Source organism: Carettochelys insculpta, chromosome 1 (assembly GCF_033958435.1).
Source record: "Carettochelys insculpta isolate YL-2023 chromosome 1, ASM3395843v1, whole genome shotgun sequence".
Lineage (NCBI taxonomy): Eukaryota > Metazoa > Chordata > Testudines > Carettochelyidae > Carettochelys > Carettochelys insculpta.
The window spans coordinates 266,999,950-267,072,038 of record NC_134137.1 but is presented as its reverse complement, the minus strand read 5'-3'; the positions used below and the strand labels follow the sequence as shown (position 1 = coordinate 267,072,038).

At 47.3% G+C, this 72,089-nt stretch overlaps 1 protein-coding gene across 1 annotated transcript; it reads left to right on the top strand.

The window, feature by feature from the left end:
- Positions 1–38,469: 38,469 nt before the first annotated feature.
- FAM180A (family with sequence similarity 180 member A) lies at positions 38,470–70,910 on the top strand. Its single transcript, XM_074983798.1, has 3 exons — positions 38,470–38,697; positions 69,471–69,571; positions 70,566–70,910. Exons 1-3 carry the CDS (start codon positions 38,622–38,624, stop codon positions 70,908–70,910), a joined length of 522 nt encoding a protein of 173 aa, XP_074839899.1. The 5' UTR covers positions 38,470–38,621.
- The last annotated feature ends 1,179 nt before the right edge of the window (positions 70,911–72,089 follow it).

The window sequence follows — 72,089 nt, the reverse complement described above, 5'->3', positions numbered from 1 at the left end:
GGGGTAGCTCCACAGGCGGCAGCGTGTGAGGCGGCGGGGGGTCGGGGTGCTGCAGGGTTGGGGGGTGAGTCCTGCTCCCCTGCGGGCCGCTCCTCCTCCGGTGTGGCAAGGAGGTGCTCAGCTGCCTCCCGCATGGCATGGAGCAGGGCGAGCCCTGCTCCTGCAGGGGCGGCTGTGTGGACCTCTGGCTGCTGCTGCTGCTGCTGGGGGTCCATGACTGCATCGCCCGAGGTCTGCGTGCCTATGGCTCTTCAGACCGCATGCTGTGCAGGCTGAGTGTGTCTGGGAGGGGCCCTTTAAGGGAGCGGCTAGCCGTTGCCCCGGAAGCACTAGTCCGCCCTGTGACCCTGTCTGCAGCTGTGCCTGGCACCCCTATTTCGATGTGTGCTACTTTGGCATGTAGACGTTCCCTCGCGGCGCCTATTTCGATGTGGTGCTGCGCAACGTCGATGTTGAACATCGACGTTGCCATCCCTGGAGGACAAGTAGACGTTATTCATCGAAATAGCCTATTTCGATGTCGCCACATCGAAATAGGCTACTTCGATGTAGGGTTCACGTGTAGACGTAGCCAAGAAGTCCTGTGACACCTTACAGGCTAACAAATATTTTGGGGCTTATGCTCTCGTGGGCAAAGACCCACTTTGTCAGATGCATCTGATGAAGCGGGTCTTTGCCCACGAAAGCTTATGCTCCAAAATTTCTGTTCGTCTAAAAGGCACCGCAGGACTTCTTGTTATTTTGAAGTAAGAGTTACTCCACGTGGAAAGCAGGAGTACCAATTTCAAAAATAAGCAGCCCGTTGTTTCAAAATAACAGGCCTGGCAATGTGGATGCTCACCTTGTTATTTTGAAATAAGGGGTTTCATTTTGAAATTAAGCCCTAGTGTAGGCCAGGCCGTAGTCTGGAATGTCAGAGGAGGTTAGGCACGCAACTCCTATCCACTTTAATTTGGATTTGGGCAGCGAACTCCTTTTTAAAAATACCAGACGTAGAATTTAAGTTTAAGTGAGAACATCACAGTTCCTTCTCCTTTCTATGGTATCCAGTGGCAAGCTTCACTGCTGACTAGTCTGGTTAAGGAAATACACTGCTCAGTTATTGCAGCTGCTGTTGCATATCTCATGTTCCTTCCCTCCTGTGTAGAGAAGTATAATGAAAGGGGAGCAGGGAGAATATGTTAACATCATCCCCGGCTTGTGTTGTAGGTGGACTTCCAGTAGAAATCCAGACATTCAGTAAAATCCTGCCAACAAGGGCTCTAGGATAGTGGGAACCCAGGATGATTGCTAGCAGGTAAGAGGAAGTAGCAAGTATGTGGCCGGGGACCCACTGAGATCTCAGATAGCAACTGTGGCTGGCAACATAAAGGATTTTTGTTTTTTATGGAAAAATAAAGTGAGTGACCTTGCTTCAGCTCCCAAAAGTTTTCACAAGCCATGGCAGCACTGTATAAGGAATGTTCTCCCAGCCCCTGTACAGATAAAGACATCTCTCTTCTGCATTTGGAGATGAAAGGGGTGATCCACACATCACTTTCTGGCCCTGGCTTTTCACAGACCACAATTAAGTGTCAGCTGTCCCCTTCCTTTTCAGATAGTGTATTGTATGCTGTTGGGGTATACCCTGCCTGCCTGTATACAGGGTATAGTATCCAGATTTCAGTTTTACCCCACAATGCAGGCAAGAAAAAATAATTTCACGTCGCAGACGTGAAGACAGCCAGATAAAGACCTGTGCACTATTTAAGGCAAAGTCTGCCACCTGCCGAGCTTCTGACTTGTGGGATGTGTTTCATCTGATGTGTGTGTCCTCCATAGGGATTCCTGTAGGGTCGCTATGTGTCAAAGCCAAAAGCTGTCTATAATTCAGTGCCTGTTCTATGGCTGCGCTCCTTATTCCTTACCCATTGTGTACTGCTGCTTACTGCATTTACTTCTCATTCCCAAGCTGAGGCCAGGCCTGCATTAGCCTGTAAGATCAACCCGCTCTGGGTCCATCTTCTGGGGTTCAATTTCACATGCCTGGTAGGGACGCGCGATATCAATCTCTCAGGGTTGGCAGCAGCTCCCTATACTCCTTGTGTACGGTGAGGAGTAAGGGAGGTCAACACGAGAAATTCTCCCATCGCCTGCCTTCAGTGAGGCTCGATAGGTAAGTCGATCGCAGATACGCAATTGCCATAGCTAGAATTGCATATCTGCAGTCGGCTTACCTGTGTAGCGTAGCTATAGCCTCAGCAAGGAAATTAGGAGAAAGGAATTTTTTTTTTTTTTATTATTCTGTCACAAAGCCCTCACTTCCTGTCATGCTTTCTCTTCCTGGCTTCAAGCTCCACATCTTGTCTTGCTGCTTTTGTGTCATCCTCTGATCCGTTCCCTGTGGAATTTTCTTTTCTAATCACTGAATCCTAGGGCGGGAAGGGACCTCAGGAGGTCATCTAGTCCAGCCCCCTGCTTCAAGCAGAATCAACCCCCACTAAGTCATCCCAGCCAGGACCTTGTCCAGCCAGGACTAAAAAACCTCGAGGGAAGGAGAATCCACCACCTCTCTAGGCAACGCATTCCAATGTTGTCATTGTATCCTCCCGTTCCATGTCTTCCTCTGACTTCCCCCAATACCCTCTTCCCTCCAGTGCCCGAACACAGACCTCTTCTCTTTGAGCTGTGGACTAGGAAATGGCATTTACGCTGCTGCATACGATGCTGTATTTCAGCTACAGCTCACATTTCATGTCATTGAATCCTGCTCCTCTTTTGCTGATCAGCTGAGAAGCAGCCAGTGCGTGACAGCTCTGGAGGTGCCACTGAAGGAACTTCGGGAGGGTCTGTTGTGTCAAGCCTTTGCTGGAAAATACTGAAAATTAAGAACATAGACAGGAAGCCTGTAGTGACCAGCCAAATTGGCAGGTGTATTGACTGAAAACTTCTCCTTAAATCCAAAGCAATCCTTTTAAGCCAATACTCAAATAGTTATATCTCATTCCTTACTCACTCCTGGCTGCACCACTGAGGTAGGACAATTAAAGACACAAATATGCTCAGAGGTGCATTCAGAACTCTGTACTCGGATAAATGTACTGAGGTTGCCTACAGATACAGCAAAAAGTCCCATTGCTAAGCAATGAAAAGAGGAGAGATGGGCTTTAATCTCAGTATTCACATTAGCCTGGTCTACTCTTCAGAGTTTCTCTGTGAGCATCTGCACCAAAATGTAGCCCTCACTGATGGCTTAGTACTGACTACACTGGCTTAGTAACTTCACCTAGGCAAGAGGCATAGCACTTAGGTCTATACAATGTCAGTGTAGACGCTGCACTGCTTACATCAACTGTTCCTGCCTTTCAGAAACCATCCCACACTGCCCCAGCCTGACAATTACATCAGTACAAGAGCTCCTGGTGAGGACATGCACAACAGACACAATAAGCATAGTGTGTAGGTATAAAGCCTATTCAATTACAGTTGTGGCTGCATATTGACATAACTTCGGTCCATTTAATTTTGCAATGTAGACCTGCCCTTAAATGTGTAAGGTAAGAAAGAGAAGGGTTGAAACATGCAAAAATAGAAGGATGGACACTTCACAAAAGGATTTGATTAGTTCTTTCCAGAGTACTGCCTCAAGACAGGCTGGAATAAAGTAGAAGGGCCCAGAGACCCAAACCTGTATGGATGGAACTAAGGCTACAAGAATATGACAGGAAAATCTCATAACCCAGCATACAATAACTTCTTCTCACTGACCAATTCACACACAGTTTTTGCAAAATTATCACATCTCCATATTCTTAGATTATTATATAGCAATTCTGTGTCTATCACTTTAAGAACAACAATATATATTTTGATCGATATATTACTCCACCCCGTTGTATAAAACTGTCATCTCATTTGCTGTCTCTGAAAAGCACACAAGACGCTCTAGACTGACAGTAATTCTACATGTGAAAAGGTAGTTCAGATTCCATGCTGATTAAATACAGAGGTTTTCCCATAGGACTGTGAATCACAGGGATATTTGTGGGTCTGTGTTTTGTTTAAAATTTGCAAAAAAATAATCAGACCAAAAGTCCCCGTGTTCTCCCCATTTCCTTTCCTATCCTGAAAATACACCTGTTTTGTTTCTTTTGTAGTTTAGCTAAATTAGTTTGTCTTTCTTCCTGTTGACGTTTATTTCCTGCATACCTATTTTAAACTGATTTTGCATGTGCTGATATCTCACCAGGCCTTGTTTCACTGCAAAAGTTTGCTCAGGTTAGTACACTTTGATTACTCCACTCAAGCTACCTAGTTTAAATCACGGTAACCTCCCAAATAGGAAGAAGCAGCTTTCAAAGTCAGGGGGGTCCTTTTGAAAGGCCCCTGTCTCCACAGGTGGTAGAGTTCTCAACGTGGCACTTCTCAATCGCGCGCAGCCACCATTATGCTATTGAGGCGCTGCATATTCATGTCAGTGCCTCATTAGTATCTTCTGAAGTGCCTAATTAACATGTCCCCTCCGAAAGGAGGGGGCACATGTAGACACAGTTTAAATGTCGTGTCAAGAGCGCAGACACAACACATATCCATTTTTTAAAGCCTTTTGAGATCTACAGTACGTGTAAACCATACGGCCTGGAGCCCTAAAGAATAAGTAGTTCAGTACTGATACCTATTGATGAAACTGATTGCAAGGTATTAAACTAGATGACACTTGCAGTCCTTACTAACCCTATGAGCCTATGATTCTCACAACAGCCTGGAACTTCTTGGGAATTCCAGACAGTCAGGGGCTCCATTGCTGCAAATCCAGATGCATTTGCATTTCAGTTATGAGACCGTTTGGAGGCATTTGGGTTAAAATACGGGTTAGTCTTGCATTTCAGGGTAATCTAATGGGGTTCAAAACTTTGAAATGGCCATGCTAATGGCCAAATCGAAGAATACTAATGAGGCACTGAAATGAATATTCAGAGCCTCATTAGCATGCTGCCAGCTGTGGCGCTTCGAAAGTGCCACTTTTAAATGTGTGCAGCTTGGCTACACAGAAATCTTTTCCAAAAGGACCCCGCACGTTTTGGAAGCCCCTTATTCCCATCAGCTGAGAGGAATAAGGAGATTTCAAAAGGTGTGAGGTTCTTTTGAAAACAACTACCATGTAGCTGTGCTGAGTGACGCGCATTTAAAAGCGGTGCTTTCAAAGAGCCGCGGCTGGAAGCATGGGAATGCTAATGAGGTGCTGAATATTCATTTCAGCACCTCATTAGTATTCTTCGATTTGGCCATTAGCATGGCTAGTTCAAAGTTTTGGCCAAGTGTGGCCACAGCCATGCTGTTGCCTCCGCTGTGGGAAATGAAAGGCAAAAGATCTGCATTTAACGGGTTTGTCTAAACGTGCATTCCTCTTTCAAAAGAGGCACGCTAATGAGGGAAATCAAAAATGCAAATGAGGTGCAGATTTCCATATCTGGTGCTTCATTTGCATATTATTTCAAAAGAAGGGTGTAGATGCAGCTCTTTCAAAAGTAAACTCCATCTTCAAAAGAACCCTTCTTCCCATTTTTATGATGAAGATGGGGTTTACTTTTGGAAAAGCCACATCCACACTGCTTTTCTTCTTTCTGTTCTCCCCAGACCTGCAGCCCGAGGTGCTGGGGAGCGTCGAGGCTGTGCTGGGCTGCCTGCTGTATCTCTGGGTGCGGGTGGAGGGGCTGCCTCTCCACCTCGTCAACAACTACGGCCTGAGACTCGGCCCGGAGAGAACACCCTTCTTCCTGCAGGCGGCAGCCTTCCTCAACACCATTGATCCTCGCAAGTGCCTGGTCCTCGGCAGGGACTTCAACTGCACCCTCGAGGAGCGGGACCGCACGGGGACCGAGCAGTGCCAGGCCGCTGCAGACGTCCTCAGGGAGCTTCTCAACCATCGCTCCCTGGTGGACGTCTGGCGCAGCCACCACCCGGACGAGGACGCTGGTTTCACGTACGTCCGAGTGGTGGGCCATAAATCCGTATGCTCCTGGTTGGACCGCATTTACATCTCGCGGCACCATCTCTCAGGCCCACACCTCCAGTGTGCAGCCGGCCCCCTTCTTGGACCACCACCTAGTGGCCGTGAAGGCTTCTGTCTCGCCAGGAAAGTCGGGGTCTGCCTACAGGCATTTTAACAACAGCCTGCTGGAGGATGTGGGTTTCGTGGCATCCTTCCAGGAGTTCTGGCAGGCCTGGAGTGAGCAGCGGCACGCCTTTCCCTCAGCACGGCGGTGGTGGGATCTGGGAAATGTGCGTGCACGGTTCTTCTGCTGCGACTATACTCGGGGGGCCAGCCGGCGGCGGGATGTGTTGATAGGGCAGCTGGAACGGGAGGTCCTTGAGCTGGGGAGGCATCTAGCCACCAGCCCTGGAGATCCATCCCTCTGTGGCACGTAGCAGGAGAAGAGGGACGAGCTCAGGGCCCTTGACGCTGTCCGAGCACAGGGGACCTTGGTGAGGTTGCAAATCCAACTCCTTCCGGAGATGGACCGCGGCTCCCACTTCTTCCACACCCTGGAGAAAAAGAGGGGTGCCAAAAAACACATCCTCTGCCTTCTTGTGGAGGATGGCAACCCTCTTATGGATCCGGTGGAGATGCGCGAGAGGGTTCGCGCCTTCTATGCCACCCTTTTCTCCCCGGATCCGACCGACGCCGACGCCTGCAGGGCGCTTTGGGACCAACTCCCTTTGGTCAGCACGGGCGACTGGGACCAGCTTGAGCTCCCTCTCACTCTGGCCGAGCTCTCGGAAGCCCTCCATCTCATGCCCACCAATAAATCCCCGGGCATGGATGGGCTGACTGTGGAGTTTTACCGTGTGTTTTGGGACGTCCTTGGCCCACACCTGCTCAGTGTCTGGGCCGAGGCCTTGCAAAGCGGGGTCCTCCCCCTGTCATGCAGGCGGGCTGTCCTTACCCTGCTACCCAAGAAGGGGGACCCCCACGATCTCAGGAACTGGCGTCCCATCTCGTTCCTCAGCACAGACTACAAGATTATTGCCAAAGCCATCTCCCGTCGCGTGGGGTCCGTGCTGCAGGACGTGGTCCACCCTGACCAGACCTACACCGTCCCAGGCCATATCATCCTCCACAATCTGTTCTTGGTCCGGGATCTCCTAGAGCTTGGGTGTAGGGATGGCCTGTCATTCGCACTCCTGTCCTTGGACCAGGAGAAGGCGTTCGACAGGGTGGACCACGGGTATCTCCTGGGCACCCTGCAGGCCTTTGGCTTCGGGCCCCACTTTGTCGGGTTTCACCGGGTGATATACGCTGCCTTGGAGTGCATGGTCAAGCTCAACTGGACCCTGACCGCTCCGGTCAGCTTTGGATGGGGAGTACGACAAGGCTGCCCGCTCTCAGGACAGATTTACGCCCTGGCCATTGAGCCCTTCCTCTGTCTCCTTCATCGAAGGTTGATGGGGTTGGTGCTTCCAGAGGCAGGGCTGCGGCTGGTCCTGTCAGCGTATGCCGACGACATGCTTCTTGTGGTTCAGGACCCGGGAGACCTGGTGCGGTTGGAGGCTTGCCAAGCTATATACTGGGCAGCCTCCTCCGCCCGGGTCAACTGGGTCAAGAGCTCTGGCCTGGTGGTTGGGACTGGATGGCAGACGAGCTGCCTCCCACCTGCGCTCCAGGCCATCCGGTGAAGCGCGGGTCTGCTGTCCTATCTGGGCGTCTTTCTATCCGCCACACATCCCGCTCCACCAGAAAACTGGCAGGGCTTAGAGGGCAGGGTCGCTTAGCGGTTGCGGAGGTGGACGGGGCTGCTCCAGTGTCTCTCCCTACGAGGGAGAGCGCTGGTGCTGAACCAACTAGTCCTGTCCATGCTCTGGCACCGCCTCAGCACCCTGGTCCCACCCCCGAAGTTCCTGGACCAGCTCCATAGGTTAATCCTGGAGTCTTTCTGGTCAGGACTGCACTGGGTCCCTGCAGGGGTACTCCATCTTCCCCACGAGGAGGGGGACAGGGCCTGACTTGCATGTGCACTCAGGTCCATGTCTTCTGCTGCTGGGCCCTGCAGGGACTCCTCAACACCAACACCAACAGTGCAGAGAGTCCGGCATGGAGTACGCTGGCGCATGCTTTCCTCCACCATTACCGAGGGCTCCGATATGACCGGCAGCTCCTTTACTTATCCTGGAGAGACTGTCCGCGAGGCCTCTCGGAGCTGCCGGCCTTCTACCAGGACCTCCTCCGCACTTGGCGGCTGCTCGCAGCCTCCAGGTCCTTAGGGCCCACCGCGGGGGAAGACCTGCTCATGGAGCCCCTGCTACACAACCCCCACCTTCGTGTGCAGGCGGCAGAGTCTCCCGTGGTGCGCCAGAGGTTGGTCCTAGGTGGAATCACCAGGGTCGGAGACCTCCTGGAGTACGACCGGGGGGACTGGATGGAGGCCCCAGCACTCACCCGGCACATGGGGCTCTCCACCCTACACTACCCTTGGCGAGTACTTGAGGAGGTGAAGGCCGCCCTGCCGCCCACTGCTCATATCTACCTCGGTTGGGTCCTGCGAGAGGGTGCGCCCTGCCCCCTCTCACCCCCAGCCCTCCGGACCTCTCCGTGGGCCCCCGGCTTCGCGTTCCCGCCCACCCCCCGCCCCCCAACCATCTCAGCCGGCTGCATACCTTGCAGCCTGTCCCCTTCCAAACCGTGACTAGACATCTTCTATACACGCTTGTGCTTCACATGCTCCACTTCCCCATCCTCGTGTCCCGCCCTGACCACAAATGGCGGGACCTTTTACCGCCGTCGGAGGGTGGGGAGCCCCGGTGGGCCAGCCTCTACTCCACCTTGGATCCGCGGCCCGCCGGGGACATCAGCTGGAGAATCCTCCACGGAGCGGTGAGCACGGGCATGTACCTGGCGCGGTTCACCTCTATCCCAGATACCTGCACCTTTTGCAGCATGAGGGAAAACCTGGGGCACATCTACGTTGAGTGCGCCAGGCTGCAGTCCCTCTTCCGGCTCCTCCAGAACCTCCTCCTGAGGTTCTGGCTGCACTTTTCCCCATACCTTCTCATTTTGTCACACCCTATCCATGGCCCCACAAAGTCGCGGGACCTCCTCGGCAGCCTCCTCCTGGCCATGGCCAAAATGGCCATCTACAAAACCAGAGAGAGGAGGCTGGCAGAGGGGGCGACCTGCGACTGTGGGGCCTACTTCCGCTCCTCCCTCCTTTCATGAATCCGAGCAGAGTTCCTCTGGGCAGCGTCCACCAACTCCCTGGACACCTTCGAGGAGCAGTGGGCGCTGTCCGGGGTCCTCTGCTCGGTATCCCCTTCCGGCTCCCTTATTTTAAACCTTCAACCCTAATGCCCATCCCTGTTTTTTCCTTCCTTGTCCCCCGTATTCATTAGGGACCGGGTTTTTTTAGTAGGCCCCCCCTCGCTGTGAGAGGGGCCTTTTAGTTGTGGGCAGGCTATACCTGCCCCCTCCCCCGGTACTCCAATATGAGGCCTTCTGCTTGTTTGGGCTTCCTCTGAGGGGCCCTTCAGCCTGGCCCCGCCACCTCCCTCTGCCCCCACTCAACACCCTGGTGTTGGTCTACTTGGGTGAGGCAACAGTGCACTCTGGACAAGCTGTCTGTGTTTTCATTTTGGCTTCCGGATCTATGTTGCACCTTGAAATTGAAGGGCTGCAGGGTCAGGAACCACCTGGTGACCCTTGAGTTTTCTCTTTGTTGTGGTGCATCCATTGTAGGGGTGCATGATCAGTGACCAGGGTGAGTTTTTCAAAAATGGCATCAGAACTGCATGCTGGGGGTAGTTGGAAGCCGCTTCTGCCATGTCGAAATATGCCTTCTGGGCTTCCCCACTCAAAAACGGGGCTAAAATACTGGCCAAAGACATGCCAGGGATTTTATGGTCAAGAAGCACAATAAGCCAAGGTCCAGTAATGCCATTCCCAACTGTTTGAAAATCATTAGTCTTCTCCCCAAAATCACGCGCTTGGATTAAACCTCATCAGACCTTAAACGTAATTAAAATTAGGTTCTTTTGATTGCTTACTAGGCTTAAGGTTCATATTTTCAGGCCTATTCTCTATCACCAGGTGGGTTTTCTTTTAAAATGAAAACTGAGGGTCTCATAAACTCACCAAACTCCAGGATACTGGGATTTAAGAGGAAAAACATGAAATATCATGAGATTTGGCAACAGTGAAGGTGTTCATCTAAGTCCCATTAAAATAACAGCAAGCCTATTTTATGGAGAATCAATGATGGAAAATAAAAGGTGTGAAATGTGCCATTCAGCCACTGTGTTTCCCTTTAACTCAAGATAACAGTAGCTGTGTCTACACGTGCACGCTACTTCGAAGTAGCGGCACTAACTTCGAAATAGCGCCCATCGCGGCTACACGCGTCGGGCGCTATTTCGAAGTTAACTTCGACGTTAGGCGGCGAGACGTCGAAGTCGCTAACCTCATGAGGGGATTGGAATAGCGCCCTACTTCGACTTTGAACTTCGAAGTAGGGACCGTGTAGACGATCCGCGTCCCGCAACGTCGAAATTGCCGGGTCCTCCATGGCGGCCATCAGCTGGGGGGTTGAGAGACGCGCTCTCTCCAGCCCCTGCGGGGCTCTATGGTCACCGTGGGCAGCAGCCCTTAGCCCAGGGCTTCTGGCTGCTGCTGCGGCAGCTGGGGATCCATGCTGCAGGCACAGGGTCTGCAACCAGTTGTCGGCTCTGTGGATCTTGTGTTGTTTAGTGCAACTGTGTCTGGGAGGGGCCCTTTAAGGGAGCGGCTTGCTGTTGAGTCCGCCCTGTGACCCTGTCTGCAGCTGTGCCTGGCACCCTTATTTCGATGTGTGCTACTTTGGTGTGTAGACGTACCCTCGCAGCGCCTATTTCGATGTGGTGCCGCGCAACGTCGAAGTTGAACATCGACGTTGCCAGCCCTGGAGGACGTGTAGACGTTATTCATCGAAATAAGCTATTTCAATGTTGGCTTCACGTGTAGACGTAGCCAGTGCTTCCTAAAATGCGGCTGTTTGACTGGCCATAGAGTCATGGAGCAACATGTGTCTGGATCCCACAGCCATATTGGAACAGGCCAGAAACCCCCATAGGTTTTAGTGATATTGGATCTTCCCATCTGCCCAAGAGCAATGATGAAAAGCTCTGGAGAACATTGTCTCCAAGCCCAACCCCTATCTTTGGAAGAAGGAAGACTAGGCCAGCGTGGAAGATAAGAGGGTTGGGTGAAACAAAGTGAGAAACAGAAGGATCGTCAATGGGAGAAGATGAGGTGCTTTGACTAAGCACAGTGCAATTCCCTCTTGTTGTTACATATCGGCCGGGTCTACATTTGTCCCAATCTTCGAAGGGGGTATAGTAATCAGGGCCATGGCAGATTCCTAATGAAGTGCTTGATGAGTACGCAGCACTTCATTAGGTTAATTTTCCCCTGTGGCAACTTCGAAGCTTCAAACTTTGAAGTGCTGGCATGAGAGTCGCCGCAGGCACTTTGAAGTGCCCCCGCTACTTCGAAGTCCCTTTACTCATCAAAATTTTGAGCACCTCATCTTCTCCCATTGAAGATCCTTCTGTGTCTCACTTCATTCCACCTAATCATCTTATCTTCCACTCTGGCCTAGCCTCAAAATTTTGATGAGTAAATGGACTTCAAAGTAGCGGGGAAACTTCAAAGTGCCCGCGGCAACCCTCATGCCGACACTTTGAAGTTTGAAGCTTCTAAATTGCCGTGGGAGAAAATTAGCGTAATGAAGTGCTGCATATTCAGCAAGCACTTTATTAGTAATCTCCTGTGGCCCTGAGAACCGTGCCCCCTTCGAAGTTGGGGGCAAGTGTAGAGAAGCCCTATTGTGCCACTCAGAGTATGTAGTTCCCCAGGATGGAGTTGTCATGCTGCCAAGCTTGGTATATTTATACAGCCCCCATTACTGAAGTATCTGACTACCTCACCAGAACTAATAAATTGATCGTCGCAACACCCCTATCAAGCAGGGCAGTTTTGTGCTCTCCATTCTACAGCTGTGTGCAGAGCAGTGGATTAATCCTTGTGCTGGTACATGAGGTGCTGCAGGGTGAGGCACGTGGAGAAGCTTGCCTCTTCTACACTGAGATTAAAAAGCCCAGTGCTGCCTGCAGGAGCTTTACATTTCATCCCCATTTCATTGTCCCCTTGGTACTTGCAGGTTTGTGAATTGACTCAGAGGCATGTCTGTTGTAGCCATGACCACTTAGTAAACAAGTTCACATCTTTTCTCCTCTTGCCCATCCTTCTTTCTTGCCATACAGGAATATCTGTGCAGCTGATGTTGCAGAGAGTTCTCTGATCTATGCTCTCCTATTTTTCCAGGCTAACTGAATGGTCATGGGCAGGGCTCAATTTATAATGAAAGCGGTGCGGGGACTCAAGCAATTTTTTTACTTTTGTAACTAATGAGGCAAGCCTTAAGGGACTGGAGCTCAGCCCTGGAAAAATTAAGCACTTGGCCTGAGGTGTTGATACATTGACTTCCTGCAGTGCTAGAATTTGTACCCAGATCTCTCTGAATCCTAATCCAGACCCTTAACCACAATTCCATCCTTCCAATTTCCCATGGTTCCTGAATAGCTTGTTTATAAGTGTTTGGTTTAAACATGTGTAACCCTTCTGTTAACGCCGGATGCCTGCCAGAAGGGCCGGGTTCAACTTTTGTGGGGTTTTCCTATCAAGGATACAACCAGCCGGCTCGAGCCCCCACCCAGTGGCCTGGGACAATTTCACCCCCGTGCTGGGTGCCTGTAAGGTGGTTCTCCCCCCCCTCGCAAGCACAGAGTCTGAGATAGAAATGGCTTGTTTAATGACAGTAACCTACCCCAAGATTACAGCGACAGATGCAGCGTATCTCAGCACAGAAGAGACCAAAACCCCTTTTACCCAGATACCATCCCCATATGCAGTAGAACCCAGTCTCTTGCTGGGGCTCTTGGCCCTTTTCCACACACACACAGTTACAGGGTGTACCCTCTGCAGTGCGGTCCCAAACTCAAAGCCCACAGATACATCACCAGGGCAATACTAGCTGTCCACTTGTCTGTAGCCTCCCCTTGCTGTCACCAGCCGTCTGCCAGTCACCGCCGTGGCTCCTACCTGCTGCCCACCATCGTCTACCTCCACTGCCGCTCCTACCAGCCGCCCAGCAGTCGCTGCCATCTACCACCACGCCTACCAGCCGCCCGCTGGTTCTGCTGTTGTCCGCCAGTCCTAACCCCACTGCTTGGGATTGCCCTAAGGCAGAACCCAGTGATTTCAGCTCTGTGGGGCCTCAGCTGCCACTCTGTGATTTCAGCTCTTGGTATCTCTTGTGTGGGGTTTCACAAACACCCTAGTATCCAGCTCTATCTTTTAACAGGTGGGGAGGGTTAGTCAAGCCAGGCTTATAGCTATATGGCCAAGGCATAGGCAGGGCCAAGGCACTCAGCAAGCTGGCTCAACCAATACCCCTCCCCTTCTCTCTTACAATGCTTTAAACCAGGGAGCCCTGTGTAATCAATGTCTTACACAGCTAAGGCGACTGCCCTGTCCCCCGCAACAACCCAGAGCATTGGTGAGATCTCACAACTCCCGCATTGTGTCAGCTTAAATTGTGATTTTACAACTACATGTTTACAATAGACCAAATCTCATGGCTTACTTGCTACCCATTAGGCTTTGCCTGAAAAGGTATCACACATGCACACTTTTTGCATTCTTATGCAGATGACCTCTGGGAGACTCATTCCTCCCAGCCTTCAGCAGCACTGCAATCCTTCTGCCACATTCCCTACACATGGTTTACTGCACTTAGGCAGCTGCAGATTCTTTGGCTCTCAGTTTAACTTCTCAGTCTTCTCTTACTACAAAACAAAAACACATTAAATACCACATTAGCCCTAATATCTCTGAACTGTGTGATATACTATGTCCCCTCTTTAATGGTGATTGCAGTGAAACAATCAGAAAGATTATCAAAACAAAAAAAGCAGTCAAGTAGCACTTTAAAGATTAACAAATAATTTATTAGGTGAGCTTTCGTGGGAGAGACCCACTTCTTCAGACCATAGCCAGACCAGAACAGACTCAATATTTAAGGCACAGAGAACCAAAAACAAAAATCGAGGACAAATCAGAAAAAAATTATCAAGGGGAGCAAATCAAAGAGCAGAGGGGTGGGGAGTCAAGAATTAGATTAAGCCAAGTATGCAAAAGAGTCCCTATAATGTCCCAGAAAATGTGCATCCCGGTTCAAACCACATGTTAATGTGTTGAATTTGAATATGAAGGAGAGTCCAGCAGCTTCTTTTTCTAAAGCAGTGTGAAAATTCTTCTTCTTAAGTCATTAACAGAATGGCCCATTCCATTAAAATGTAGACTGACTGGTTTGTAGATCAGGAGTGTTTTGATGTCTGTTTTGTGCCCGTTGACCCTTTGTCTAAGAGAGTTAGAAGTCTGTCCAATACACAAAGCATCTGGACATTGTTGGCACATGATGGCATATATGATGCTAGTTGAGGAACATAAGAATGTTGGCTTTTTTGCATGCCCAAGTAGGTGGGCAGCTAGTTAACTTGAAAGACCAAAGATAAGGAGATTCACTTAAACAGTGCATCTGAATGAGAAAAATACTGAGACATTTATGCTCTTGCCTGACACAATCCTCTGTGGGTCAGAGATCAGGCTAAATATAACTGCTGCTGACTGGGAAATTACCAGGGAAATGGAAATAATTTTTGCCTTCTCACACAGTGATTAGACATTGTTCTACCCATGCCCAGACAGTGGAGTTAAAGTGACCCAAAGTCTCCTTTCACTAAGATGCTATCTCTATAACTACTATGTGTGAAAATATCAGGTGACAATTGCATGAAATGGGTGAATGGAAAAGGCATAAAGAACTTCATAATAGAACATAAACAGAAAAATCACAAAACATGAACATCTGAATGCACACAGGTCTGACATGAGAAATTTCCCACCCACTTCAATGACGCAAAGACTGAAGGACAAAGTGTGTAAATGTTACCTACTACACAGATGAACAAAAAATCTCTCTCTCTCTCTTTTTGTTCTACCCTGAAGGCTCTCATGTTTTCTCCCTACAAGACAGCACTGGTCAAACGTGTATAGACTAGCATGGCTTCTTCTCTGTTACTATTCACTGGTCAAAAGTCTTTGAAATCCAAAATAGTCAGGGAAAAAGATAAAATTTCCATGCGCCCCTCTGTCCTTTTCAGCCAACTGTAAAGCTGTCTGTAAAGGAACTCTACCCTTCACATTTTTATAATGTAGCCCTTAAAATCTGTGGGTTCTCTTCTTCCTTCTGCTGTCCAGGAAGCTTCTGCCCCATTAAATTTAGATAGTCGCCATCTTTTCTTTTGCTGCAATTAGTAAATGTTTTCCTATTTCAATACACTCTTGCTGGAATTACAATAAAAACAAGTATTTTCTTTGTCACACAATTTAGCCTTTAACTTAATATATTTCTCAGAGGCTACGTCTAAACGAGCGCCAAACTTCGAAATGGCCACGCAAATGGCCATTTCGAAGTTTACTAATGAAGCGCGGAAATGCATATTCAGCGCTTCATTAGCATGCGGGTGGCCGTGGCACTTCGAAATTGACGTGGCTCGTCGCCGCGTGGCTCATCCAGATGGAGCTCCTTTTCGAAAGGACCCCGCCTACTTCGAAGTCCCCTTAATCCCATGAGCTGATGGGAATAGGGGGACTTCGAAGCAGCCGGGGTCCTTTCGAAAAGGAGCCCCGTCTGGATGAGCCATGTGGCGACGAGCCACGTCAATTTCGAAGTGCCACGGCCGCCCGCATGCTAATGAAGCACTGAATATGCATTTCCGTGCTTCATTAGTAAACTTCGAAATGGCCATTTGCGTGGCCATTTTGAAGTTTGGGGCTCATGTAGACACGGCCAGAGTGTGCATTTATTCCTTACAGACCTTTTCCAGTGTTCATCCAATCACTTATTTGTCACCAAAAGTTTCCTTTTTTTCCCTGGACTTGGCTCCATATGCGTACATGTAAATTGTCCCTAGTTTTTCAAAAATGGCCTCAGAACTGCATGCAAAATTTTAGTTCCACAATTAATTGTGTGCAAAATTTTACATCTGCACTTTATTCATGTTTTTGCCTGGTCCTCAGCTTGTCAGTGCTAATATTTCTTGTGGTTGCATTACTTAGTGGAGAACCAGTTTAAAAATGAAACTCCCAGATCCATTAGGCCCTGGCTACACTAAGCCCTGCCTTTTGAAACGGGGATGCTAATGAGCCACTTCAGTAGCTTCTAATGAGGAGCTGTCATGAATATACAGTGACTCATTAGCATAATGGTGGCCACGGGTGTTTCAAAAGTGCTGCTTTCGAAACACACACCACTTGTGTAGAGAGGGGCCTTATGAAAGGACTATCCCAGACTTCGAAAGCCCCTTCATCCCTTTTGGTTTTGGGAAGAAGAAGCTTTCAAAATCTGGGTGTCCTTTCGAAAGGCCCCTGTCTACATGAGAGGCGTGCACTTCAAAAGCAGCACTTTCAAACTGTGAGTGGCAGCTATTATGCTAATGAGGTGCTGCATATTCATGTCAGTGCCTCATTAGCACCTGCCAAAGTGGGTCATTAGCATCCCCCTTTCGAAAGGCGAGGGCTAATGGACCCACAGCCTTACCGTGTTGATTTTCTTAGCACCTCAGTGAAAGAATGCTCCATTACCACGTGTAACGAGGTGCTGTGGCCTCCCCCTGACTCAGAGGCGGAGGAGGTCGCTCAGAGACCCTGGTGCATGGGCCCGGAGCCAGGACACTGGTGCCCCACCCCTGAGAGGGTGGCGCGTGGGGCCAGAAGAGCCAGGGGCGGGGCTAGAGGCTCATTAAAGGCCTGGCCTCCAAGCAGGGCAGAGGGCTCTGATGAGGCTTCTTGGCGCCAGGACTGTGGGACCCCCTGCTGACTGGCTAGCTGGCAAGAGCTGCCCACCAGCTGCCCAGACCAGCCTGCTGTTGGGCCAGTACCCTGACTTGCCTGATCTACCTGGGCCCTCGTGCCTGCGGCAGGCCCCCGGCCCTGAGGCCCTGCTGGGGCTGGAGAGACTGCCCATGGCCAGTTACCCTGGGGTCCCAGAGGAGCACAGTCCTGGAGTCCTGCCTGACACCTGCAGTGCTGAGGCCTCTGACCATCTGGAACCCACGGTCTTGCCCCCAGTGGACTACCCGAACGATATCGAGATGTCCCACTGGCCAGACCTGCCAAGTGCTACCTGCCCGGGACAGACCCTCCAGCCTGGACCTGCTGATCATTCTGACTGGTACCCAGCACCGATGGAGGTTGAGTTAGGAAGTGGCCCGGGGAACACTCCAGCTGAGCCCATGGTGGTGTGTTGCAGCCTGGATCCTCAATACCAGGCTGAGGGTGAGAGCGATTGTTAGGGCACTGGGCCGGTAACACAATGGAGTGGAAGGGCCTGCGTCCCCCTAGCTGGCCTCCCCAGAGAGGCAGCCCCCTGCCTCTCCCAAGCCACCCCGTTTTGGTGGCTAGCTGCATACCCGCTGCCATGCCCTGAACCAAGGGCTGGGCCACTCAACTGCTTGCTTAGGTGCCGCCTCACCCCAGACTGAGGGCTGGGCATCTGAACTACTTACCTGCCACCCTGCCCGGACCTAAGGGCTGGGCTTCTAAGCTGTTAGTCCACTGCCCTGCCCTGAACTGAGGGCAGGGCTTCTGAACTGTTTTGCCTGCTGCTCCGCCCTGAACTGAGGGCTGGGCTTCCTAACAGCAGGCCTGCCCTGCGCTGCCCGTTAAAGGAGACAAGGCCCCAGGGTTGGCCAGCATGGAGGGGGCCAGCTGTGGAGGCCCGCGCCTCAGGCGAAGGGCACTACACCATGTAAATAACTACACTCCCAAGCCCCAGGTTAATAGTCATCAGGCAAAATACAGGTTGAAACGCTGTAGTCCAGCACTCGTGGAACCTGACCACTGACAAGTGAGAGAATTTGCCAGACCACAGGAGGTCAATATTGTCTAGTAGCATTATCAACACTTACGCTGCTTACTGGTCTCTTAGAAGACATTTAGGGGTAAATTACAGCTCATTAACGGAGCAGAATACTGAGAGCCAGGACTGGTGGTTGTAAACAAATTTTATGGGACCACAGGAAACTCGGTCACACCCATGATAGGTTGACATCTGGCTAACTAAAATTATGCCAGACCATGGATATTGCTGGACCCAAGAGTGCTGGACTAGAGAGGTTAAACCAGTATTTAGATCACTATGTTAAATTCCCCATGATTTATTGGAGAGTAGAATACTGAGACAACTTCATCATTTATGGATACTAAGCATAAAAGACCTTATTTCCTCACCACCAAGAGCCATCTTAAAACAATGGATAAAACTCTCCCTTTAGGAGTAAACATGGTTCACTTAAAGGGGATTCCCAAGCTGCATACCTTGTTTTGAAAAGTTAATTTGTGGCTGTTTGCAATGCCTTTCTCTCTACCTAAATCCTCTAATTAGTTTTGTCAAAAAAAGAAAAAAAAAAGTCTGAACCAATAAGAGGCTTCTAGATGTGGTTAACTGTGGTATCCTTGCCACTCTGCCCTAACAAGGACAAGCCGTACCATAATCTGTGGGTTGAATGTTGATTACAGGCACATCCCACAAACTTTTTCTTTTTTTTTTTTTCCAGGGTTTTCTGATACTGTAGTGTGATGCACAGCGGCTGAGAGGAGGCTTGGAAAGTTATACACTTTCCCTTCCTATCCAGTGGAAATATGCTTGCAATAAAAATCCATAACACTGAGGCACAGAGGAGGAAAAGGCTGGGGAGATGGGAAATAGGTAATGTTAGAATGTTGAGGTGCAGATTATAGTTGTTCCCTTCATTCAGAGTTGTGGACTCCCAACAAGAGGAAGAATAATAATAGATACAGAAATAAACAGAAGTGTTTGTGTGTGTGTGACAGAGAGAGAGGGAGAACCCAAATGTATTTATCAACCACCTCTTGTCGATATTTTGAGTGGTTTTGCTATTGGGAAATAGAACTTTCTACTATTTTATGGGTAGTGCCCACAGGCCCCAGCTGAGAAGGGCTCCTGCTGTATTTGGCAGTGTACAGAGACACAGTAAGACAGCTGCTCTTCTGAAAAGCTAACTATCCAATTAAGAATCTTTTGCCTGTCCCCGTCATAGTGTTAATGGTATCACACAAACTTCGTGTCATATTGTTAATGGTATCACAAAAGCTACCTATATCTGCACGTGTCCATTACAAATATGACCGATCGGACAGTAACGTCAATGGGAGTTTTTCTATAGACTTCAATAAACTTTGGATGAGGTCCTGTAGTTTGGACTCTCTTCTGCCACCAGAAACAACCTCTTCTCTTCATACCTGTCTGTTGCATGCATACGTATAATCTATATGTGTCCTCATCTGTCAGTTGTGGAGTTCAGTAATATTTTAATGTGCACCAAAAATGTGTTCAGTAATTTTTAATGTGCGTACCGGAAGCTGCAGAGTAAAAGAAGACTCATCTACATCAAATCTTGCCACAATGAACAGACTAATTAGAGCATTTAGGCAGGGAGAAAGGCACTGAGAATAAATTAACCAGACCTTCAGACTTGGCACGCAATCTGTGGACCCCCTTGAAATGTTAGCATGTAAAGAAACTGTTGTGTGTTGAACTGGATCTCAGTGGGAGCCTAAGGCGGACAAGAGCTTTCAGGCATGGAGTGGTGTGATTGGAAGCCCCTAGAAAAAGCAAAATATGAATTTTATGTGTATTTTTCTAGAGGATATTCAATGAATCAGAATTGATGGCAAGGTTAAGGTTAACAAAAGAGAATACTGGTTTCACTCAGTGTGCACTTAGCCATTGGAACTCAAATGCCATGTGATATCACGAAGACCAAGAGCTCAGCAGGAATTCTATTAGACATTTATGTGGATAATAGAAATATCCATAGCTGTCATAGTAAAATGTTTTTAAAAAGAGTACTGAGAGGAAAATAAACCATTATGCCACAAGGCACAAGTCAACCTCCCAACAATGGGGGTTAGGTCCAATCTTTCCCTGGCATCAGTGATCCCATAACTACCTACTTCAGGCCTTCTTGAACCTCCCTCTGAGGCCACTATGTTGTTGGTGGAGACAGGACACTGAACTAGATGCATACAGGTCTGATCCAGTGTTGCAATTCCTCTATTTCTATATAAAACCCATTGTTTCCCCCGTCTGAAATCTTATTAGTACCTAAATTTCAATCTTGGGGGAAACAGAAGATCAGGTGGCTGATATCAGATAGGGAAAGAGTGACTTTAAGGGCAAGTGCAACACAGTTCCTGCTGGCACATCCCCAGGCAGGGCTTTTTGCATAGCCAGTAAAACACTGGCCTGTGTACTGCAGATTTCTTCATTTCAGCCTTTGTTCTGGTAGTATGAGCAGGCACATACAAGGCAACCCTCCCCACTGAAGAGAGTTTAAATCCATTTTACTTCATGGTTGTCAGACTAATAAAACAGAGGCTCTACTTCAGCATCTCATTGCTATCCCTCCAGCCCTGCAATCAAACCCAGATGAAACAAAGTGCTTACCAATGTTCCCTCTCTTTTTGCCATCCATATGTGGAATAAATTTTATGTGCACCAAGGCATGTGCAGATGTGTGCCACCAGTAGAAACACTTCCTGCTGGTTGAGAGTGCTGTGGGGCCTCTGCTAATCAGCTAGATGACATTGAATCTCTCTTGAGTAGCTGCTCAAGCTCTCAGCTTACGGGGAACACGGGGTATTATCCACCTAAGTGTTGCTAAGAGACCAGCAAACCATGGTTCGAACTGTGTAGGTAGCTCTTCCTGGGAGAAGAATCCCACTGACTAAGATGGGGCTCCTCTGTTAAGCAAGGGCTCCTGGCATGAACAAGGAATGCAGGGTCAGGCCCTATTTTTGTAGAAGAAAATCTGAGTGACTTCAGAGCTATTATCTCCCTGGGACCCATTTATCTTCTAAGTGATTTTTCTGGTTTCCAATTATTAGACCACAGAACATGCACATAAAGAGAGGGAGAGGGAGGAGGAATAGGGAGGGAGAATGAAAGAGTTTATTGTTACCAAGGCAGTGACCTGCAAAATCTGTAAAGCTTCCTTCTTTTCCCTTTCTTGTATATTTCAGCAATCCAACTTGGAGGCTGGTGTTTTCCATTAGACTTACTGTCAAAATGAAAAGGCGAGATAGTGGGTGAAAAAGGAGAGAGGATAAACCGTCTTTATTTTATAATTTCGAAAAGGATTATGTTAAATTTTTGCTTCTCAAGTTGCTAATGTTTACATTTAATCTCACTTTGAAACTGGTCAGCATCTGTTTTAGCATAATCTCCCTCTGTCTCTCTCTTGCTTATTTTGACTGAAATAAGACACCGATATTAAATTCATCCCTCTAAAGTGAACATCCCTTAATATCTTTTTTGCCATATTTGCTGGACAGATGAAAAGAAAAATACTAAAAGGTCATACCACATTTCTAATATATTCCAAATTTTTGATGTTACTGTCATGTTACTGTTATTTTAGTGATCAAAATATTAGCTAGAATACATTTAAATTGGTTTTACATTGTATCTTTCCTACACTATTTCCTTTGAAAGCCATGAATTAGAGACTGGTGCAGAGACTGCATTCAGTGACAGCTGCTGCACTGCCTTGGTTTCTGAAGGAAATGTGTTTACGCCCTGTTCTTATTGAAATAATACTACAGGTCACCAAGTCTTGTGCTAGTGTCAACTGTACCCCAGCTTCGCTGACTTCAGTGGAGCTGCACTGGTTGACGCCAGCATAGAATCTTGCCCAGGATCTTTAAGGTCCAATTTGAAACCCAGCAGGGACTGAACTGCAGTTAAAAGTCACATTTAAAGGATGGCAACAGTCCAGCAGCCATTTAGCACTGCACATACTGGTTAGCACTGGGTAGCAGGCCAAGACTTGGAATGAGACTGAAGCCACCTCATTATGGCCAAAAGGGAGAGAGTGCTACCAACTCAGTCACACTGCCACTGTGAGAATACATTGAGTATCAGTGACTGATGGATTTCAGACTCCTCAGAGGTGCAGAAGGGGTGATCAGCAGAGACGTGCACTATTGGAGGATACTTAATACCATGGGCAAAGAAATGGTGTTTTAAATATAAGGTATATACACTCTTTAAAGGGGCTGATTCAGTACTGCATTGTGCTGGTTACAGTTATGAATGAATGCCTGTAAAGGGTTAAACCCAGAGACAGTGGGTTCTCTGTTGGCCAACAGCCAGGTGAGCCAATGGGAAAAGAAGGAAGGATTTTGAACTAAAGCAGTTCCCAGCTGAGGAGTCTTTCCTTTGTGTGGCTGGAGGAAAGAGACAGATGTTTTAAGCCTGAGCAGGGCTTAATGAATCCAGTACATAACCAGGCCACAAGGTGATCTGGGCATACAGATATGTAAATAGAAACAAAATGTTTAATTAGACACAATCAGGTTATTTTTTATTTTGGGTTTGGTGCAGGACTTCTCAGGTTGGCCAATGTACCCCACTGTCCACTGTAACTTTAACACTGAACCCCTTGGCAGTAATTCTCTGCGCTTTAACCTACTTTTGTTTTTAATTGCTCTGTAACACCTAGTAACCAAGTATGTTTTATCACATAAATCTTTTGTTAATAAATCATCTTTTTTTAAAATCAGTTATTTGATTCTTGTGTCCTAGAGAAGGGTCTGTGCATATGCATACCTAAGACTGAAAGGACAGCTATTGGAGTGCAGCTTAATTTCTTCCTCTTTCTATTCAAGATCAAGAGAGGGTTAAGAGCGTGGAGTTACCCCATAGGGGGACATCCCAAGTGTGTCTGCTTGTTTTTTTTTAAAGAGGGGAGTTTCTCACTTAGGGGGTGGCAGCTACCTCCCAGGGTCAGGCAATCTGTGACTTTGGGGGGCTTTTAAGCAGAAGCCTAGAGAGGCGAGGTATTTTGAGATCTCTTGCGTGCACCCTCTGCACTTAGTGTCTGAGTGGGGATCAGCCCTGGCCCTTACACAGATGTAATTCCATTTACTCCCAGTGGAATAAGCAGTGAGCACCAGACACATGCTCTAAAGGATCTAATTATTTGGTTTTGAATTTGTTAAGATAAAAGAGATCTGCATTTTTGGCCAACTGACAAGTCCTGTCATTCAGTTCTCTAGCTGCAGAGAGTAGTTGCCCCACTGGTGGGGCTGAAGCATAAAGCTGGAGAAGGCTGGAGCAGTTTGCACTGCTCCTTGTGCCAAGATACGATTATGGTTATTTTCATTTGTTTCCCATTTCTTTCTGGCTCAGACCATTGCTGCTTCACAGAACTTCTTAAAATTTCCATTCTGTATAGGACTTAGTTTCTCTGTTTGTCCCATCCAGTTTGCTGTGCCTTGCTTCCTGGCTTAGTCTGCTTTCCAGCCTTCTAGGGATTCCCCCTGCACTACTTCATCTTGACTCCTGTTTTCTTCATCTCAGGTCAGCACTTCCATAAATCTGATAGAACGGCACTCACGGTTAAAGGAAGGACAAAACCAATCTATAAATATGAGTTACGGGAGACAGACTGGCAATTTGCGTACCATTTAATGGATGTATGTGAAGCTAGCCTTTGTTAATTTCTCAAAAGTGATGAGGCTCAATATGTATAAATCCTATATAGACATAAAATTACACTACTTTATATAAACCCTAACATAGCAATGTTAGCTTAAAGAGAGGCCAAAATTGGAACTATTCCTCCAACCCTCTTAATTCTTCAGAGCTTTTTGAACTCGGATAAAGTGAAAACTAGATAAAAAAAATTCCGTGTTGGAATTTAGAGCACATAATCCTACCTGATGAGGTTTTTCAAACCGAATTTTGCTCATCTTATTCCAATTACAAGGACATAATATACTCCAGTAATTTCACTGGGATTTGTCCTGTTTGTAGGAACACTTTCAAAACTAAGATTCTCTCTCTCTCCTTTTTAAATATACTTTGGTAGTATACTTGCCACTTCCTGACAGTGACTCCTTCCTGTGGGTCACTTGCTATTATTATTCAGTATTATATAGGTATTTGTGTTGTGGTCATGCTCAGAGCTCTGGTAGTGTAACAGAGCCCCATTGTACAACAGCTGTGATTAGTTTAGTCTGAAAGTACCAGGGCTGCTACAATTATCTTGCACTGGTGATAGTAAAGGTCCTAGTGTACTAGAAGTCTTTTCATGAGCCTTTTCCTAATCAAACTATTTTGATGACTTGGTGCTTGAAAAATCAGTACACAATGCCAAAAGCTGCTGCGGTAGTTTGAAGACAGTAGCAATATCAGATAGAAACCGCAAGGAGAATAGAGTAGCTGCTGCAGTATGAGATGTTCCAGGCTGCTACACTTTCCACAAAGAATGCCTTTCATTGCTTCTAAGGGTGTTTCTATAAGCACTATACTATATATATAGATATAATAACTCCATGGGAAAAGAAGGTGGTGGGATTTGCTGGTTTTTCCATTACACCTGCTTTCAAGCTCTTGGGCCAAATTGGGGGTGGCTGGGAAGGCAGAGAGAATCTGCATCAAAAAGAAATTAGCCTATAGCCTCCTCAGAAATATGAAAGTTATTTTGGGTGTGTTGCCTTCAGTGCCTTACAGCACTGATGAAAGAGACCCATCTGCTACTAAACTGGGAACTTTGGCTGAAGCACTACAAAAGCAGCCAGTTTTTCGAAGCATTATGAATGCACAGTAGGGCATGGCGCCCTGCTTTCAACTTCCCCTGAAGTGACATAAATTATGGCAATTAGCAATGTACCCATCTTTTTGGAATTGAGTGACTAAATATCCAGCTTTCTACCTCTACATTCTTCTACTGTGCTGGTGACTATACTGCACCAAATTTGGCTGTGGTGCAAGTGAATGCAACTGTAGTCAGATGCTCTTGCCACTATGGTGCTCTGGCATCTGTTCTGCTTCCTTCTGTGCTACAACTGTTTGGCTGCATGCATGTGCATCTGAATGCCGTGCTGACTCCATGCAGTCAGCCAGATCCAGAGACTTCTGAGAGCCCCCAGTAACCGCGAATCAGATAAGGTACGAAGGTACTGGAACCAGGTTTATTTTCAACTGACATATGGGCTCTAGCACCCTGGGCATCTCGATCAAATGTCAATAGTTTACACTTTTATATGCATACGCTGTGATAATGGACTCAGCACAGTTCAGCGGCAGGGACACAGCCTTTCTGAGATACACGTTTATACACAGATACAAACAACTTAGGTGTCCAGGTGCACCCTCTAATTGTATTAGGTTAACACCCCTTAACGTAACCAGATATCATCCTTTACCTTGTACATGGTGATTCAATCAAAGCAACACTATCCATCATTCTGTCATCTCGATTCTGTGCTGAACCTGGGTGGGTATGTCCCCATTATCTCTTGGGAGCGTGCAAGTACCAAGGAGAGGTTCTATTACCATCTTTCTGGAATGCTCTCATGTATAGCCGGTGCCTGGTGCTTGGTATGTGTTTAGTAGCAGCGCTGTCTCTTGCCACGTTCCTGTGAGCCAGACCTGCTTTGCTTACAGTTTAGTTTTATGTTAGCATAGTTAACAAAATGTCATTCAGAGCTTAGGCCTTTAGCTTTGCTTTATGACAGCCTTTCCACCTAGCCTCTTATTACTACAGCTACTACAGGCTGAACCTCTCTAGTCTGGCACACTCTTGTCCAGCAACATCCATGGGCTGGCATGATTTTAGTTTATCCACTTACCATGGGTGTGGCAAAGTTTGCAGGGCTCCCATAAAGTTTGTTTACAGACACCAGTCCTGGCTTTCAGTGTTCTGTGCTGTTATTTAGCTGTAATTTACCCCTAAATGTCTTCTAATGGCCCAGTAATCTGCAGAAGTGTTGGTAATGCTGCTAGACACTACTGGCCTCCTGTCATTCAGGCAAATTCTCTCATTTGACAACAGTCAGGTTCCCAGGGTGCCAAACTAGAGAGGATAACTATAAACTTTAATATTCTGAGTTAGAACGAGGCTCCATGTTCACATTTAATAATTTTAGACATGCTTCAGCCTTTGGTGTACGCATTTAACCATTCAGAAATGTATGTTTTCTGAAATGTTTATTATTAAAAATGTTTTTATAAATATTTTATGACAGATTCTCTTCAAGGCTTTGGCCCCTGGGACTAGCCTGACACCACGACAGGGCCCTGAACCGGGTGTGGTTCTAGTCAGCTTAAGAGTCTCCTATTATGGTGTATCTGGAGTGATAATTTATTAGTATTTAAAGTGCTACTGAACTGCTTTTTTGTTTTGATAAAATATAGACTAGCACGGCTTTCTCTCTGTTACTAGAATGATAATATGATCCTCAGGAGAGGCAGGGGATCTTTAGTCTGCGTTAAACACTAATATGACTATAGGTGGTACCCTCTCACAAAGGACCATGGACAGGCAGAGATTGCAAAACCCCAGCTCCCAGATGGTCTCTCAGAGGCTGTTGTGGTTGAGTGCAGTTTAGAGATGCCATCAGACTGCTCCACATTGTGCCAGACCAGCAAACCCAATCACCCAGAAACGGCTTAAACCACTTGTTGCTTTTCCTCACTTCCCCTCACCCCCAGTCATAAATCTAGCTGGCAATGTCCACGTGACTAGGTCCTCTTGGGTCAGATCAAGGCCATGAGCTACTACACATTTCATTTTTGTTTATCAAAGATAGTCTAGGTAGGCCTGGAGCCCAGGGGGTGGGGGTGGGGATAGAGATCATCTTGAACTGTCACTTTTCACTTCATGTGCATAGGGTGCTGATTTATAATCTGTGCAGCCTGGGATAGCTAATTGCTGCTGATAGTCTTTCCACTTCCAGGCTGCCTATGTTTTCCCTTTGTTACTTGCTGTCAGTAAGAGCAAGAGATTATGTTGTTTCGAGGGGCCCCCCTGGGGTGCCACCTAGAACTGAGGGATCACTGAGCTCCCCTAACTCACTAGGCTGGGCTTCCTCTCACACTGCACTACAGTAACAGGCTGCTAAGCCTTCCAGGCTCCTACATGCATTTTCACCAGCATGGATGCAGGTAGGGACACATTCACTTGCAGTTATATGCAGGCTGTCTGGCCAGCCCCTTCAGAGGGAGGCTACAGCTAGGGCAATTCCCAGCTCCTCAGGCACATAGCTCGTCTGTGGGGTGTAAACCCAAAATTATACTGGTTTCCACTGCACAGGCAACTGTACAGTGTAAGGTCATAAATTTCACCTCTTCCCTCAACGTAAAGAGGAAAATGCAGCAGTCTTTTGCCCGAGCTAAGATTGCCATACACTTCACTTCAGCGCACTCCTTTAGATAAAGGAAAAAGAAGTTCATTAAGTACAAACAACAGATTTTAAGTGATTATAGGAGATAGCAAACAGATTATTTGCTAAGTAATCCGCTTTAAATAAATGCAAACTAAACTTGAAAGATTGGATATGAATTAACAGATTCTCACCCTAAGAATTGATACAAGCAGGCTTTAGATTTTAAAGGGCAAGCTGCACTTATTTTACAGTTTAAAATCCCCATGTGTTTCCTTCACCAGCTACAGACCCCTTTAGCCTGGTCCAGCATTCCACTCAGTTCAGTCTTTGCTCCTCAGATGTTTCCAGGCGTCTTCTTGTGTGGGGAGTGAAGAACCCTAGATGATGTTACTCGCTGCCTTAGACAGGTTTGACATACAAGGCTGGCAGGAACTCTTTGTTCCACAGCTTGCTTCCCAGACCAATCTGTGGAAAATTATTAACATCCTGGGATGAAGCCCAGTATCACATGACCATGTCACATGTCCTTGTAGAGTCATAGCAACCATAACTCGCAAGCTGCTTAGAGCATTTGCAGAAAGTCTTACAGGGGGGAGATAAGCTTCTCCTAAAGCCTATTGCTTCTTTCCTAATGGCCCACTGTCCTGAATAGATTCTTCCCCACACATATGTAGCTGAAAGCATCTTGTCTTACAGGCACTACCCAGGCGTAACTATATCTGAAATACAGATACATCGTTAATATTCATAACTGCAAATCCCAAAATTATAAATGCATATAAATAAGATTATCATATTCAGCAAATCCTAACTTTTCCAATGACACCTTCCATGAGTTATCTTTCGTAAAGCACACAATAATTATGTCATAATCATATCACAGTATCCCTATGAAGAATATGGGGTTCAGTATCACAGCTGTAATCATGATGATAATCATATTGCCCTCTTTTGTGGTGTGCTTGGAAACCTTGGGACACTGGAATGCTGGGGAGGGACAGGAAGGAGTTGCCACCAGCTGTCACTCTTCGCTGAGCTCCACAAACCCTTCCTAGCATACCTGAGATGATTGGAAAAAGACAAATGTAGTGCCCATCTTTTAAGAAGGAAAGAAGGACAATCCAGGGAACTATAGACCGGTCAGCCTTACCTTGGTCCCTGGAAAAATCATGGAGGGGATCCTCAAGGAATCCATTTTGGAGCACTTGGAAGAGGGGAAAATGACCAAGGGTAGTCAACATGGATTCACCAAGGGCAAATCATGCCTGACCAATCTGATTAGCTTCTATGATGACGTAACTGGCTCTGTGGACATGGGGAAGTCGATGGATATGATATACCTTGACTTTAGCAAACCCTTTGATACAGTCTCCCACAACGTTCTTGCACATAAGTTAAGGAAGTATGGATTGGATACATGGACCGTAAGATGGATAGAAAACTATCATGACAGACGGGCCTGACAGGTAGTGGTCAATGGCTCAGTGTCTGGTTGGCAGTCGGTTTCAAGTGGAATGCCCCAAGGATCAATTCTAGGGCCAATACTGTTCAACATCTTTATTAGTGACCTGGATGAGGGGATGGATTGCACTCTCAGCAAATTTGCAGATGACACTAAGTTAAGGGGTCAGGGAGATACTTTGGAGGGTCAGGATAGGGTCCAGAGTGACCTAGACAAATTGGAGAATTGGGCCAAAAGAAATTTGATGAGGTTCAACAAGGACAAGTGCAGAGTCCTGCACTTAAGATGGAAGAATCCCAAGCACTTTGAGAGGCTGGGGACTGACCAGCTAGGTAGTAGCACAGCAGAAAAAGACTGGGATGAGGGGCTGGATATGAGTCAACAGTGTGCCCTTGTAGCCAAGAAGGCTAATGGCATATTGGGGTGCATTAGGAGAAGCACTTCCAGCAGATTTAGAGAAGTTATTGTTCCTCTCTACTAGGCTCTGGTGAGGCCTCATCTGGAGTATTGCGTCCAATTCTAGGCCCCTCCAGTACAGAAAGGATGTCGACGCATTGGAGAGGATTCAGTGGAAGGCAACAAAAATGATTAGGGGTCTGGAGCACATGACGTATGAGAAGAGGCTGAGAGACTTTGGCTTATTTAGTTTGCAGGAGAGAAGACTGAGGGGTGATTTCATAGCAGCCTTTAACTTTCTAAAAGGAGTCTCTAAAGATGATGGAGAGAGACTTTCTCAATGATGACAGATACAGAACAAGGAGCAATGGTCTGAAGTTACAAATGGAGAGGAGTAGGCTGGATATTAGGAAAAACTATTTCACCAGGAGGGTGGTGAAGCACTGGAACACGTTACCTACAGAGGCAGTGGAATGTCCATCCCAAGAGGTTTTTAAGTCCCAGCTTGATATACTCATGGCTGAGATGATTTAGATGGGGTTGATCTTGGTTTAGGCAGGGGGCTGGACTAGATGGCCTCCTGAGGTCCCTTTTGGCCCTAGAATTCTATGAGAGAGATGTCCTACTTATTTTGGTTGGTTGGTTTGCTTTGTTTGGTTTTTCTTTTTCTTCACTTGGAAGCACTGGTCACCCTGTTCATGCACCAGTGAAAAGATTTGCATGTGGAATATCAGTCAGTTGGCCCCAGATTAGAATTTTTAACCTTTTTAAAAAATGATCTGCCTTTGGGAGTCTTCAGAGTCTCTAAAGCCAAAGACATGCAGTTCTTATGATTAATTGTACTACTGTGGCAGCAAGGGACCTCAAGTAAGACCAAGGCTCCATTGTGTGTGGCATTGTACATCCAGTAGGAGACAGTATCCAGCTGAAGGAGTTTACAATCCATTTAGACAAGCAAACAAAGGATGGGGAGCAAAGATAATCATCCTCCTTGTTTTACAGATGGGGAAATGAGGCAGAAAGAGTTAATGAGTTAGTCAAAGTGACACAGGAAAGTGTGTGACAGAGTCAGGAATTGAGTCCTGGCTGCCACACCATAGCCGTGTCTACACGTGCACGCTACTTCGAAGTAGCGGCACTAACTTCGAAATAGCGCCCGTCACGGCTACATGCGTCGGGCGCTATTTCGAAGTTAACTTCGATATTAGGCGGTGAGACGTCGAAGTCGCTATCCTCATCAGGAGATGGGGATAGCGCCCTACTTCGACGTTCAATGTCGAAGTAGGGACCGTGTAGTCATTGCGCGTCCCACAACTTCAAAATAGTGGGGTCCGCCATGGCGGCCATCAGCTAAGGGGTTGAGAGACGCTCTCTCTCCAGCCCCTGCGGGGCTCTATGGTCACCGTGGGCAGCAGCCTTTAGCCCAGGGCTTCTGGCTGCTGCTGCAGCAGCTGGGGATCCATGCTGCAGGCATAGGGTCTGCAACCAGTTGTAGGCTCTGTGTATCTTGTGTTGTTCAGTGCAACTGTGTCTGGGAGGGGCCCTTTAAGGGAGCGGCTCGCTGTTGAGTCTGCCCTGTGACCCTGTCTGCAGCTGTGCCTGGCACCCTTATTTCGATGTGTGCTACTTTGGTGTGTAGACGTTCTCTCGCAGAGCCTATTTCGATGTGGTGCTGCCCAACATCGACGTTGAACATCGACATTGCCAGCCCTGGAGGACGTGTAGACGTTATTCATCGAAATAGCCTATTTCAATGTTGCTACATCGAAATAAGCCATTTCGATGTAGGCTTCACGTGTAGACGTAGCCCATGATTGCCACTCTGATGATAAAATCTGCCCCCATTGTGGCAGCCTTTTGCTGCACCCACAGCACTTTCTTTCCACGTCTCCCAAGTGCTCCTTCCACTCGTTCAAGAGGCTGTCATAAACCTAGCTCTTTATTTGTTGCTGAATCATAAAATAAATAAGGCATCCATCCAATTGTTTCCAGATTTCTCTTTGCTCCAGAAATGCCACCAGTTTGTTTTTGTGTTCTCAAATCCTGCTGTCTCTGGGCTTAGATTTAAAAGGGAATGGTGGCATTTACTGAAAGGAGACTTCTGTGCTGAGGAATTAGTCCTAAATCCCTCTTCTGTGAATGTACGTGGTTATTGACTTTATGGGCTGAAAGGCAGGAAATTCTCTGAATAGCTGAATTTCCTTTATGATTTTAGCAGTGATTTGTGGCATGGAGCTGTTGTCTGCCTCAGTTCAGCCCTCCTCCTACAAGGGGACTGCTGATAGCCTTCTAGTTCACTTAACTGTAAGTCATGGTATTTATGTTGGCACCTTGCCATTGCAACCCACTAGCCCCCTGTAAAGAATTCAGAAAAGTAAATGAGACCTTGGAAACTTTAAAACTTGAAATTTAACAGACCAAGGCAATGCTGCATCACACACTGAAGTCAATGGAGATACAACTATTTACTCTACCTAAGTGTTTGACCCAGAGGTCACAAATCAGAGCTAGGCATATATAATTTATGTAGCAGTGGAAAGAGAGACAAGTCAGTCACTTTTTCTCCGTTTACTGTCAAGTCACTTGACATAATGGGTAAGTCTTGCTTCTGTAACGTGCCTTTGTTTCCTGTCTGTGCTAGTGTGACAACTGCTAACACCCCAGGTGTTCCAGCAGGGACCTTCATCGCCAAAAGCACAGGTTTCTACAGCTTGAACTGAAGAGCCAGACTCTGCAGCTGATACTCACATCCTGTGTAAATTGGGAACGTGGATGATGGTGATGGTTGAACATAGTAACACCTTGTTCTTAATAATGCTACAAAAAATGGTGTATACTAGCCTTTCACCATGTTCCTCCCTTTAGGAGGCTACTAATTTTCTCTGATCTAATGTTCCCTTTTCCAATGCATAACAGCACTGAAATGGATAGTTAATTCCAGGACATAGTCAGCTGCTTCCCAGAAATTCTTGTGAGGTTATGGGAGATTTTTGATTCCAAGTAAATTGTTATTGCATGCAGCAGTAAACTATAACAGAAATATCTGAGTGCCTTTACAGATAAGAAGAGCTAGTAGTTGCTTAACTGACAGTAGTCTGCTTCTGACATAACCTTTGTCCTCCTGCAAGTCCATAAGTCATTATCTGAAGGGAAAAAAGATGACTTTAGTGAGGCTCCTGACTAGAAAGATTTGTAGTGTTTTGCTTCAGTTTGGCTGTCAGGGTTTGGCATTGATGTTGAATGCATTGGAATTAGAATACCTTAGCATACCGGGGAACCACCTGACAGTGGTAGTGGTAGTCACAAATCTTGTGTGCTATTTTCAGCTTCTGTCCTGACTCGTTTTGAGGCCTTGGGCAAGTTACTTAACCTGTCTGTGTCTCAGTTTCTCCACCTGTATAAGAGGGGATGATGATAGCAGCCTACCTCAAAAGAGTGTGTAGGGACTTGCTTAATGTTTTAGTGCATTTAGATACTCAGATGAAAGGTGCTTAAATAAAAGTACCAAATATTGTGATTATTAGTGGCACAATATAGACAGACCATGTCAGAATACTCGCATATGGGAGGCACCACGGTCTTATTAACAGGAGCCTGGATTCATACTACAGAGAGCTCTGACCTTGGGAAAGTCACTTCACCTCCCTTTGTCATTCCATCCATTATCTATCTTTGCTATTTTAGATTGTAAATTCTTCAGGACAGAGGTTGTATACAACTAACATATATGAAAGCTGAATATAATATACATAATGTATAATATACAGCATCTAGCACAATGAGGCCCTACCATATATGGGCAACAGTAGATGATGGCATCTTCAATGTAAATCCCTACCTAGGAGTGCCAATAGACCTTGGATTCCTCTGAAAGTAAGTGGATCTCCTGTGGGTCCTGTCCAGTGGGAATCATCAAGCTTTGAGGTCTGCCCCACTTCTATTAGATTGTGTGCTTGCAATGGGCAGGTTGGAGCAACCAACATAGAGAACAGAGGAACATCAGGTTGTGGGGACAGCTGCCAAATTTCCTGCTTCACTGAAGTCAGCTTCTGTTGCTGCTGCCCCAGTGCAGGGAAAAAGCAGCTGGCAGCTTCTTGCATGTCCCCGGTTTACCTCACATTCTGTTGCTTGGAGCCTGAGAGTACAGCCTGTGTTGGATCATCATGTATATTGACAGTGATTGGCATCACTGGTGCTGGTATGCAGGAATGTTTATCCCAGATAGAAAAATGGATTCTCTTGGGCTTCTGTGGTATTGCTGGGAGTCCTACAATTGTCCCATTTTCTGCAGTTCATAACACCAGGACTAGACGCTTGGCATACTCTTTCTCGTCCTCCTGCCTGAAACTTTTCACAGAAGCTGGAAAAATTAAGACACAATCTCAACAGCTGACCAATATATAGGAATATATTATCTGTCCTGGACCCCTTTACTGTTCTAAATTTAGGGGCATAAGCTAAATCAAGACAAACACCTACATTTCAATATAACTGTCCACACTAGAGAGTTGTACCATTTCGCCCACATACATTTCTAAAGCAGGACAAAGACTACGTAGACCACATTACACTCTCCCTAGGTGAAAAACATTTCAAACCAGACCTCTTCCAATGTGACTTATTTCTCCATTAAGGAATATCCTCAATCTGACTTCTTTGCTGTTATAACATTTACAATGTTTAAGGCAATGTTGTGGATGCTTGAGACTTGTCCCAGTTTCAGCCACTGGTGTGTTTGCACTTCTTCAAACCCCTAGTTCAGGCTGGGTAAACTGATTTGCATCCAGCTGGTACTAAGGCAAACACCCAGTCCATTTATTAAAATGAATAGAAGATCTGTGGCTAAAATTTGTATGCTTGTTTGAAAACTCCTGGTTTGTCCTGAGGCTTCTTAATAGCAAGGATGGATGTGTGGTTTGTATGAGCGAAGAGCGAGATGGCATATCCAAGCCTAATGTACAGCGCAATATACGCTAGTAGCATTGAAAGGAGAACAATTCCCTGATGTGTTATCTATAGGCTAGCACTTTATAACTATAGCTGTATTTTCTTCATTAAAAACACTACATGTACATTATTTATAATCCAAAAATAGAATCAAATATAATGGTGCTAGTTTGCTCAGAGAGGCTTGCAAAGCTGAGCAAAGACTGACCTGGGAAAATGAGCTTTGCAGTGGTGTTAGGGAGAGTTTGTGAACTCTGAAAAAGTGAGTCCAAAAGGAGTCACATACATATGTGATGACCAGTATGCTCACTACTCACCAGATGTGGCAAATAGGACACTGTTGTGGCAAATATGGGTCGGGTCAACCCATGGCTCTTGGAGCCTTTAAATGTGGCTCCTCCTGAGAGCCACGTGCAGGGAGTTCCATCCGCCCGCTCCACACATGCACTCACCACTTGGTGGCAGAAGTGGTACCTTCAGCAGCAGCTCTGGGCTGTGTCTACACGTGCACGCTACTTCAAAGTAGCGGCACTAACTTCGAAATAGCACCCGTCGCGGCTACACGCGTTGGGCGTTAATTCGAAGTTAACTTCGACGTTAGGCGGCGAGACGTCGAAGTCGCTAACCTCATGAGGGGATCGGAATAGCGCCCTACTTCGACGTTCAACGTCGAAGTAGGGACCGTGTAGACAATCCGCGTCCCGCAACGTCGAAATTGTGGGGTCCTCCATGGCAGCCATCAGCTGGGGGGTTGAGAGATGCTGTCTCTCCAGCCCGTGCGGGGCTCTATGGTCACCGTGGGCAGCAGCCTTTAGCCCAGGGCTTCTGGCTGCTGCTGCTGCAGCGGGGGATTCATGCTGCATGCACAGGGTCTGCAACTCGTTGTCGGCTCTGTGTATCTTGTGCTGTTTAGTGCAAGTGTGTCTGGGAGGGGCCCTTTAAGGGAGCGGCTGGCTGTTGAGTCCGCCCTGTGACCCTGTCTGCAGCTGTGCCTGGCACCCTTATTTCGATGTGTGCTACTGTGGCGTGTAGACGTTCCCTCGCAGCGCCTATTTCGATGTGGTGCTGCGCAACGTCGATGTTGAACATCGACGTTGCCAGCCCTGGAGGACGTGTAGACGTTATTCGTCGAAATAGCCTATTTCGATGTCGCCACATCGAAATAGGCTACTTCGATGTAGGCTTCACGTGTAGACGTAGCCCTGGTGAGCCACTGGCATTGAATTAGAATGGGGTGTGAGGGGGTGCCTGGTTCTGGGAGAGGGGAAGGCATTTATTTATAGCTGGGGGCAAATGTGGAGAATATGGAAAGACAACAACCGCAAGTGTGGCAATCTTTGAAATCTTATTGGACACCACTGACATAAATGAATCATGAGACACAATTCCAGCATGAACCTAAATCCACAATACATCTAATAGGATGGTGCAACTTGCCCGTTTTGACACTCCTATTTCAAATGCACATTAAACTATCTCACCTCTGACATTATTTACACTAAGGGTAGGTCTCCACAAAGTTTTTTCAAATTAACAGCTATTATTTTGACATAACTATCCTAGCACCTACACAATGCAACTGCAATAGCAGTTGACTTATTTTAAAATTGGTAAACTTCATTCTATGAGGAATAGAACCTATTTTGAAATAGCTGTTTTAAAATAGGGGCTGTTTAGACAGGGACTATATCCTATTTCAAAATAAGCCAGAGTTTGTTCAATGGTTCTATTTTGAAATAGGTTCTATTTGCATAGACTCGCTATTTCAAAATAGCTGAGGGCTATTTCAAAATGCATTTTGGCTGCAGCTACACTACATTCCCCTTACGGAAGGGGAATGGAAATACAGCTGATCAGAAATGCAAATAAAGCACACATTTACAAATCTCGTGCTTCATCTGCATAATCACACAGGATCTCAATTCCGGAAGAGATGTTTTTTTCAGGAAGAAGGGTGCTTGCAAAAGCAGGGTTTTCTTTTGCATGAACCCCATCTACATGGCTGTTTTGGCTTTCAAAAACAGCTCTTCAAGAAGCAAGTTCCCGTGTGGTTATGTAAATCTGCACTTCATTTGCATTTCTGATTGGTCGCATTTGTATTCCCCTTCTGAAAGGGGAATGTAGGGTAATCACAGCCTTTGTGTGTAGCAGCATTATTTCAAGATAAGCTCATCTGGAATAGCTTATTTCAAAATAAGGCTGTTGTGTAATCATACTCTAAGGGACTTTATACCAGTGTAGGTGTGTTGATTCATTTAAAATGGTGCAGTTAAATTGATGCAAACTCTTACACTCCATTATATATCATCCTGGCCTAAAAGAGGGTTTATCCCAATTCAGTTAATTTACTGGATTGGGCTGGACCAGTGTAAAATCCACTTTGTGCTGGTTCCAGGCATTTATGTTAGGGTTTAAATTTCCTCGGTGTAGGAATGCCTCAGACTCTTACCTTGTATAATTTACATGCTTACCCAGTTACCTCTGAATTGGGGCCACTAAGACCCTGAGCCAGTACTGCATTATTCTAATTTTACATCTGTGGCTCTGTTGATTTCAGTCGTGCTCAGCAGGCCAACAGCCACCATTGGCCCTGGGGCGTGGGGGCAGAAGGGGGTCCTCCTCTATGCCATGGAAGAGGCAGGGCCAAGGGTGGAAGGGGCAGAGCCGAGGGCAGTCACCCCTTAGCACTGCTGAGACTGTGGTGCTGGCCCACCTCCCCAGACCCTCACAGTCATGTGGAGCAGCAGAGCACTGCTGTCATGGCACTTCAAAGGGGGACGGAGCTGTGGCCGCCGCTGCTGCCAAAGTAGCAGTGGCAGTGGCTGGAGCTTGGAGGCCAACTGCCTCCTTTGCCACCGCCGTCCTGATGGTGTTGCTTACACTGATATAAAACTGGAAAAGCACAATGATAAATTGGGATCTCATAGTCCAAGATAATACTTATTGGCACCTCTCACAGAAGTAGGTTCCAGAAGAAAGGTGCATAACAAGACAAGCAACTAACAAGAGAGTGTACGAATGCACGCTTTAAAGTCAACCATTCCCTCCTCTAATTTACAGCTTCAGTCTCTTTGGCTACGTCTACACGTGCAGCCAACATCGAAATAGCTTATTTCGATGTTGCGACATCGAAATAGGCTATTTCGATGAATAACGTCTACACGTCCTCCAGGGCCGGCAACGTCGATGTTCAACTTCGACGTTGCTCAGCCCAACATCGAAATAGGCGCAGCGAGGGAACGTCTACACGTCAAAGTAGCACACATCGAAATAGGGATGCCAGGCACAGCTGCAGACAGGGTCACAGGGTAGACTCAACAGCCAGCCGCTCCCTTAAAGGGCCCCTCCCAGACACAGTTGCACTAAACAACACAAGATACACAGAGCTGACAACTGGTTGCAGACCCTGTGCCTGCAGCATAGATCCCCAGCTGCCGCAGAAGCAGCCAGAAGCCCTGGGCTAAGGGCTGCTGCCCACGGTGACCATAGAGCCCGGCAGGGGCTGGAGAGAGAGCATCTCTCAACCCCCCAGCTGATGGCCGCCATGGAGGACCCAGCAATTTCGACGTTGTGGGACGCAGATTGTCTACACGGTCCTTACTTCGACGTTGAACGTCGAAGTAGGGCGCTATTCCTATCTCCTCATGAGGTTAGCGACTTCGACGTCTCGCCGCCTAACGTCGAAGTTGGTGCCGCTACTTCGAAGTAGCGTGCACGTGTAGACGCAGCTTTTGGCATGTAAATTACTCCCTTAGACCGTGTCTACACTAGCCCCAAACTTCGAAATGGCCATGCAAATTTACTAATGAAGTTTACTAATGAAATACATATTCAATACATTCAATACAATTCATATACAATGAAATACATATTCAACGCCTCATTTGCATGTGGGCAGCCGCGGCGCTTCGAAATTAATGTGGCTCGCCGCTGCGTGGCTTGTCCCAACGGGGCTCCTTTTTGAAAGGACCCCACCTACTTCAAAGTCCCATTATTCCCATCTGCTCATATCCAGAGAATGCCGCACACATCACCGTAGAGCTGTCTCTTAGCTGAGATGCTTGTCAGCATATGCCCATGTGCACAGAAGAGGAAAAATGTACAGAACAAGCATTTAACAGTGTTCTTTCATAAAGTTGCTCCTGTCTGTTTATTTGACTTTTAAAAAAAAAAAAAACTGGCCCTTCGAACGAATAGAACTTGACTACAAAAAAGTAATGACATTTATTCGCACAGCTGCCAGCACACTCACATGCACCGTGAGTCATTCCAGATGTGGATAAAAAACAAAGTGCGTCTCTGAAAGCAAGATCCCTGATCCCAAGGAGAATTGGGTTAGAAGAAGCGCTGCTACGTTGACTTCAATTGCACTCAGGAGAACAGACAGGTTGTGCCTTTGGAGTGGGGAGGTAGTTTTCTCTTCCTGACAAGGAAGGAGGGAAACAATTAGCTGATATACAGCTATAGAAAGAGATTTTAAAGCAAAGGATGTGCCAGAAGACTTTGCTACTGCTGCTTTTCTGTTGCAATGCTCATGCCACTGTGAGCCCAAGGTGGAACAGAGGTAAGATTTAAACATTATAAAATATATATATATATATATATACACACGTATATATGGGAAAACACAGAAATTGCAGAGGGGCCCTGACATTACAACACTATTTTTTTTTCATTTTCCTCTCCCAGTTCTTGATTTTTTTCCCCCCATTCACAACAGGTTATTTTAAAAAAAAAATCTTTTCACTATCTCACCCCTCTTCTTTTAAAATAAAATTAAAGACAGCTTTTTCAACGCATAAAATCCAGAAGAAAAGCTTTGCCAGCCAGAGGGGGGCATGATGCTCTGCTTTCTCCTGGGCAGGTGTTCGGGGTTTTAAAAATAAATAACCACATGAAGCAAAAAATTAAAATACTTACAGGATACATGGAAGTATTAATTATGACTCTAGGGGACCAGAATGTTTTGAGTACAGAAAGCCGATAGCATGAAGATACATGTAATTACTTATGTATATGTATGTGTATATGTGTATGTACATGTATATTTTTTTTTCAGTGACCTATAAAGTAAGTGTCTAGCCAGACATTTCAAGAATTACCCCAAGTGGCTGCGTCCAGTATGTATACTAATGATTTTACTTTTTAACTTTCTCTCTTTTTTTTTTTTTTTTTTCTCTCCACTGGAATTTGGCTGTGATTCGGTGGCTGCTTTGGTAGCACTATCTGGAATGGAGAAAGGAAACATCTCCCAGCAGAATTTTTGGGCCAGAACCTAAGTCCACAAACTTTTCAAGGGAACTTTGGCATCAATGAAGCACAAGTTAAATTTATTATTCAGCCCTCTTCCTCCTTCTGAGAGCTTGATTCCTTTCTAATGACTGTGTCTGTGCTTTATAACAAGGGTTGGATTTTTGAAAGGACAACAGTGAGTGAATCAGAATAAGATTTTCACTCTTCTCTGGGAGGCAGTGATGCCAAGTGGTGAGAGCGTTGGGTCAAAACTCAGAAGACATGGACTTTCTTCCCAGCTCTCTCACAGGCTAGCTGAGCAAGTCTCTGTTTCTGTCTTATTTTTCCAATCCGTAAAATGGAGCTAGTGATACTGGCATCCTGTATAAAAAATGTTTAGTGATTTACCCATAGACAGCAGTGTATAAGGCATTATTATTTCTGTGTGTGATACTGGTAAGCAGAGGTAAAAAGGAAATAACAAATTATGCATTATTATTTTAAATAAATCCTACCTCTGGCTGGATCAGGGCAGAGAAGTTGGGCATCTTATCAGGACCAATATCTTTGACGTAGAGACAAAAAAATCCTAATTACTAAAATCCAAGGACCATGAACAATATGGGGTGGGAGGAAGAGCTTTGTAGCTTTTAGTGAATGTTAATGCTTAGAGATTTAACTCAGTCCTCTGGCACATTTCTGGGGAGAACATAAAGGTGCCACTGCCTGGTGACCCTGTAAAAAAGAGATAGGAGATCCAACTCCCACATAATGGTGTAGGAGGGAGTATCAGCTGCAGGAGAGGGGTTTCCATGGGGAGGACCCCCTAACTGTTCACAGGCACCTGACCCTGTCAGCGGCATAGCTGTTGCAGGAGTTGTTTCAAGGAAGTCTTACTAACATACCTGCCCCAGGAATTCCTTCCCTGCCTCCCACCATGAAACACCAATATGGCAGCCTTTCTCTTAGCAGAAACCTAAGACAACAGTGTTGGGCCTTACCTCTTGCCCTAAAGGCCAATATACTTAGGCTCTGTCAGACCAGTGGGGGGAAGCCAGTTTCAGTCAGGGGCTTTCCACTAAGTATACCCTGTCCTCAGTCCTACATGATTTAAACTGGAGACTTCTAGCTTGAGCACCTCTGGCCATTAATCTCAACTGCCACCACTGTGGATGGAGGCTGAGGGAGAAGCTCTTTCACATGGCCAGGACCTGAATCATTCAGCAAAGCTAGAAACCTGCATGGCATCTGGAAGTGAACAGAATGATGGGCTATGGTCCTTGGGGTGAATCTCTCTTTGTGGACAAATGGGCATCTTCTAGCATCTCCTGTAGCTTTCTCATAGTCTTTCAGATGTCCCACGCTGGAGCCCATTACACAGTCCAGCCTCAAAGTGCCAAAGGCTTGACTGACTGTGGCAAGATCCTGATGAGGGAGAAATAGTTGCAACCCAATGTAGGTAGGGGAAGGAAAAGTCCTCTTGCCTACCAATTTCTGTGTTTGTCAAGGAACAACTGGGAATCCAAAGGCACCCTGAGGTAATCTCTGAAAATATACAGGGAAATTCATGTCCATAAGAAAGACAGGACATATCTTTATGATACACTCCGAATACTTTCCTTAGCCATCCCTCTTCCCCTCTGTCTTGTCTAGGCTAAGCTTCAGCCAGCTAACTCTCATCCAAGTCCTGATCTAGGCTTGGCACTGGGAACGCAAAGGCAGCACAGCAGCTGGATTTAATGAAAATCAGAAGCTGCATGTCATCTGTACACTGACCAGTAGCACAAGACTACCCTGCAAAACAGAAAGTCCTTCATTAGGTAATAATTGACCTTCACAGTAAAGATGGACATTGGAGGTCTGGGTGAAATGGGGCCTGGATCAGAATCCTTTGGTCAAGGATTTGGCCTAACTCTGCTCTGAGATAGGGATGGACTTAGATGAGAGACATGTAATTAACACTTTTGAACTCTGAGGGATCTTATAAATGGAGGCTAGGGTACAAAAGAACCAGTAACAGATGGTTGGGCTTTCAGTGAATGTACACAACCACACAAACCTGTTACAGCCTTTAAGGTCTTCAAAACAGGGCACTGGAGTCACAAGCACTTAACTAGGAGTGAGCACATGTCCTGCAAGATCCCAGATATAAATCTTTCTGGCCCATGCAACGGGGCAGTAAAGAGGAGACTCAAGGAAGCCTTTGGGCAGGTCTCTCTATAGTTGTCAGGAATGGCTTCCAAAGGGAGATAGCATCTCCTCTCCCCTCCCAGCTATGGTGGAAACTGGGCAAGCACTGGCAGGATAGTGCACAATATCTTGAATGTATTTACTCTTGTCCTGGAGCTCTAGTTTGAAAATAGAGCCCAACTTCCTGAGGAAAGGCTCTTAGGCTGAGTGGTGGTTGGGATCTTTCATTCTACTCCTGGTGAGTTTGATCACTGGTGTGTGTGAACCATTAATAGTTTGGGCTTTGACAGAGAAAAAAAACAAAGAGATTTATTTCTTCTTGCTCATCACTATTCTGCAGTGAAGTTTGTGGTACCATGTGGAATGTTAAATCCAGTCTGTCACGTGACTGTCTCAATTCAAATGTGGGATGGGGAACACTAAAATGTAGGACAAAGATGAAATAGGAGGGACATTCAAAATGGCTGAGTGAAGGACCTGAGTGAGGTTGAGGAACGTTGCTTTTATACATCTGACATTTTGTATAACTTCAATTCCACTGCTTGGGGCATTTCTGATTTCACCAATATACTTTTGGGAAATAGGAAGATAACAGCAGGTCTTGTGCAGCAAATGTGATCCATAAAGAGTGGTTCCTCTATAATAAGATATACATGAGAGGTATGATTATTGACAGTGCTTTTTTTGAGCTGGTACTTGCCAATACTGAATACCGGCTCATTGGCAGCATCAGCCATGGGATTGGCTGGGGTGGCGGGGAGGGGCGTTGTCAGTTGAGTACTGGGTCCTCTTTTTTTTTACTAAAAAAGGGACTGACTACTGCAGACAAGCTTGAGTCAAAACTTTAGATCTATATAGATATTAGTGGAAATTGGCCACTTTGCATTTTGGAAACTGTGGATCAAATTTTATTACATATGCTGAAACCCAATACAAATCTGGACTAATTCCACTGACTTCAATGTAGCTGAGCGCAGAATTTAGCACAATATTTGTATTCTTGGAATTGCTTGGTTTTCCAGTGCAAACTCTAAAGCCATGTTAATTAACACATTTCAACTGAGCTGGTTATAGTTTAATCACTTTAAGAGCTTCCTGATCACAATCAGATACAAGGTAGCCAGAGAGGTATGTTTATAGTGTGGTTCTCTGGGTGGTGAAGCTGCAATATGATTCTTCAAGGGTGAGCTTCCTTGGACAGTGAATAAGTAATTATGTGTGTAATTTCACCCACAACTGAAGGCCAGGGAAGGGGGTATGGAAAGTTAAAGTTGGAGGAAGGTCATGATTTTATCACTTGGTCCACACATATTTGGTCATCCCAGATGCTGCAAAAGTGGCCCATCTCTATATTTTACAGTGCACCTATCAGTAAGTCTTCCTGTGCAACTGTGAGTCCATTTGTTTTAGAACTCCTCCTAAACTGTATAGAGCTAGGGGCCGTCAGATTTGATATGCAGCTTCCTCTTAAACCAAGGGCAGGGTCTGGTTGTTTCAGGAAAATGGAGATTGCCTGGAATCCGAAGGTGTTCTAGAACATGGAAAGGAAGGAACATGGAGAGGAGGGACGACATACTTCAGATTCGCCACTGGGGGCAGTGAGTACAGGGAACAGCCTTACTGCAAAGTGACCACAGTCACAGTACGAATACAGAGACCACCTGTGGATGGGGTTCTTCAGCTTTCTGGCCACTGGACAGCATTAAGTGCCTTCCTGCCTCCCAACATTCCTGGGCTCTCAGCCACAGATGGGGGAGCCCTGCTGGCCCTGAATCCCTTTACCTCCCACCCCCACAGACTGCCCCAGAACCACCTTCCACATGCTGTAGACACCAGACCCAGGAACCCTGGCCCGACCTGCACCCCAACCCTGGAGCTCAGGCTGGTGCCAAGGAAGGAGTCCTGGCCTGTCTCCTCCCACCCTCACCTGCATAGGCCTGGGTAGTAATCATGGCCCAGCCCCACCCTCGAGCACAGGATGGGCCAGGAGCTGCAACCTGACCTGGCCTCCCCCCAGAGGACAGGTGGGGAAGGAGGCCATCAGTTATGGCCCGATCCAGCCCCCGCCCCAGACAGGAATGGAGGCTGCAAGCTATGGTCCAAGCTGGCCCACCCCCAGGACAAGCAGGGAAGGTGTGAGCTGAAGCCCAGCCTGGAATCATGGCCCAACAACCCCTAACTCTGAGCAGATGCCCGCGGAGCCAGGAACTGTGTCTTGCTCCATCTCAAGGAGATGCTGGGGGGGCCTGGAAACATGGCCTGCTCTCCTCTTGGAGGAGATGCCAGGGCACCAGGCTAACCCCAGCAAAGAGACACTGGGACTGGGACCTGCTGTCTTACCCACCGCCTCTGGAGCAGATATGAGACCTGGGCAGAACAGCCTTGTCAACCCTCTGCCCAATGCCACCTTTGCTGCTACAGACTGCCCCTGACTTGAGCCTCCCCGCCCCCTGATTCCTGTACCCACCTCTGCCCTAAATCACTCTGCCCTGCACCTCCACACCCTACCATGAGCCTCCAACCCCTCCATGAGCCCTCGCTCCTCCCCCATCTACACACCCAACCCCCTGCCCACAGGCATCTCTCCCCATCTATATACCCAACCCCTGGGCCTGAGCCAACTCCTTCCCTCACTCTAGCACCTTCCACCCCCTCTACTTCCCTGACTCCTGCACCCCCTACTCCCTGCCCTGCCCCCACCCCACAACCTTTGCCCTGTACAATCATTTTAATATAGCATGTACATTTTCCTAGTACTTTAAAAAAATACAACACTTACTGTCCCAAGCAATGCCAGGTACATCTGCTAGTAACTCCATAAAGCTATGGGTGTATTCATTCCCTTGACATGTATCTTCTGTTTTCCCTTGGGGTGAAAAAATTCCCACCTGCCTTGATTTTCCCAGGACACTCCTAATTTTTAGTGCTTCATCTAGTGTTCTGGCAATATTGGCATTGAATCTGAGTGAATAGCCGTTGTTAGTCTTCTCAATATCTGAAGGCACACGCTGCCTCAGAGTGCTGCCACAGCTGCAGAAAGCTGGTAGTGTTCTTTAGCCAAGTGGGAGAGGGCAGCAGGTCCACACCCAGTCAGTCTTTTCACACTGGACATAGGGCTTAATTCTTCATCTGGTCCGTGACCTGAAGCCCGTGCCAGGTCCACGAATGTCCTGCCATATGCACTGTAGGTGTAATCCTGGCAAGGGTAAAACGTGAATCACCAAAAGTTATTTCCCTTTCCTCTTTTCCTCCTTGCCCCACACTGCAAATTAAACCTCACCCACCTCCATTTCACAGCAGCCTCTAGGATTCCACTCTTGACAGCAGTATTCCTTCATCACTTCTAACTTGGATGGCGCAAGTGACAAGAAGCTGGCTTGGATACAGCATGTAATTACCACACAAATGGACACACATACCCAGCAGCCCCTTGAGTGCTGGGTCATCACATTGACTTGCATAGCACATAATGAAAGATGTAAAGGTCTGGCCCTAGAATAAAAACAAATTACGCGAGTTGGCTGTAGAGCCAGAGCTTTGTAAGCAGTGTCCTTTTCACTTGCTCTAATTTCCATAGGGTTGTTATTATCTGATTCCTAAGAAATGTGCATAAAATTACGGAGAATTTGAAATATTATGCAACTTGGCCAATTCCCTGTGCTCACAGGCAGCGTGTGCTCCGTCTTACACAATAAAGAAAAGATTTTCCTTTTATCCAGCTTCCCTGGTTGCATTAAAGAGTGCCAGGATCCATTTTTTTTTGGTTTGTTTTTTTTTTCAGCTTATTTGACACTATTGGGCTACACTTTTCGCTAGTTCAACTCCACTGAACTATGTGGAATTATGCCAGCAAAATGTCTGGCCAGTATTTCAGGGTTTCCCACTTATCCTGGATGTCATGGGGCCATACAATTTCTCGGGGGTCTGTGCTTGTAAGAAATACCTGGAATCACCTGATGTCAACTTAATTCCTTAGAAGTGACAATGTAATTCAAAATACTGTGGGTTTGTTTAAAGCAAGCAATGTAGGTTAGTGGCTAGAATATTGGCCTGCAGCACGGGGGACCTGCTGCTGGCTGACCTTGAGCAAGTCACCTCCCCATCAGTAGCTCAATTTTCCCATCTGCAAAGCACTTTGAAACATCCTGATGAAAAGTGCTGCATAGGAGGTCATTTTTAAAATCTGATGTCATACAAACAGCAGCTCTGTCCCCTGGCTCCCAAAATGGGCCATGGGCGGCCAGGTTTAAGACAGAGAAGTCTTTGTTATCTGAATTTATACCAGGGACTAGACTGGTTGTTCTAAAGGTTGCTAAAGCAGCTGCAGCAGAGCCCCAAGTGGGACTTTTTTGTTTTTTTGAATCCTGCTTCTGTCCCTCCCTACTGTACCCACTCCCACATCTACCTTGCTCCTGCATAATTTCTTGTATTTTATCCTGTTCCCATCAAAAAACTTATCGCCCAGAAATCCCACAAGAGAGGCAGGTTTCCCATGCCACTAGAATGCCAAAACCAGAATAGGGAGTGGTCACTTTCAGTAGCCAGTGGAACAATTCCTGCATATGTAAAGCTTGTAAAGTGCTGTGGGATCTTTATTATTATTGCTTATTGTGTTGTTCTGGTAATCAGAGGTCCTATTTGTGCCAGGCACTGTGCAAACACACCCAGTAAACAGTCTCTTCTCCAGAGAGATGCCAGTTTAATTTGACACGATAAGCAAAGGATGGGAGAAAGGAAATATTCACATCCTCTTTTTACAGATGGAGAATTGAGGCTAAGAGTGGTTAAGTGATTTGTTCAAGGTCTCCTAGGAAGGCTATGGATAATACTAGCTGTGTCTACACGTGCACGCTACTTCGAAGTAGCGGCACTAACTTCGAAATAGTGCCCGTCGCGTCTACACGCGTTGGGCTCTATTTTGAAGTTAACTTCGACGTTAGGCGGCGAGACGTCGAAGTCGCTAACCTCATGAGGGGATCGGAATAGTGCCCTACTTCGACGTTCAACGTCGAAGTAGGGACCGTGTAGACGATCCGCGTCCCGCAACGTCGAAATTGCCGGGTCCTCCATGGTGGCCATCAGCTGGGGGGTTGAAAGATGCTCTCTCTCCAGCCCCTGCGGGGCTCTATGGTCACCGTATGCAGCAGCCCTTAGCCCAGGGCTTCTGGCTGCTGCTGCGGCAGCTGGGGATCCATGCTGCATGCACAGGGTCTGCAACCAGTTGTCGGCTCTGTGGATCTTGTGTTGTTTAGTGCAACTGTGTCTGGGAGGGGCCCTTTAAGGGAGCGGCTTGCTGTTGAGTCCGCCCTGTGACCCTGTCTGCAGCTGTGCCTGGCACCCTTATTTCGATGTGTGCTACTTTGGCGTGTAGACGTTCCCTCGCAGCGCCTATTTCGATGTGGTGCCGCGCAACGTCGAAGTTGAACATCGACATTGCCAGCCCTGGAGGACGTGTAGACGTTATTCATCGAAATAGCCTATTTCGATGTTGCTACATCGAAATAAGCTATTTCGATGTAGGCTTCACGTGTAGACGTAGCCACTGTGTACTGTAATGATTTTGTTCAGTCTCTTAAGTTTAAAGTACTGTTCACATACATTTTCTGAAAAGATATTGAGAGATTTAGGAGCATCGGGGGGTGTGGCAGTGTTTTGTTATACAGAACAAATCCCTCTTCGATGGACTGCACAGAACTGCCATTGCACAGAGCACTGGGGGCGTGGGGCGCCTTAACAGAAGTAATTAAATTACAAAGGTTTAAGTATTTGGACTATAACAGACCTGATCCTCAGGCAATATAAAGTGGGATAGCACCATTGAAGTCAATGGAGTTAGTTTGATAAACATCAGCTGAAGATCCTAGTCACCAAGCTGAACCTAGAGATGAGCAATGTGCTGTGATACCTTACATGCCTGAGGTGATACAAAATGGTGCCCTCCATTCCACATGACCCTGCAGATACCACGTGTCTGAGGTCACCCTGTGAGGACGTGATTTGGAGAACTACTAAATGAGATTCTCTATCAGGACTGGATGGAATTGCCCCATGGGCTGGGTCTGATCTCCAGGCTGTCAGCTGGGCAACAGACAGCGGTTCATGCATTCAGTGTGAGCCTGGTACATGTAGCTGACACACCACTGCTGGAGACAGGCCTACACTGAAACCCTAAGCTACAAGTACAAACAGTAGGAGTGTTTCAGTCTCGGTCTCAAATTTGTGGATCAGTCTAACTTATTGTTTAAAGCTCAATGTACTGAGTGCAATCTCAGCCTCACAGAAGTGAACGGGATTTCAAGGAAGCCAAGATTTAACCCATTTCTCCATTTCCCACAGGAATGGAGAAAGGTCAAAGACCTTCAGCCCATGATGAGAAATTGCCAGAAATTTCCTAAAGGGATCCTCATAAGCAGGGGCTTAGGCACATTTGAAATCCACAGATGTAGGGGGCCTGGGTACCTGAAGGTAACAAGGAAAGGAGTAGCCCTTCCATAGGAATAAAGGAAGGAATGTTTTCCAAATCAGCACTGAATATATACAAACGACAGACCTACAGACCCGCTTTGTGAGGGGCACAGGCCAAAGCCCAAAATGGCAAGCTTCCATACAGGCTTCCTCTTCCCACCAAAAGGAAATGTAGGAATATTGGGAAGACTTTCTAGCCTCTCTCTTTATTCATTTCTCCTTCCCAACACAGTCAGGTAATAATAACTAATCCTACTTTGTACTTATATAGTGAATGACAGCTTTTTCCTGGATACACTATAGCCAGAAATCCATAATACCCAGCAAGAGCTGTGGGATCTGACACTAGCCCAAAACTTCAAAATGGCCATGCAAATGGCCATTTTGAAGTTTAGTAATGAAGCACTGAAATACATATTCAGCGCCTCATTAGCATGCGGGCGGCCACGGAACTTTGAAATTGACGCGGCTCGCCACCGCGTGGCTCGTCCAGACGGGGCTCCTTTTCGAAAGGACCCTGGCTACTTCGAAGTTCCCTTATTCCTATGAACAGATGGGAATAAGGGGACTTCGAAGTAGCCGGGGTCCTTCCGAAAAGGAGCCTCGTCTGAACGAGCCACGTGGCAGCGAGCCGCGTCAATTTCAAAGTGCCGCGGCCACCCATATGCTAATGAGGCGCTGAATATGTATTTCAGTGCTTCATTAATAAACTTCGAAATGGCCATTTGCGTGGCCTTTTCGAAGTTTTGGGCTAGCGTAGACACGGCCATAGGCACTTGAACCAGCCTCAGACTGTTACATAACCCATTCGGTGTCTAGACCTCTAACAAGAAGCAAATTTTGTCCCCTCAGAGGTTCTAGTGATGGTTACCGCTGTAGCAATAACCAGTTGCTATGGTTTGATCATTAGTGTGGTGATGATGGTGGGAGTTCAGTGGTATAACTGGGATCAGATATGAATTGGAATCAGAAGACGAATGTGTGAAAGAAAAGATTAAAATATGAACCATTGCTCCCTTTCATTCCCACAGAGGGTTTGTTCCTTCAATAAAGCCCAGGCTAGAGCATTTCTTGGCCCAATTTTCTGGCTACAGCTGGAAGCTCACCAACTCCTTTGAGATCAGCACTTGTGCTTCTCATTGTTTAGAAATTCCTCGCCAGCCACAGTAAATTAGGTCGCCAGCCACAGAGACTCAACATTTCACAAGCATGTCTGCTTGGAGGAGCCCACTGGGCTGTCCCATCACCCCCACTGTCCTTCCTCCCCTCACCACCCCCATCCCCACCCCCACCCCACACATAGGCTGTTTCTATATGCCACTTTCTCCAAAAGTGGCATGCTAATAAATGGCCCGAAATATGCTAATGAGGCATGGAAGTAAATTCCCAGTGCCTCATTAGCATAAGTTCACATGATTTGGAGTCCAAAAGAGCTTCTTCTGAAGTCCAAAACAGCGTGTAGAAGCGCGGCCCCTGGGGGATCTTCCAGAAGGAAGTCCTCATTCTGGAGGCCCCTTCTTCCCAAAAGTTTTCAAGACGAAGAGGCCTCCGGAAGGAGGACTTTCTTCTGGAAGATCCCCCAGGGGCTGCGCTTCTACTTGCTGTTTTGGAGTCTGGAAGAAGCTCTTCCGGACTCCAAATCATGTGACCTTATGCTAAGGAGGCACCATGAATTTACATCTGTGCCTCATTAGCATATTTCAGGCCTTTTATTAGCATGCCACTTTCTCCAAAAGTGGCATGTGTCGAAATGACGATACAGAAAAAAGCCTGGATGAGGAAAAAGGAAGTTCCTGAAATTGCATGGCATACTTTGTGTTGCCAGGCCGGAGAGACAGGTTGGATACCCTGAGTACATCAGATGCCAGGCAGATCCATTTCAAGACCAGATGCCCAAAGTAGATAGGAATAAGGGGATTTTAAAGTTGGCAGGGTCCTTTCAAAAAGGACCCCTGTCTGGGCGAACTGCGTGGCAGAGAAATGTGGGAATTCCAAAGAGCTGCAGCCCATGGTATGCTAATGAGGCACTGAATATGCATTTCCAGTGCATGGCCATTTCGAAGGTGTGGGCTAGTGTAGAAGTAGCCAATGTGATAAGTAAGGAGGGTGGACCAGATTAAAGCATGCACAGCTTTATGGTTGTGGCAATCATAACCTGCTAGTATGTGTGTTAGATGCTCCTCTTTGAGCTTAGTCTGTAAAGGTTGTGGGTCTGTTAAGCTGCACACTCTTCCTTCCCAGGTGAATCTGCTTTTTCAGTTTAAGATATAGTGACATATGTTCTTAAGCCTGGAAGTCGTCCATTCATTTCTTCTTGCTGGCCATGCTGGTAGATGTTGCATAACATGGCTATTTTTTAACACTGGAGAGGAGAAAAATAGTTGTTTCCTTAAATTTTTCTTCATTAAATGCAGTTTTTGTTAATGTGAGTATTGTCCAAATTTCTATGATCCAGCGAAAATAGAAAGTCAATGTTAATACAAGTGACTCTATTATTTATTGCTGTTGACCATGGTTTGGCACTGGACAAACACCTTTTCCAGTTACTGCTTTTAAAATTCAGGCCGTCATGCCATAACTAGAACCATGCGTTTATCACAATTCTGGGAACGTCTACTTCTCCAGGCTTGTGTGTCACATTGTTAGAAAGTTTTGGGAGCCAGAAGGTCCAGTAGTTATTAAAACACAAAGGCTTTTTTAACTCCCTAACAAATGGAACCACACTTTACAGAGGCTGCATTAGGATAGCCTTTCCTGGGACTGGAAAGATTAAGGCTTAGTTCTGCCTGCACAGAAATGAAAAGGGAGAGAAAAGGGGAAAAGGTAATTCTTTGCCTATACGCCCATTGCAGAGGTTGGGTGCAACAGTGCATGTATTTGGGTAGTGAAAGGACAAAGAAAATCTAGTCTTAGCTCTCCAGAGAAGACAGGAAATGGCAATTATGTCATGGCCCTGCTTCTATACAGATCAGCAGAGCTAGCCCACTGTGGAAGGAAGGACATGCGGTATCTTCTCAAAGTGGCCATGTTCCTGGTGCCATGCTTAGTAGTCAGGCTCCTGGTTTTGATGAGTGACCTGCAGAGGTGTTCTCTGTCTTCCATCAAACCCACTAAGACCGGTGAACAATAGAGACCTACATCCTGGAAGTGGTTGAAGCTCACTTCTGCATGGTCTAACATAAAAATGGCTTCCCACTCTCTCATCTCTCTTTCCAAATGCACTCACATATTACCCTGTCTCAGCTCAAAACCATCTCAGCCTCATATGACACAGCCAGGATCCTTTTCTAAATACAAATGATAAAAATAATTCAGAAAATACTATCTGAGAAACCTCTCACTGACAAACGGGTATGTACTGCTCAGCATTCTTATACCGACACCCAGTATTAAACCAGTGTGCACAGACTGGTGCTCATGAGCAGCTCAACGATAACAAAGCAGCATGCATTATTATTGTACTTCTTTTATGTGCATTGCAGTAGTGCCTGGATGCCCCAGTCATGAGCCAGACGTCCCTTGTGCCAGGCACTGTACAAACAAGAACCAAAAGATGGTCCTTGCTCCAAACGGTTTACAACGTAAGTGATAATTCACTGTTCAGGAGCAGCCACATGAAAACAATTCAGTGAGTATGTGAGATGATGGAAAAACAATCCTCCAAAGAAGCATATTTCAGCTGGAAGGCTCCAGGCAGTTATTAACAAAAGGGTAAATAACATTAATCAAAAATATTTTGAAAGATGAACAAGAGGTTGACAGGTATTTTTTGAAATCCAGGCAGTTTCAGTCAGGCTTTTTACAGGCATCACGAGCTTCCTCAGCTCTAATCCACCCACCCTCTAGGGGCTGTATCAGGACTTCATTCAATTCATAGTACCCCACAGTCTGCCTCATGTGGAAGGAGCAGTTGCTTGAATTTAGTCTGCCTGATTTTGTGACATCATGCCATTATCCTTTCCAAACTGTTTGTATGGGTTGTTCTCCTGGAAGCCAAAATCCATTTTACAAGTTCAGAGCAACGCAGTCCAAGGGAGGATGGGCTGGAGAAAGGGGTGCCTGTTGCTGAATCAAACAGACATCATCGACATATGTGACAAAATCCAAGCAGGCCAGGATAATGTGAAATGACACCTGCACGGTGAAGTCAGGGATGGGAGAAAGGTGAGTTTAGGTCGAACTATGACATGTTGAGACCCTACGCTTTTCGTTCATGTCAAGGGGAGCAGCAGGTGCTCAGCAGTTTTCGGGATTGACCCCAAGTGAGAGACGTGCTGGTTATATTGTTGACCACAGTGCCTAGAGAACACAAACCTGAACTGTGTCCTCCTCTTCTCTGTGCTCCAGAGATGGTTCTTTGGATGCCAGGGTTCTTTGTGGCTTTGCTTTACCCCACATACAACACAACAGGATGAGATTTGTGATACAGTGTCTTCAAGTAAACGTCACCAATGCTCACTTTAGTGGAGTGACATCCCTGGTTTGGTTATCTGAGGATCTACCCCAGAAAGTCTAGCTGGCTTTAGCAGCTTGCAAAGCACCATGTTTGATGTAGCTTATCTTTCTGCACTTGAAATGGTAATAGCAATCCCAGTCCTAGGTCAAACTTCATCTTCCTCTTGTTGGGCTGTGAAACCAGAAATATATGAATATTCCAGCATCAAAGCAGGGTGAAATTCCTTGTGGAGAAAGGACAGCCTTGGGGCTGAAGCATTACTGTGAGACTCAGGAGAGAGGGATTCAGTGTCTGTCTCTCCCACAAACTTCCTATGTGGCCTTAAGCATGTCACTTAGACCAGTGTTTCCCACACAGTGGAGCAGCAGAAGGGCTCTGAATGTTTTTCAGGGCCAGTGCAGAGGGGAGGACCTGGGTGTCTGGGGTTTGGAAAGCTAGCTGTTCAGTACTCAGCCCACTGTGACTGCTTCTGTCCTGTGGGCTGGGCTGGCTCCCAGTTCTTGGGTAACTAAACGGCAAGGCTCACATGTGAACAGCCCCCACCCACTGGAGCTAAGAGGAAGGGGTGCACAGCCCAAGGAAGCTGAGGGTTGGGCACATGGCTCTGGCCCCTGCCGCAACAAGCTGCAGGTTGGGTTTGCATGGGTGCAACAACAGCCTCCTAGCCACAGTGCTGCTGCATGTCAAGAGTGCATGATCCCAGCTCAGCTGCTCATGCAATCTTCCGGGTCAGGGGTTTGTGGCTGCCAGCCAATGGGAGCTACAGAGGCAGGATGTGTGGGCATGGGCAGTGTGCAGAGCTCCCTGTCCACCCCTTACCCCAAGCACCAGAGGGACCGGCTGGGGAAAGAGTGAGCCTACTGGGAAGCCCCGGCAGGTCCTTCTGGTTTCTAGACCACCAACAGCAGAGGGGGTCTCCATGTGCTGCTCCTGTCACAAATGCCAGCTCCAGCTGCCGCTGAGCAGGAACTGTTGGGGGTGGGACTTACTTCTGGACACAAGCAGGATGCCAGGGTCGGGGGTGGCTAAGGGTTCTGTGCACTGTCCACACCCACAGACCCCTCCCCTGCAGCTCACAGTGGCTGTGATGGAGCCAGCTCTTGTGGAGGGTGCAGCAGGCAGAGACTTCCCTAGCCATCCCTGTGCTTAGGGACCACAGGGTCCTGTTACTGGTTGCTTCCTGGGAGCTGCCCCCCATAAGGATCACCAATCGGCATACTCCAACTCCTTGCTCAAATAGCGAGACAGGACAAAAACTATTAGGACAATTCCAATTTTATCAGGATGTCTGGTCACCCGACCAGCTCCAGACATTGCAAGCAGGCCTGCAGGTTCACAGCACTTCTCTGGCTGACCCAGCCACCCCCTGGCATTGCAATGCCATGTGCCAGGCCTCCAGACTCAGACATTCAAACCTGGCCCAGCTGCTCCTAGCAGGGAACTGGGCCCCACCATGTGGGACACGAGTCACTGCTGCAGGTGAATAGTAACACAGAGATAGCCGGGCTGCGAGTGGGTGAGGGCAGGCTCCCTCTTCAACTTCCCCTCTGTACTGGGCCGGGTATTAGGATTGCAGTGAGAGAGCACTGCTGATGGTGGAGGTGGGATCAGCACCCCCTCAGTGGGATGAGGAGCAGGCAGCAGTGGAGGAGAAGGGTGCCGGCTGATGACTTTGAGCCAGCCCCCAAGAACTTGGTCTTTAGGTGTATTGCAAAAAAGATAAAAGAAGTTGTTGGTTTCACTCTGAAAAAAGTTTAGGAACTGTTGACTTAATCTTAGTGTTTCATTTCCCCTTCTTCTGCTTACACACGTTATTACTTCCTCCCCTCCTTTGTCTGCCGTGCCTATTTACATTGTAGGCTGTTTGAGCAGGGACTGTCTTACTATTTGCATACATAGCACTTGGCACATGGATCCTGATCTTGTCTGCAGCAACTGTAGTATAAATAGGACCTTTCAAATTCATCTTCCCAGTTTTTAACCATTTTTGGCAATACAACCAATGCTGGTGAAAGTCCACAGGTGTGCCATAATAAGGACCCAGTTTGAAATGTGTTTGAGACTTTACCTATCTCTGCCATCATCTTCTGTTTTTCCAATAATGTCCCTCTTGTGCCCGATATTCACAAAGATATGATGAAAATCTTAGAGACTGCACTTCCTTATTCTGAGTTTTCCTCCAGATGGGCTGCATCGCACACCCCTAACACTCAGTTAAGGACTTCCTGGGAGGGTCTTGCTCTTCAAATATTTCGGTGACAGCAAAATAGCTTTGCAGTTCCATTTCAAAAATCACATCTACCTCAGTCTTCTGCTTCTAATCTTAGGAAATGCACAGTAGTTTGGAAAGGCTCTGTTTCTAGAGGAATTCATTCCCCAGTTAAAGAATCCCACAGTCCCCTGCAACTTGCTTAATGGACGAGGCTCGTTTCTATACCTTCTCTGTCTAGCATAGCTTTATGTCATTAAGCTAACTACCAGCAGATGCACAGACATATGGAGATCAGATAACATCTGACAAGGCACCTGTGCTCTTCCTGTTTTTGCAGCACAAGTAAAATCCTAAAGCAGGAGACAGAAAAGAGGGAAAAAGTTTTTCTCAGTCTACAGATGTATTTGAATTTGGAGAGAGCTGTGGGAGGGAGGGCAGAACAACTGTGGTTTTCTTAATTAGAGAAAAAAATATCAATGTAGAAGTAATGTCTCACCTGCTTTGAGATCAACTTACCCCATATCTGATCTGATAATGGGTGAGTACCTCATAGTGCACCACATATTAAATGAATTTTGCCTCTATTTCTGTCCACAAATAGTTGGTGAATAAATTATTAAATTCCTTAATTTAGTCATGACATGAAATGATTCGTTCGTTTGTTTAGCTACTAATTCCTGTAGCCAGGTTCTGCTATTTTTCCTTACATGAAATAATAGCTTGGTGAATTCAAATGGGACATCTGACAGATAAAGGTCCTACTCAGTACAGATAATAGCATCTGGCTCTTGGCCTGCAGATTGGCCACAATACATCTCAGGGGCTTCAGAGCTTGTGCCATAGGATGATGCAATTGAAAGATACCTGAGCTAGAAGATAGCTGTTAGAAAATGGGCTCTTCTTAAGGCATGATGCGCAAATTGAAGGTAAACTGAAAAAGTGGAATTTATCTTAAAACATTGTAAAATGTTGCCTGCTTCTTGTTATGCATTCCCATGGCTGTTGCATTTCCTGTGCCCTATCATACAAAATCAGACTTTCAAGATGGCAGCTTTGTATTTAAATTTTATTTAAAATAATAATAAATAAAAAGACTAGCAGATTCCTAGGCCTGGCTGTACCCGACAGAGCAGAAAAAAAAGATAATTGTGTTTTTAACTCTTGAGAGCTCAGAATCAAATACGATGGGCCATTGATATAAGCAGCTAGATCAACATGTTCTATTTGGTTTTGTTTTAATTCCGCGACATAGGGGTTTCTGTTTTTAGTTATTGTTTGCCATCGTAGTGGATGGAGACTTCATATCCCAGTAATGGGGGTTTTACTGCATGGTGGCAAGTTTCTACAGGCTTATTTGTAGCATTTGTCATCAATAAAGAGCTCATTGTGTAAGTTACTGAAACTCCACGTAAGGGCTGCAGAAACTCATCTCTAACAATGTGTTGCATTTTCTTGTCTTTCTGAATCAATCCAATGATCTTTTTTCTTTCCCTTATTTTTAGCCATGCTGTTCTTCCTCTCGCACTTTCTCTCCCCATTTCGCTTGACTGGAGCTCAGTGTGTATTATATTTAACATGTGATTTTTAGATAGAGAAAGCCAAATGGCAAGAAATAAAAATAAGTTATGCCTGATCAGACTGTGCAGCAGTGCCGGTCAGGCAAAGTTCAGGTCCGGGCCTGAGGATTGAATATCTTTGCATTCACTTTCCGAACAGCCTGTGGGACTGTGGAACGTGCATCCTTCTGGGGTTAATGCAAGTTCTGGCTACGAGGTAAAGAAGGATGGTACTATTACAAACAAGTCTGCTAATTGTTTATTAATACATTTCCAGTCACCATGAACTAGGTGGATTCCTTTAGTTCCTTCACTGCGTGTTGCATGCCCCTCGTGGGTTAGTACTACCCTACTCAGAAAGAAGCAGTCCTCCTGCTACCAGGTGCATGGCAAGCTCAGCCACAGAGGCAGACTAGTTAGTTGGCTAGGGCTGCAGAACATCTGCAGAATGACTCTTGTCTGTGCAGCTGCAGGGCTCTAAGGGGCAGCTATTTCACAGTTTGCTTGAGGTGGCAATACGTCAGAAGTCAGGGCTGCGCAATCCAGTGTTATTCTATTCGTGGAGTAACTCAATAAGATGGCTACAATGACTATTCTGCTAACAAAAATATTTTCAAACACCAAATATGTCTGTGACTCAATGCTCCCCAAAAGTCACATTCAAAGATGACAGTGAGATAAAAACTTTTAAGCAAGATGTCCAGGGTTTGAGCCTCACAGCAAAACTTGTGCTCATCTCTCATGTCAATATTCCCGTGAACTTCAGTGAGAGTTGGAAGATAAGCTACTAGAGAGACCACAAATGAGCTGCTGAAGCAAATTCTCTTGGGCAGACAGTGGAAGAGTACACAATGGCCCTTCAGATGATGCTAGAGAACATCTTCAGTGAATTGCCCTGTGATCTTCTCAACCAAATAGCTTCTACTATCCTAAGCTGCTTGTGAGCTGTCACTGGGAGCATGATAGCTGCTGCCAGCATCCAGCTCATTTGCTTTGTCAAGTGCTTGGGATATCTGTAAATAAAAGAGGCACTGATTTAAAATCAGTCTCGGTTCTAGGAAATAAAATGACCTCCCTCAGCTCAATCCTCAGGATTAGCTGAGCTCCAGTCAGCACAGAGCCAGAGGGAAGGAGGGTCTTATAACTTTGTTCCCCCTTTCCCCAGATCCTAGGACTGATGGTCCTCACTGCAAGTTAGAGCAGCCTGTAGGGCGCTTGGCAGCCCTACAGGCTGCCAGGATGCACTCAGGATCGACAGCTCCCACAGAGCCATTCTGGTAATTGGCAACCCACAGATGCAGCAGCGCTAAGGCCATGCCCTGGCACTCTTTTGCACTGGGGTTGGGGGAAGGTTGGTGTAGAGACAGTTACACTCTGTGCCACCTGGAGATACAGTGACCGCAGGGAATTTCCTTATACCTGCCTGGCACAACCAGAGTAGTAAGTAGGCAGAATGGGCCCCAGGATCTGGCCCTCTGTGTATGGCTTTATGCACTGTGACAGCCAAAAACATTAAAAAGCCATAACCTGAAGCAAATAATAAAGCATGGAAGAGCCCATCAGGCACCTGTGAACAAGCAGGGCCTTTCCCATTACTGGGTCTGGCTGTGGGCTTTGAAGGACTTCAGAGAAACTCCCAATTGACTCCATCCAACTCAACCCAACCCCTGACCAGCTCTACTCACCTCTTTGCTCTCTCTCTTGGCCACTGCTGGGTACATCTATTCATGAGGCTCTGGCAACCTGTGCTGCTGGTACAAGAAGACCGAGACGGGAAAGCCAAAGTACAACTTTCTAGTGGAACTAGAGGAGGGAAATAGGATACTCAATCAAAGCCATGGGGACCAGATGAGAACATGGATGGACAATCAGAGATAATACCCTGGCTCAGTTGTGCACAGAGGGTGTGGGATGTCTTAAGACTCAGCTGGCATATATTTTGCATAAGCCTCCCCTGTTTATCACCAGGATTCTGAAGTGACTCTAGAAGTAGTCTTGATTTATCTTCAGTTATTAGCACCTAGAAGATGTGGAACAGCTCACCTATGTGGGGAGTCTTATGGGCACAGACGGAGGAACAGACAATTATATCAATGCCAGATTCGGGAAAGCAACAGCGGCATTCAAGACTCTTCGTCCCATATGAAGATCACAGATATCTGTGGATCATCAACACAAATATGAAGAGTATGCTCTCGTATGCATGAGAGACCTGGCATACTAAAAACTCTTCAAATCACAAGCTACATACATTCATAAACAGATATCTGAGGTACATCCTTCACATCAAAAGGCAAGCCCTAGTCACAAACAAGGAGCTTTGGAACAGAGCAGGACAAGAACCACTTGACGTTCAAGTCAAGAGAAGAAAGTGGGGATGGCTAGGCCACACTCTTAGAAAACCATCGTCCAGAATAGTCTGTCAGGGTCTCAAATGGAACCTGCAAGGAAAAGGCAAAAGAACAATACCTTGGACAATGCAAAGATATCCTTAGACTGAAGGATGAGAACTGGGGTATTCCTGGAGTCAGCTAAATGTTTTGTCCTGAGATGAGTGAAGTGGAGGAGACATGTACATGAGCTATGGCCCACCAGGAGTACAATGTTTTAAAGAAAAAAAGAAGATTAGCACTAAGGAAACCTCCTTGAGAAATATGTAGAGAGTTACAGCTTTAAAACAAAAAGGCAGTCCAGTAGGAATGCTATTGTATCTAACAAAACTCTGATTCTAACATGACTTTGGGCCAGTTCTTCTCCAGTTGGAGTGTAATGTTGCAGATATCTCTTCCCTTCCTACCATAACAGTAAAAAACCCTGTTCTGTAATGGAGGCTCACTTCCACTCAGAACATGATATCTCTCCTTCTGGCCTCCCTTGCATTTTGACTGGAAAACAATTGTTTCTGTTGGGTACTCCCTGCTGTGGAACTTGCCAAGGTGTTCACTGGTGCACTATGGCCTCTCTAATAGAGAGAGTTTGTAATCTGACATGGCCATAGATGTCCACCATAACACAGAGACAGGGTCTGATCTAGAACCTGCAGATCCAACCCGTTGAAGTGAATGGGAAAAAACTATCATGGAGTCTTACTCTGCAGCCCTGGAGACCAGAAACAGTGCTATGCTCTCACTGCCATAAACATAAATGGGCATACAGCTTACCAGTGTGAGTCATTACATTTTGTATGGCTTCTTAGCTAAAGGAAAGGAAAATAAATAAGATTCATGACGTAGTAAGTGTTTGATTTTTGTATTTGCAATGTTCTTATTTTCTCTCTGCTTATTTTCTGTTCAAGTCACTATTGGCATGCAAAAGGGCAAGCAACAGTCTGGGTTTGAAAGAGAGACAAAGTATGTGTCAGTTCATGCCAGTTTGTAAGTGAACTGAAATGGAATTTTAGAAAAGGGAGAAAAATATTTATTACAATACCGATGAAATCCAGGAAACTTCAGTGTGGCTGCTTCAGAAATAAGAAAAGAGTCTTTAAGAAAACTTTGAATACAAAAGTCTATGACCAAAAGGGTATTTGTAGCACTTGCGGGTGTACTTAAATATCTAAGCAAGGGTGACCCGACTTACAGTGATGAGGTTAGTTAGAAGCCTGCAGGGCAGTTATCAAGCAGGCTAAAGAAGCCTCAGCCTTTATCAAAGTTTGCAGGATAGTTCTCAGTGGGAAGCAGTGGCAGTTCTATTACTTACATCTTTTTAGAAGTAGATGAGATAAAAGAAATAGGAAATGCTCTGTATGGAACATTCTTGTAAGGGAAGGACTAGGGCTACGTCTACACGTGCACGCTACATCGAAGTAGCTAATTTCGAAGTAGCGACATCGAAATAGCCTATTTCGATGAATAGCGTCTACATGTCCTCCAGGGCCAGCAACGTCGATGTTCAACTTCGACGTTGCGCAGCCCAACATCGAAATAGGCGCTGCGAGGGAACGTCTACACGCCCAAGTAGCACACATCGAAATAGGGATGCCAGGCACAGGTGCAGACAGGGTCACCGGGCGGACTAGCACTTCCGGGGCAACAGCTAGCCGCTCCCTTAAAGGGCCCCTCCCAGACACACTCAGCCTGCACAGCACGCGGTCTGAGGAGCCATAGGCACACAGACCCCGGGCGCCGCAGTCATGGACCCCCAGCAGCAGCAGCAGCAGCAGCAGCAGCAGCAGCAGCCAGAGGTCCACCCAGCCCTCCCGGCAGGGGCAGGGCTTGCCCTGCTCCGTGCCATGCGGGAGGCAGCTGAGCACCTCCTTGCCCCAGAGGAGGAGATGCCCCCAGGGCAGCAGGGCTCAACCCCTACCCCTGCAGCACCCCGCACCCCCCCCCAGCCTCACACGCCGGCGGCTGTGGAGCTACCCCACCAGCACCGACTGGTGGGAGCGGCTGGTGCTTGGGGAGTAGGACGACGACCGCTGGCTCAGGAACTTCAGGATGAGCCAGCAGACATTTCTGGAGCTGTGCCAGTGGCTCACCCCCGCACTCAGGCACCAGGACACCACCATGCGGTGTGCCCTCACAGTGCAGAAACGGGTCGGCATCTCTGTCTGGAAGCTGGCCACTCCAGACAGCTACCGATCCGTGAGACAGCAGTTTGGTGTCGGCAAGGCCACCGTCGGGGCTGTCTTCATGGAGGTAAGCGAACCCACGGGGGGAGGGCAGGGCAGGGCAGGGGAGGCCAGGGCAGGGCAGGGCAGGGCAGGGCCACGCACACCCTGCTCACCCCTCATTGGTGCTGTCCCATGTGCTTTCTCTGCAGGTTGTGAGTGCCATCAACGCCATGCTCCTGCACAGGCTTGTGAGGCTGGGGGACCCAGATGCCACCATCGCCGCCTTTGCCACCTGGGCTTCCCCAATTGCTTCGGGGTTCTGGATGGGACTCACATCCCCATCCGCGCCCCGCATCACAGTGGAGGACGATACCTGAATCGCAAGGGCTACCATTCTGTCGTCCTCCAGGCCTTGGTGGACAGTCGGGGACGTTTCCAGGACATTTATGTGGGCTGGCCTGGCAGCACCCACGACGCCCGGGTTTTCCGGAACTCGGGCCTGTGCCGCCGGCTGGAGGCAGGGACCTACATCCCTCAGCGGGAGATCCCTCTGGGGGACACCACCATGCCCTTCTGCGTCATCGCAGATGCGGCCTACCCCTTCCGGCCGTGGCTCATGCACCCCTACACGGGCCATCTCTCCGCTAGCCAGGAGCGCTTCAACCAGCGCCTGACCCATGCGCGCCAGGTGGTGGAGCGCTCATTTGGCCTCCTGAAGGGACGCTGGAGATGTCTCCTGACCCGCCTGGATGCGGGCCCCAACAACATCCCCCAGATTGTGGGTGCCTGCTGCGCCCTGCACAATTTGGTAGAGAGCAAGGGGGACACCTTTTTCCAGGGCTGGGCTGCGGAGGCCGGCAGGGCAGACGTCCAGCCACCTGCTGCCCCCAGTCGGCAGGTGGACCCCGAGGGGACCCGGGTCCGGGAGGCCCTGCGGGCCCACTTTGATGAACAGGCTGCGGGGTGAACTCTGCCCAGGCCCCCTACTGCCCGCCCCTTCCTCCACCACACTCCTGCCCCAACGCCTACACCATGGAGCACCCCACCGCACCCCCCTCCCACTTGTCCTGGACAAATGACAGCACGCACTTGTGGCTGAACTTAAACTTTTTTTTTCTTTCCGAACCTTTTTTTTGTAACTGTAAATAAATATTTGAACCAAAAACCAAAAACTACGTACAAACATGTTGAACAAAAGCAATATGTACAAAAATAAAACAATACAAAGAAACAACAGTCCTCAATAATCAAAAGAAAACCAGGGAGGATAAAGGGGAGAACTATTTACATGGGGGGGACGGGGCAAACTGGGGGCAGAAAAGAACAGGGTCCAACTATATACAAGGGGGGGGGCCACGTCCCGGGCCCCTCACCCCTATAGCCCGGCACCGGGCGTTGGCGGCCGGGAGCCCCGCCGCGGTCGCAGCCTGGTCCGTGGCTGGGTGGGGGCAGGGTGGACCGGAAGGTACGGTGGCCGGCGAGTGTCAGGTGGCTCCAGGGGTCCCTCGGCGCTCCGGCCCTCGCCGGTGGGTGGCGGGGCGACGGCGGACGGGACGGCGACGGGCGGAGCAGCTGGTGGTGGGGCTGCAGGGGAGGGCGATGTGGCGGCCGGCGCGGCATGGGGGCCAGGTAGTCCACCAAGCGGTTAAATGTCTCCATATAGGCCCCCCATGCCTCCTGGCGCCAGGCCAGCGCCCGCTCCTGCAGCTGGAGGTGCTGCTCCGCGACCTCCAGCTGCTGACGGTGGAGGGCCAGCAGCTGGGGGTCCGTCGCCATCGGCGGTTGGTGGCGCGGGGTCCGCCGTCTAGCCCGCCGTGGGGCCAGTCGGTCCTCGGCCGAAGGGCTGCCCTGGAGCGATGGTCCCGGAGGGCTCTCCGGGACAACTGAGGCCTCGCCGGCGCTCTCTTCCGGTCCTTCTGATGGTGCAGGTGCAGGACACAGGAGAGGAGGGGGGAAGAAGAATGGAAACAGGTGTTAGTGTGGGCCCCGAGCCGTGGCCTTTGTCCCCCCAGCCCTGTGCTGCAAGTTCCCCATCCCCGTCCCCGGGAGATGCTGCTGTGATGGATGGGGTTCAGGGGTCCCCCTGCCCTGCACCCCGTCCCCTGGTGGGAGCGACTCTCACTTCACCCCCCAGGGTCTGACAGCAGGAGAGGTTTCTTAGGCCACAGATGCCCAGTTTCTCCCAGGAGTGACAGAACCAGCTGTCGGAAGAGACAGTCCTTCCAATCCATCCTGGGGAGAAGACCCCAAGGGGTGCCCCTCCAGGATGCAGCTTTCCCCCTCCTCAGGCTGGCTGCCTTCCAGCTCTCCCTTCCCCTAGCCTCTACCTGTGGGCCCCGCCCTCGCCCCCCAAGTCCAAGCCAGCTCGGCACCTCCCTCCTGTTTGTTCAGGGCAGAGGTGTCACCTGCCAGCTGTAGCCCCAGGATCCTCCTTTGCCCCTGGGAGCTATTCGGCTCTTGTTGCTCATATGTAGCCTGAGTCTCCCTTTGGCACTCCCCCCACTCCATCACATGCTGCTGCTGCGGGGTGTCCCACCCCCTCCTCCCGGGGGCCCCTCGAGGTTCCGCTCCCCCCTGGCCCAGGGATGGGGCATGGCACTGTCGTGCGGGGTGCGGGGGGGCAGGGGCTGATGCAGTGCTGTGAGGGCCATGGCCCTGGTGTCCTTGGGGCCATGGCCATGTGAGCATGTGGGGGGCCCTGGACACATATCTCTCACCCCCGCCCCTCAAGCCCAGGGGTGTCCACCAGAGGGGGGTACCTACTTGTCGGTCCGCTCCCACGGTCCGGAGATCCCCGGGGGGTGGAGGCCCTGCTGCTGCTCCGAGATGGCAGGAGGAGGATCTGCAGCCCGGATTCTGCGGAGGAGGAGCCCCCCTCCTCCTCCTGCTCCTCCTCCTGCCGCGATGTCCCGGGGGTGGCCTCCGGGGGGGGGCCCCCGGGGTGCGGGGCTTGCCTCCGGGGCGGACTCCGTCCTCAGGGCCTGCTGGGGCTCGTCGGCCGAGGTGTCAAGGGTGGCCGGAGGGGAGGAGGTGTGCCGGGATCCCAGGATGTCCCTGAGCTCCCTGTAAAAGGGGCAAGTGACGGGGGCAGCCCCAGATCGGCTGGCCGCATCCCGGGCCCAGGAGTAACCCTGCCGCAGCTCCTTGACCTTACTCCTGACGTGGTCAGGAGTGCGGGCAGGGTGACCCCGGGCAGCCAGGCCCTCGGCCAGCTGAGCGAACGCATCTGCGTTCCGCCTCTTGCTCCCCATTACCTGGAGCACCTCCTCCTCGCTCCAGAGCCCCAGCAGGTCCCGCAGCTCGGCCTCCATCCAGGAGGGGCCCTGCTGCCGCTTGCCAGCCTGGCTGCCCTAGCTCCCCTTGGGGGGGGTCCCCTGGGGGCGCTGGGGGGGCTGCCGGCCAGCCATCGCAGCTCTGTGGGGCTGAGGGTGGTGCAGGTTGGCCGCGTGTGCAGGCTGCAGCCTGCACGTTTCCTCAGCTTCCTGCACAGGAAGGGAGGGGGAGGGGACCTTTAAGGGGCCGCTCCACGCGGCCACCAGTGAGCTGAGGGGCTGGAGAGAGCGTCTCTCAACCCCCCAGCTGATGGCTCCCATGGAGGACCTGGCAATTTCGACGTTGCGGGACACGGATCGTCTACACTGTCCCTACTTCGACGTTGAACGTCGAAGTAGGGCGCTATTCCTATCCCCTCATGAGGTTAGCGACTTCGACGTCTCGCCGCCTAACGTCGAAGTTAACTTCGAAATAGCGCCCGACGCGTGTAGCCGTGACGGGCGCTATTTCGAAGTTAGTGCCGCTACTTCGAAGTAGCGTGCACGTGTAGACGCGGCTTAGGTGACCAAAAAAAGCAATTCCCTCTCTAATTATAATTATGCACTCATCCACACACACACACACACCATCAGAGAGAAGGGGAACGTTGGCCAAGACACATTAAATAAGTGACCTGGGAATCTCTTATGCTGGTCTATCTTGCCTCAGGCCCTTTTATCTGTCTTGTCTATTTAAATTGAAGACTTTTCAACACTGGGACACTCTTTTATTATGTTTTGCATAGGGTCTAGCACAGATCTTGGCTGTGGGCCCTAGGTACTATAACGTAAATGGAAAAAATAGTGTGTCTTCTTTGACTTAAATGATTGTTGGATTAGGCTGTGTATGGCAGAACTGATCAGAATTCCCTTCTTTCAGGTAGTCATAATTTTTTTGTGGATGATGAGAATCCGCTGCATCATCATAATTGAAATGATATATATTGCCATGAAATTAATACCTATGCTACAGGAAACTCCTTTGGGGCAAAAACTGGAAAAGAGTTCATAAGTCATACAAATGGTCTTGTGTTATTTTAGGATATTGCACAGCTAACTCATGTCAAAGCTGCAAGGTGTAGGAGGAAGTCAAATCAGCAGAAAAGGTTCTAGATGAGTTTATAATCTTTAAATTCAGACTTCCTGGAGATTGGCTGCAAATCTTTCTCCATCTTGGTTTTTATGCTGAATTTAGAAGCCTGTAAAATATGAGTAAATAAAACCAGAAATTATTTTCTATAAATGCATATGCAAACCCTGAGGGCAATTTAAATCACTGAGGTCAGGAAAATTTGAAGTGGGTGTGGGGGGTGAAAAGAGGGTTGTTTGGGATTAAATTAAAATGTTCAGTAAGAAAAAATAAAATTAAAAACTTGCAAAGTTTATGAAGATAGATAAGTTTCTAAGAGCTGTATCAAAGGTTTATTATCAGTATATGAGACCAGGAAAACTGTTCAGAGAGTTAATGCAAACCTGTCCCATATAAGAGCTTTGTACGCAAGATACCTAAAACCTCTTGTTTGCAAATATAACATGTCCAGGCCCTGGCACCATTAAATCGCACAGCCTACTAAGCAATGTCATCTTCATCCTGTTCAATAGTTGGATAGGGAAACATGAGGAAGTGGAACTAGTGGCTCAGTAAGAGGCATTTTTCTATGTGTGGGTCTACACTTCAAACTGGGGGTGAGAATTCCAGTGCAAGGTGATATACACATCTGACAAGCTATCAGGTTGCTAAACTAGTTTTCCTCTGGTGAAAACACACCAAATAGGTGGGCTTCAGAAGCTGAAGTCCATGATACCCAACTGGAACAAACTGGCTTCATACGACTAGGGAAAAGACTTCATACTGTTCACAAAGAAAGAAAATATGTGTGTGGGGCGAAGGAGAGATAATTCAGTAGTTTGCACATTGGCCTGCTAAACCCAAAGTTGTGAGCTCAATCCTTGAGGAAGCTATTTAGGGATTGGGGCAAATGGATGTCAGCAGTGGCGCTTGGCCCTGCTGAGGGGACAGACTAGATGACCTTCCAGCTCTAAGAGATGTGTTTCTCCAATTATATATACTACCACTTTTGCAATGGATCTGGCTGAAGGCACCAGGTTTGAAGTTGAGAGGGATGGGAGAGAAAGAAATATGAGTCATCACCATGTAGAAATGAGGAACACTCTAGGGAGGCCATGGCACTGATGTCCCCAACATGAGGCAAGGAGACCATTAGAAGTATTTGCTCCAGACTTATGAATCCCCAAGACTAAATTGAAGAGAAGGGAATAATCCCAGAGGGCATTGGTGTCTAGTGGCTGCTGGAATGAGCCATTACCCTTGCAGAAGTAGCAGTGACTCAAGAAGAGAGGGAAAAGTTAAGGAAGCATTAGAAGATAGGAAAGTTGAGGAAAGAATGAAGTGATCCCCTTGCCTCTTTTAGGAAAGAGAAAGAGCCCACAAGCACCATTCCTTCATAGGACATCTTCCCCCCAACCACATGATTTGGGTAGGGAGAGTACTGGCACCTTGGGCATATGGTTCCTGGGGTGGGCAGTCCCCAAAAATACCAGTGGCCTGGGGCCAGCACAAGAGGTAAATTCCAGAGGTTGAAGCTTCTAAGAGTGAAGCCCAGAAAATGTGAAACAGAGAAAACAAGTTTCTTGCAGGGAAGACTTCACCCCACATAGGGCAAGACATGCCACTATCTGGGAGCATGGTCCACACTGCACAGCTGGCATGTGGTGTGGTGGGGCAGAGGCTAGCCTGCCAGCCACATGGAGCCTGTGGGAGGGACTAACTTCCCCAAACATGAAGAGCTCTCTTGGTAAATCCTGTGCAGGGCAGAAGCCTTCACCCTGTGCAGGGCAGGGCAGGACATGCTGCTGTCTGCAAGCATGGTCACCACAGCCTAGCCGTCACACCGTGTGTTGGCGGCTAGCCCGCCAGACGTGTGGCACCTGGGGGTGGGCAAATTTGCCTTGGGCAAATGTGAATCCACTCTCCTGCTAAATCCTGTGCAGGGAAGAAGCCGTCACCCCATGCAGAGCAGGATATGCCGCAGTTTGGTCCTCACAGCCAAGCTGCCACTTGGTGTGGTGGGGCTGGGGCTAGCCAGCCAGCCCAGATCCTGACTCTCCTGATGGCTCTGTGCTGGGGCTCTTTTTCAGGGCTAAATGTGATTGCCATACTGGCCAGAAAGAAAACAAATTCAAATTGCTGGCCTTCCTGTTTCCTACTTCCTGCACACCTGGAAAGCAGTGGAGGTGAAAGCAGCGAGAGCGGACACATTCAGGGCATTGTGGGATACCTCTGGAGGCCAACAAAATCAATTTAAAATAATGTTATTTCCATACTAGCATTAATTCGACCTTTAAAATTCAAACTTGGCATTATGCCACTTCAGAGGGTCAGGGAGAGAAAGTCAGCCTTTGCGCTCCTTCAAATCAACCTTACAAGTATTGCAATGAAAACAGTTACATTGTGAAATTGAGCTAACTGCCTTAAAATCAACTTTATGATGTAGTGTGGACAAAGCCTAAGCACTCCATTACCACCTCGATCTTCCAGTGGCCCACTGAATGTTTGGGAGGCTGCTAGCTCCTGATGTACTTAAAATCATTGCATCTTCAGCTAGGTCTTCACATTCCTTTTTGGCCCACCTCATTACACTTTTACAGCAAAAGCTCATTTACCCAGTACCCAGATAACTGGTGCACTCTGTTAACTGGCATTCCTCTGGTCTGCTGAGTGGCTGGGGTCAGCTGCCGTGGGGCAGGATATCTGGCTGATGCCAGCTGCCACGTGATTGTCTCCAGCAGTGCCAGTTACTCAGCTAGGGCTGGCAGAACAGGCTGGTTGCCCAGCTGGGGGCATTGGAATGGGGCCCACTACCTGATGCCCAAACAAGGGAGGAGTTGGGGGCACAGCAAGGCTGGATGCTGTCTCTAGCTTGAATGCCCAGCACATCTTATTCTCTGGTATACTCAGTTCATTTGCAGAATGAACAATGAGCGAAAAGTCAAGACCCTGGTATTCGGCATAATGGACGGTTCGAATAGGAGAGGCAGACCCCACAGAGAATGGGTAGATGATACAGTAGATTGGTGCGGACCTAGTCTACAGAAATTAAGCCACTCCGCACTGGACAGGGAAAGATGGAAGGAAATGGTGAGAGAGGCACTGAGCCCATGGTTGTTGATGATGATGATCCTCAGTTCCCTGGGGATGCTGGAGGATGAAGCTTGTACTGTACACAGCTTGCTGGACATTCTACTCATTTCTTTTTTCCTATGATTTAACTTCCAGTTTTTCAAGGATATCTTTCTACTCTCTCTCTCTGCCTTTTTTACTGTGCTGTTATATTTATATTGGTCTTTCTACAGTCTTGTGTTCTACCATCAGAAATAATGATTCTGGAGTTTCCCACGTTGTGGGTAAGTTCACATTAGATATGTCTAAGCTTGGCAGAATTCAATTTTTGTTTTTTAAATGTTGACATATGATATTGATGTTAATTTTAAACATTTTATACAGATAATATTCACAATTATGGAAAATTAGGATTTTAAGGATTTTTTTCTTAACTTTAAATTTTTATGTTTGCAGGACTTTATCAGATGGGTGTCAGATAACAATGAGAGTCAGAAAATAATATGTGACAAATTGAGATTCAAAAAGTTCAACATCTGTAACCGTTAAACCACAAATTGTTAACATCACATCTCACAATACACAACAGCAATATCCAGAAATCAGACTGAAATAAGCAGCATTTTTCTATCTTTCCCTGTCTCTACATTTTGATTATTGTTGATAGAAATGTTCTTTGACAGGTTGTATGTGGTGAAATCAACACTTACTGTTAGCCACTTGCAGGCCCCCATAAACTCTGCTGTAGCCTGCAAGAAAATTGTCTGGCCTACCATTACAATGTGAGCAGTACAACAAGGGTAGAGTGACTTCCTAACTATATATGTGGCAACCCATGTCCTTTCCCCGTTACAGTCTTAGCTTCCCAAATGGTGGCTCCTTTCTGGTCCTGGATCGGAGGGAAAACATCTGTCATATTATTGATATTTGTATTGTGATAGTGCTTCGGAGTTCCAGTCTTGGATCCTGGACTCTATTGTGGCGGATACTGTACAGACACAGGAGACAGACACAGGATGTCCCCTGCCTCAATAAGCTTACAGTCTAAATAAATGTTTACAACCCATGCAATGAATTTCCTTCCTGAGAGCAAAGTTCTTCCCTAAATGTATTTTCTGCAACAAACTGTACTTTGGTTAAAGCTAAGACTGAAATGTTCTTGGTTCCCTTAGTGTGTGCCACTTGCTGATATATGTCTTCCCTTGTTTTCTTTTCCCCCCAGCCACGCTTTTCCCAGCTGCTCAGCGGCTTAAGAGATCATCTTCTGCCCTCATGAACCCAGTCCTGCAGAACTCTCTGGATGATGTGGACATGCTTTTTGAGGTTCAGTGTCACATCCGCCCCATTTCACTCTATCTCTGTGCTCTGTCCTCAGACCTCAAACCTGAATTACTGAGCACTATGCCATCAGTTACCGTTAGCTCACTGCCTGGTACCAAACAGAGAGGGATTGGAGAAACCTATACTTTTAAAAGGATAAAACATCCCAGTTTGAGATTCTCGGAACATGTACCTTCCACAAAATAAAATATCCTTGACTTTGACAAACATGTGATGCAAAGTGAACTTGATGTAAAACAAAACTTTCTATGAAGTTAAGTCCCCTCAGCCCTTGGATAAGCCTGACATTGTCATTCGGAGCTCAATAAACGAAAGCTCTGTTGGACTTATTGGGAAAGTAAGATCCGAAGGCAATGTCCCTGTGTCTTCTGAACATACCCTTTCTCTGCCCCCAACCAGTAACCATACAGCCATTTTGATCCCTTAATCTGCAGCATCTTGTCATGAATCAATGCTTAGCACCACAGTAAAATACCTGCTCGTTCTAAGGTGCCCAAATGAAAAACAAACCTCCATAGACAGCGTGCCTGAACCTGCCGTGTACAGAGAAAACAAATACTCTGTTCAGGTTACATTTGAAATAATTCTGGTGCTTTGACCCTAGCATAGATTGCAAAGTCACTGTGTGATCTGCCACAATTCAACATGACTAGAAAAGGTCCTGAACTAGAAAAGCAAGGAGTAGGCCAGTGTCAGGACGTGTTGGCAAAGTAGTGTAGTGGGCCCAGAACTGGGAGAGCAGAAGTTAAGGCACAGCATGTAGAGGCTAGAACAATCTTCAGACCCTGTAGTGTCTGCAGTAGTGGAATTGTAGAGAACGGTTTGCACAGTGTCTTCCTACTCTAGCCAAGTTTTATTAGTTCTTTGCTTGGCTTTTACCAAATAAAAGAAATAAGAACAAGCTCTAAATTCATGTTTATTCACTTTAGAGACTCTCAGAAGATAAATACCTTTTTGTGTTCTGCTTTTGTGCCAGTTTCTTTTAGCTGAGCTTGAAATTGACAAAAGCCTGAAGATCTCCATCAAAGATGAGGAGCTGGCTTCAATGAGGAAGGCCAAAGAATTTGACACTGTTTGCAATGACGTTATCCCCAAGAGCATCACAGAGATTCGACGGTTGAGTGCCAGGCTGTCTGACTACCCGAGGGTCCTAAAGAAAGAAGATTTTGAAAGAACAGTATTGACCATGGTCTACACCGCCTACAGGGCAGCTCAAGCTCGGAAGCACCAGAAGGGCTCTTGGGCTGAATCCTTTGTTAGTCTATATAAGGTCCTGAAAAATGACTTGATGTTCTCATACAACAAAAAGCCATTGCACTGAAGGGCCTTGTACACCAAGAATGCAGCAATCTCTGTTGATAGAATGACATAAAAACATCCACCACTTTTTTGTGTAAACAATTGAAAATAGGTGCAGTGAAAGATTCTTTATTCCCTAGCGCCGCCTAGTGGTATGCTCTTATAGACACATGTTAAGCAGGGAAAACATCTAAACAAAAAAGAAGTTCCACTTTAAAGACTAACAAAATAATTTATTAGGTGAGCTTTCATGGGACAGACCCACTTCTTCAGGCCATAGCCATACCAGAACAGATTCAATATTTAAGGCACAGAGAACCAAAAATAGTAATCAAGGTTGACAGAAAAAAATTATCAAGGTGAGCAAATCAGAGAGTAGAGGGGCGGGGGGCGGGGAGTCAAGAATTATATTAAGCCAAGTATGTGAAAGAGCCCCTATAATGTCCCAGAAAATTCTCACCCCAGTTCAAACCATGTGTTAATGTGTCAAATTTGAATATAAAAGAGAGTTCAGCAGTCTCTCTTTCCAAAGTAATGTGAAAATTCCTCTTCAGTAAGATGCAAACTCTTAAGTCATTAACAGAATGGCCCACTCCATTAAAATGTAGGCTGACCGGTTTGTGGATCAGCCGTGTTTTTATGTCTGTTTTGTGCCCATTAACTCTGTCTAAGAGAGTTTGAAGTCTATCGGTTTCAGTCCCCAGAATCCATTCTGATGCGAACAAAGGACACTTGAATTAATGAGGTAGAAGGGAATGTGTGTGTGTATAGATACAGATATATTTAAGGTTATTTCTAAAGGATGGAGGAAGGGCATGTTTAGCTGACAAGCTTTAGGTGAAGTTTTGAAACCCCTTTTCCTGTTTTGGAAAGTAGTAGGTATTTGGAAGTCTCATTAAACAAGTCCATCCCTAGTGTAATATCACTGAAGTTAATGGCTTTATGCCTGGGATGATTTGGGTCTATTCTGTTCTGGGGGGTGAAAGGAGACTATTCTGAAAAGCAAGCTCAGAAGGAGTATGTGCTGAGGAAGCCTGTCTACAAAAAAGATTGTAGCTTTGCTGCCATCTAATGGGGCGTGAAAAGAGAGAGCTGCAGACCCCTTATAAAATGACTAATAATCATGGCAATTTAAGCTTGGAGAATACGGCAAGAGTAAAATCATCAGTATTCTTGTAAATAAAACTGGCTGACTTATTTC

Coding starts and splice junctions, on each gene's coding strand:
- FAM180A (XM_074983798.1), top strand. CDS start 38,622: ATGTGCCAGAAGACTTTGCTACTGCTGCTTTTCTGTTGCAATGCTCAT. Junction 38,698..69,470: donor GAGCCCAAGGTGGAACAGAG/GTAAGATTTAAA, acceptor TTTTCCCCCCAG/CCACGCTTTTCCCAGCTGCT. Junction 69,572..70,565: donor ATGTGGACATGCTTTTTGAG/GTTCAGTGTCAC, acceptor CTTTTGTGCCAG/TTTCTTTTAGCTGAGCTTGA.